This window comes from Gymnodraco acuticeps, unplaced genomic scaffold, assembly GCF_902827175.1.
Source record: "Gymnodraco acuticeps unplaced genomic scaffold, fGymAcu1.1, whole genome shotgun sequence".
NCBI lineage: Eukaryota > Metazoa > Chordata > Actinopteri > Perciformes > Bathydraconidae > Gymnodraco > Gymnodraco acuticeps.
In genome coordinates, this window is record NW_022992250.1 from 101942 (window position 1) to 174030 (window position 72089).

General features: G+C 42.9%; 1 protein-coding gene and 1 long non-coding RNA gene across 2 annotated transcripts; one reads left to right on the forward strand and one right to left on the reverse strand.

Moving 5' to 3' along the window:
* Positions 1-6725: 6725 nt before the first annotated feature.
* On the reverse strand, positions 6726-9021 carry LOC117540061. Its single transcript, XR_004568110.1, has 3 exons — positions 8844-9021; positions 7635-7670; positions 6726-6859 (listed from the first exon to the last, which is right to left on the reverse strand). It is a non-coding gene; the product is annotated as an uncharacterized LOC117540061 (long non-coding RNA).
* A 4320-nt stretch (positions 9022-13341) lies between these two features.
* Positions 13342-36572, forward strand: LOC117540062 (solute carrier family 22 member 5-like). Its single transcript, XM_034206482.1, has 3 exons — positions 13342-13657; positions 36270-36424; positions 36554-36572. The coding sequence occupies exons 1-3, from the start codon at positions 13451-13453 to the stop codon at positions 36570-36572; spliced, it is 381 nt and encodes a 126-aa protein (XP_034062373.1). The 5' UTR covers positions 13342-13450.
* The last annotated feature ends 35517 nt before the right edge of the window (positions 36573-72089 follow it).

Sequence of the window (72089 nt, forward strand, 5' to 3'; positions counted from 1 at the left end):
GAGTTGTCAACTGATCACCATCTGGTGGTGAGTTGGGTCGAGTGGCGGGGGAAGCCTCTGGATAGACCTGGTAAGCCCAAACGTGTAGTTCGGGTGAACTGGGAACGTCTGGAGGAGGCCCAAGTTCAGGAGGCCTTCAACTCACACCTCCGGCGGAGCTTTTCGGGCATTCCTGTGGAGGTTGGGGACATTGAACCAGAGTGGTCGGTGTTCAAAGCCTCTATTGCCGAAGCCGCGGCGGGGAGCTGTGGTCTCAAGGTCCTAGGTGCCTCAAGGGGCGGTAACCCTCGAACCTCCTGGTGGACACCGGTGGTCAGGGAAGCCGTCCGACTGAAGAAGGAGGCCTTCAGGGATTTGTTATCCCGGGGGACTCCCGAGGCAGTTGCAAGGTACCGACAGGCCCGAAGGGCAGCAGCCTCATCCGTGGCCGAGGCAAAGCAGCGGGTGTGGGAGAAGTTCGGAGAAGACATGGAGAAGGACTTTCGGGCGGCACCAAAGTTGTTCTGGAAAACTGTCCGACACCTCAGGAGGGGGAAGCAGGGAACCATCCAAGCTGTGTACAGTAAGGATGGGACGTTGTTGACCTCAACTGATGGAGTGTTAGGGCGTTGGAAGGAACACTTTGAGGAACTCCTGAACCCGACAACTCCGCCCTCTATGTTAGAGGCAGAGCTGGAGTATGACGGGGGATCAACACCAATCTCCCGGGGGGAGGTCACTGAGGTCGTCAAACAACTCCACAGTGGCAAAGCCCCGGGGGTGGATGAGATCCGCCCGGAAATGCTGAAGGCTCTGGGTGTTGAGGGACTGTCATGGTTGACACGTCTCATCAACGTTGCGTGGAAGTCGGAAACAGTACCGAAGGAGTGGCAGACCGGGGTGGTGGTTCCCCTATTTAAAAAGGGGGATCAGAGGGTGTGTGCCAATTACAGAGGCATCACACTACTCAGCCTCCCCGGGAAAGTTTACTCTAAGGTACTCGAAAGGAGGGTCAGGCCGATTGTCGAACCTCAGATTGAGGAGGAACAATGCGGATTCCATCCTGGTCGTGGAACGACGGATCAGCTTTTTACTCTCGCAAGGATCCTGGAGGGGGCCTGGGAGTACGCTTATCCGGTCTACATGTGTTTTGTAGACTTGGAGAAGGCGTATGACCGAGTTCCCAGGGAGTTACTGTGGGAGGTGCTGCGGGAGTATGGGGTGAGGGGGTCTCTACTCAGGGCCATCCAATCTCTGTACTCCCAAAGCGAGAGCTGTGTCCGGGTCCTCGGCAGTAAGTCGGACCCATTTCCGGTGAGGGTTGGCCTCCGCCAGGGCTGCGCTTTGTCACCAATCCTGTTTGTAATATACATGGATCGGATTTCGAGGCGTAGTCATGGGGGAGGGGGTCTGCAGTTCGGTGGACTAAGGATTGCACCACTGCTTTTTGCAGATGATGTGGTTCTAATGGCTTCATCGGTCTGCGACCTTCAGCACTCACTGGATCGGTTCGCAACCGAGTGTGAAGCGGCTGGGATGAGGATCAGCACCTCCAAATCTGAGGCCATGGTTCTCAGCAGGAAACCGATGGACTGTCCACTCCAGGTAGGGAATGAGTCCTTACCCCAAGTGAAGGAGTTCAAGTATCTCGGGGTCTTGTTCTCGAGTGAGGGAACAATGGAGCGTGAGATGGGCCGGAGAATCGGAGCAGCGGGAGCGGTACTGCAGTCGCTTTACCGCACCGTTGTGACGAAAAGGGAGCTGAGCCAGAAGGCAAAGCTCTCGGTCTTCCGGGCCATTTTCGTTCCTACCCTCACCTATGGTCATGAAGGATGGGTCATGACCGAAAGAACGAGATCGCGGATACAAGCGGCCGAGATGGGTTTTCTCCGCAGGGTGGCTGGTGTCTCCCTTAGGGATAAGGTGAGAAGTTCGGTCATCAGGGAGGGACTCGGAGTTGAGCCGCTCCTCCTTCGCGTCGAAAGGAGCCAGTTGAGGTGGTTCGGGCACCTAGTTAGGATGCCACCTGGGCGCCTCCCTAGGGAGGTGTTCCAGGCACGTCCAGCTGGGAAGAGACCAAGGGGTAGACCTAGGACCAGGTGGAGGGATTATATCTCTTCGCTGGCCTGGGAGCGCCTTGGGATCCCCCAGTCAGAGCTGGTTGATGTCGCCAGGGAAAAGAAAGTTTGGGGCTCTCTGCTGGAACTGCTACCCCCGCGACCCGACCACGGATAAGCGGGAGAAGATGGATGGATGGATGGATTTGGTTGTTTTAACATTAATTTCCCAGCTATTTTCAGGAACCGGAAGCAGCCGTCCAACACACAGTCCTAAGATTGTTCTGCATAAACTATTGAAGAATTTTGACGTAACAGGCTTCTTCTTTACCGTAGTTTGAGCTCTCTGTGTGTCGAACGGGTTTGCCAGCGGCTCCGGAGAACAGCCGCGTGTATGGTCTCTCCCGGTGCAACGAGAATCACGTCGGGGTCATTCCAATTGTTAACTGTGATGGTTATTCTCGCGTCCAGGAAAGAGAAGCTTAAAAAGGAGACTAAATGGAGTCTCTGAGATGTTTTCAAATTGGTACTTTAATTAATAAAAAAGGCGCGGTAAAGTCACAAACAGGATATTTGTCCGTTGGAGAGAAAGTCTGCAGCATCCTATCCAGTTGCCGGCCGTGCAGAAGAGAGCGTACAAGCATTCGTCCTTCCCGCTTCCTCGCTGTTCGCTCCTCCTCTCTGTGAGCTGTAGTGACGTAAGGGACTTCCCCCTCTCGTTCGTCTGTGTCCGATATCGCGTTAAACAGAGGATTTCGACATTTTACATTCATTGCTTACTTCCACATGCCTTTTCTCCTCATCTCTTTCATAACTTTATATGTAATACATGTTAACGGCGTCAATAGCCACTTTAATGATACTAATGGGCGGTAGTCCCGGATGTCGTCATGAAGGATTTTCAGAATAAAAGCTTGGTATGGAGAACTTCCGGTTTTTTCCAGAATAAAATAGCATTTAAACTGTCGGTATGTTTAAGGTACATTATGCCATAAAACATTGATTTTAATTTCTAACAATTGTTAGGCTTCATTCACACTGACTCAGGGGGAAAACCGTTCCTCTTTCCAATCATTCGACAGGAGGTAACGTTACGGAAGTGCCGCAGCGGCCTTGAATAAATGTTTTTGTAATCGATAATCAACTCTAGTCTGCAGTAGGGTTGCCAACCGTCCCGTATTAGCCGGGACGTCGTATTTGAGCCAATAGGGGCGTGTCCCGTACGGGACTTTGTTTGTCCCGGATTCCCGTGTAAAGGGAAAAATAAAAAATATGTTTCTGTTTGCGCGCAATGCAGTGTGTCTGGCTGCGTGCCTGTGTGTTTGTGTGCTGTATCCGAAGGGCACTAGGACTGCTCAGTTGACAGGGCAGGCACAATGCTCGCACGTGGGTGTGTGAGATTTTCTCCGGTGGGCCGCGGGAGCGGCATCACTGTTTGTGTGGTCGTGTGGGAAAATGAGCACTGCCGATGGAGGAGGTGATGATGAAAGAGGAGAAGAGAGAGAGGATGTGGTTCTGGGCCCTGGCCCTTCTAAAAAGAAAATACTTATGTCTTACAACAAACAGTGGAAGAAAAACACAGTTGGGTAAAGCCCGTGAGTGGAGATCTGTCGGGTCTTCTGCGTGTGTGTGTGTGTGTCAGCTGATTGATGGGAAAATGCTGGGAAAATGGTTGGTTGAAGGATAACATTAAGTCTAATAATGATGTACCGTGCATGTTTACATGCTGTATACTTTGCATTACTTAATACCATTTTTCAAATATTTATTTTTTAACATTTTGGACAAAATAGCCAAATGTACATCGAGGTGCCCAGATGTCCCTAGTGCCCACCTATCCGATTTGAAGATGCTGATGTACAATGAGATGTAGTAGCCTAATGCAGCTGGACCATTGTGTTTGTATTGTGTTATATGTATGCATAGTTTTCTATGCATTTTGGGGGTGTTTGACCCCTCGAACCCTAGGGGGCTGGCTCCCCCAAAATAATTAAATAACATAACCCTAACCCCTAAATAAAGTAACAAAAAAAAGTAACTAAATCCGCCAGAAACCCGAAAATGTTCGCGTGCTCGTGCGCGGGGGACACATGCCTGCACTGTAAAACAGTTCATGTCAGTTCAACTTGCAAATGAAAGTCCACCTGCTGCCTTGAAAAAGCAAATCAAGTCAACTTGAAGACAATCTTTGTTTCAACTCATTAATGCAATTCAATCTCGTTGATATGACTTAAAGGTTCTAGTTGTATTAACATTGTTTTTTAAGTTGTCTAAGTTGATTTAACTTTATACTTAGAGTTGAAACAACTACCAATCTTACATTATTAGTGCAAGAAAACTTTATTTACCTAGTCAAATAAACTCACATTTCAGTATTATAATAACTCACACTTTCAAGTTCTACATTTATATAACTCATCATTTCAAGTTAGGAAGATTGTAATAATGCATTTGTTTCAACTTAGATATATTAGTTGTATTGACTTCGGATAGCAAGTTTACATAAATGAATAATAATTATTGCAGCGCATTTGTTCAGATATATAACATTTATTTAAAAAAAACATGTTATACATCAACTTATACCCAACATGTAATTGGCAATAGAGAATGAAACCATACAATAAACTTGCATGACCATGCTGCTGACCATACCCGAGTTAGTCAGGTCTATAGCCTCACTGCAGTAACATACACACCTGAAACGTTGAGGTATGCACACATATTCACTTAAAAATGAAACCCAAACAAGACACACTGTCAAGAACACGGTCTCAGTGTGACATTGCAGGAATTTAAAGATGCAAACATATCTAGCTAATATATGGCTTGAGTGATTAATAAGTAAAGGTGAAAACAATCTACACACAACTTATTCTTTAACTATTCATGACGTTGGAGATAACTGTGTTAACAAGGACACAGTTCTGCACTAGATTCAACAATCTACCACCGTTTTACCAAGGGGTGAAATGTGATAGCTGATCCAAAGCACATGCATTTCAAAGGAAGATATAATGAAAGTAAGAATAGAAGAGTTTTGAACAGCATCAAGGCAGTAACGTCTGTCATTGAAAAAAGGCCTTCCTCCCTTTCATGCTGATAAAACGGCAGAATGCACTGAAATCACACTACTTTTAAAACACACATCAACAGAGGATGACAGCTGGCGCCAAGGACACTGGTCATACGACACACTTTTTCTCATCTCTGACACTGACTGCGTGACCTGGGCATTTTTAAATGTTTGCTTGGGTACACTGAAGCCGAGATGGAGATATGTAGAGTAAGATCTATGGTTTGCTGTCAAAAATGTACAAACTACACTGCTGAAAACAAGAACAATATATCCAAAACAGAAACTCCCTTCTTGCAGGAGCTATGACACAGTCATTTGTTTAGAGGTGATATCTCAGCAGTTTATTTCTGAGTCCATGGATTCTTGCGGAGCACTGGTCTGGTTTGATGGTCATGATGACCTTTTGAAGGCACTCAAAAGAGTATTTCATGCTGCGGGGGTACTCGAGGTTGAGGCAGTAGATTGCCCCCATTAACATGGCGAAGCCTGTGGGCACATCTCGGAGGTCATGTAGGATGATCTTCTCTTCTACCACCACAGCCACATTGAAGACTTCCAGAGGAAATGAGTCAAGCAGAGGGCCTTCATGTCCAATCAACAGTCCAACCTGCATTCCTTTCAGGATCACATCGAGGGTTTCCATGAGCCTAATAACAAAGACACATACATCTTAATTGACTGTTCCAAACTTGAAATAAAAACACGACAAATTGCAAGGTCATCATTTTTTTAGTATTTATTGCAATTCCTAAATTAACAATAGTAATACTTAAACAATACACAATATTGTAACAATGAGCATTATATTGGCTATGGCAAAACCTCAAATTAAGCGAGAGAAAAGTAAATGTATAATATATAGTAATATAGTGACTTACATCACACATCCTGATAACGTTGGAGGAATCCTCTGCAATAAATATTGGAAGACCGAGTAGGGCAGCCGTTCTTCTGTTCTGGTTTCCAGGGGGAAAACAGACAAGGGTAGGTCAATATGATAGCCAAGCTAGAATCCGTATCTTTGCACATTTTTGGTAAGTTTCTCTGTAAAATACTTGCCTCTTTCTGAAGACACTGCAGAACACCACTCATGGCCAACCTTCTTCCAGATGCTACAGCAGCTTTGTAAGCCTCCAACAGACTTGGAACCATGGCATCTAGTCCTTCCAGGATAGATTTCAGCAGGTCTTTGGTGACAATTCTGCTGAACTCGGCACATAGCTAAAACAAACAAAAGAAACAAACAGAGAAATTACATGAGTGAGAGAAAAATAAGAGCACAAAGTTTGAATCTTCAAACTGTAAAATGAAGTTCCCTCGGAGACCAAGAGTGTTGCGCAGTTTTGCACACAGATCATCAACTGATGAGGGAACATCTTCTAGGGTGACACGCCTTATATCTTAAGGTGAGAGGATAACTCGGAGAAGCATCATTGAGGTGTCTGCATCAGCTGAAACACAGTGAACAATATAGAAAACACTTTATCATCAGGAAATAAACACTGGAAGTGAATTGAAAATAAGTTGCACGTAATAAAATGTACGGAAGACACTAAAAAAACACTTCCCTGTCCAACTTTACCTTAATCTAACATGAATGTCCTTGGAGTGACAAGCAGCTTTCCTTCCACAAGGTATGCAGCAAGAGGGGTGTAGTCATTCAGATTGTCAGGCTCGACAACCACAGTCACTGCAGGGTCTCTTCTGGCAAGCTGGAAACACCCGAGATGAATCACGAAGGCTGCTGTGAATAGTTCCATAATGAATGATATGCAGCAATCCACTACACAGATATCGAGTACTCTCCCAAAATCTGGCAGTCCACTTGTCTGTCCAACTGAGAGCACCATTCCTTTCGAATATTTTGTCCCATTTAAGTAAACAGTGGAGGTGAGAGAAACAGAGTTCAGATCTTGAAACTTACTCCTTAAGGCCTCTCTGATAGCAACATCTAAGATGTCCACAGATACGACTGATGATTTCCCAGTCTCAATGCTTGGTTTGAAAATTGTTGGCATCTCCAAATAATATGCCAACATCAGCTGATGTCTTGTGGCTAAAGTGTGCAGAATATTTTTGAAGTTGCCAGTATTGCGAACCACCTGTTTAAAGAAAGAATGTTTGGCCTCAAATCTTATTGTCCAGAACTCAATTGGTGGACCAAATGTCTTGATCAGTACAGGATAATGTTCAAGATAACGATGCTTGGGACGTAATCTTGTACCAGGAAATATTTCCAATAGCAAAGTCTGTGGTCAGAGATTTTTGCTTGTAGGTAGCACAGTTACCTACAAGCAGTAAAGGTTGATAGTATACTCGACTTGAATTTGACACACATTTGTTAGCTTCTTTAACATGTTCTTTCAAATGTTTTTTAAGTAAAGCTTGGGTTTGAAAGCTTTTCAAACAGTCTTCATAAATACAGACAAGGCCTGAACACTTTCGATGATGTCCATGACGCTGTTTATAATGCTGAATTATTCTTCCTTGCCAATTGGAGGAGAATGTACAAAACTTACATTTCCACTTCATGAACTGGACATGCTCGTTCACACCTGTAAAACAAAAATAAATGCACGTTATTTACCTTGATATTGACCTTCCACAAATATATTGGTATAAGCATTTATGTTTTCATATCAGCAGAGATGAAAAAAATGGCTAAAAAAAATTACAATAAAGACAATTATGCTTGGGGTGATTCAAATGTACGTTCCAGTGTTCAGGTTACATTTGTAAAAGCAGTTGCCCCCTATCTCTTCAAATCATACCACAGCAGTAGCGAGTTTCATGCAGCAGAGCGGTCAAAGATGTCACTGTTTGTTATGTTTTTAATATTACGTTATTATACAGGGCCGCCCCTCCCTACACGCAGATCACGCAGACTGTGAGGCAGGCTGAGGTGAGGCAAAATGTGGCTCATTTTGCGGAGGGAGCCTCATCTGAAGCGCAAACGCGGCGCACAGCGCGCCACAGTTTCGCCGCTGTGAGGCTCCACTAGTCCCCCAACACCCCCTGACTTCCCGCGTAGCTGCTGCTACCCCTCTCTCTATCCTACGCCCCACACACTACGTACATTACGCACCGCACTATTCCCGAAAAAGCTAAGCTACTCTCATGACATTTTGGTATGATACTTAAACTTATAAAGTAATAGTTTTAATATCAGACCCACGAAAACCCAACACAAATGTCGTCTCCGTGTCTCCTCTGCCCCCCCCACACATACACAAACGCAGAGCGGAGGAAAAAAAGGAGACAAGGTAGATCTCCCTCCAAAAATGTTAGTTACCTCCAGGGTCTGCAGCATGCACCACATGATTACACGTCTTTAAATGTATACAGTTCATAATAAATTGTATTTTTTACTGGTCAATATTAAACCCAAAGTGCACGCACAGCCATTAAAAGTGACACAGTATCGCTCCCTTATCCCTGACTGTGTAGCTAGCGGACAGCGAACATTGTATGGCAATTTAAGCTAGCAAACGTACCACTTAATTGTCAAAGCAAACCTAAATGTCGAAGTAAATTAAGAACTTTAGTAGCTCATAATTAAAAACAAATATTAACAGTTAAAAACAAACCCATTTGCTTACACTTTAATATGTTTAGCTTTCTATCAATATTAGTAAGCACAACGTCCACAGATAATTTCACTCTTTATTTTTTCAACCCGTAGTAGTAGCAGGCAAAGAATTAAAGGTTTTAAAATCATTAAAACTTACCTCAGTTACTGTCTTGCAGCAGAAATAAAATGCCCTCCGTAACCGTAACGGTCCTAGCCGGTGTTTCAGACTGTAAGTTAACGTATCACTCCGCCTCCGTTGGATCACCGCTGCAGGTTCACAGAGTTCCTCCGCCAGCGGCAGTAGTCCTCTCATTTAGATCAAAAATGTGTCTTTACTTTAGTCCGAATTAAAACATGACATCTTTAGGATATAGTTGATTACATCCATGCTTAAACATTGCATTCAGTTTAGGGAGGAGGTTTTTTTTTAAAAACTCAAATGTGGAAGCATACGTTTTTTTCCGTAGCTCTCAAACCTGCACTCCCGCCTTTTTCTTTTGTTTCTTTTTTCAACTGATAACTTGCTAAGGCAAGTTGAGTCAATGTGACAAAAATGTTTAAGTTGTCAAGACAGTGAATAAATGTAAGTTTAACCTTCTTAAACTAGAAAAGCTGAGTTCAAAATCAAAAACTTGTCAGAGCTCTTTGAATTAAAGAGACAATGTAACTTGACATAACTAAATGGGGCTGTGATGTTTTACAGTGTGTCCCCCGTTTTTCCATTTCTGGAAGTTGGCAACCCTAGTCTGCAGGCACCGTTTGAAATAATGAGACCGTTAACGTTAGCTTAGCTACCGCCAATTTACGTTACTCATGTAGATTGAATGATTTCGAAGCTCTCGCCTCCCGCCTGATATAATGCTGTTAACAGTTAAGTCTAACTCTTCGCACTACATTTGGTACTGTACATGTGCAATATACCAATTCCAGTTGTGGAGGAAGTTTCATATGATTTAAGTTAAGTAAAAATACCACCCTGTGACGTAAAAGGCCTGCACTTAAAACCTGACTTAAGTAAAAGTATGCGAGTATAATCAGCTAAATGTACTTTAAGTATCAGTAAAAGCACTGAAATTGCGCAGTGAAATTGTTCCTGTCAGTGTTTTACTATTTTTGGGATGCTTTTAGGTTTTATATTACTGCTGCATTAATGTGTATGTTGCATTTGACTTCTGTTCATGGTAATGGCCGAGCTGATCTGATTTGCTATCAAAGGTTTTTGTCAGTGTCTGACCCATCCATCAAAATATGATTTGTGTTTATTGTTATCTTACAGTCATCTCCAGCCTTCAGGAGTACTCTGGTCCAGTGGAGGCAACCCTACATCCTAGCAGTTGGTACCACAAGAAAGAGCTCCATGAGTACTACATTGTGTTGGATGAGCTCCTTCCCTGCAAGGCCAAGTCTTCCCTGTCAGTTTTGATGAACTTTTTAAAGCACATTATGTGTTTGGGATCTCCTATGACCAGGCCTTAAACGGCATGTACACATTTTTGCAGACCACCATCTACAACATTGATGTAAACTGGTTGCCATGTACACTTTTAGATGTTGATCATCCTGCTCGGTGATTGTTAGTCTTTCAAAACAATATTTTTTGTCAGTTTACTTTGCACATTAGCACTAGGGTATGGTATTCCACGTTGTCCATTTGTTGTAACAGTATTTTGGAATGATGACCTCTAAAGTGTTTCCCCAGCCTAAAGAGGCCTAATGAGCAAATGTACACACATTTTCACCTATGACCAATGTATTTTGTGGGTTGTTTGATGTTGCTACTGATTAGATGTTATATTTAAAACACATCAAAATCACATTTTTTTAAATAAACGCATGTTTTCAAGAATCTGATGTGTACTTTATTTCCTGAAGTGTTAATGATTCACCCCAACATTTTTTGTTTGTAGTACATCAGCTAAACAGCACTGAAACAGTGTGAAAAATGACCATGGAGTACATTTTCTCTCTCAAAGTGTTGAATAATCAGCTCTGCACAGTGACACTAAAAGACTGACTAAGAGTACATTTTAACTCTCTGAGGGTTCTAGGTTTACATTGCACGTGTTGGAAAGCACTCAAACAGTGTCAAAAAAGTTATAGTATATATTTTGACTCCCAAAGTGTTCGAATCTAACTCTTTATTTGGAGTTTATATTTTACTCTTTTGACAGTGTTCAGAGAACACCAAACTCTTGGACCTATATACACCCCGAAACTGGTGTTAAATGTACTCTTATAGAGCAGTGGTTCTCTAACTTTTTTCAATAATGTACCCCCTTCGGAATTTTTTTTCAGCCAAGTACTCCCTGATCAGCGCAAAAACTATTTGTTAGGGAAAAGATGCCTATATAAAGAGGTACAGTGCTGCTGCACCATCGGTGTCTGATTTATTAAAACAACAACTGTGCAAACTTCCCTGCTTTGGGACACCCCCCAGGCAGTCCAGAGATAGTTACCGGACGCACCCCTCACACTGTAACGTCATTAGTCACGCGCAGCGCGCGACCGGTTATAAACAGACTTTCAGCAAGTGAACGGGTCGTTGTGTGTTCCACGTTGTGCGTTTATGAAACTGTAAGTATTGTTACTGTGGCATAGGCACCTGTTTGTATCAATGTTTGCATTTAAATAACGGTTTACAGACAATAATCGGCGTAGTGTGTATATATTGTTTACAGTACTTGTTTGCCGTAAGTGTGACTGGCTGCCTGTTAAATGTTCAGTAATTTAGCTTTCTGTCCGCTGTGACTGTCGATATAATTATTTTTGGTATGTTCGATCGCCATATATTTCCAGTTTTGTGCTATTGCGGTGAGCTGTGTATAACTGTATGCCTCTGTCAGCCGCCATTACCGCATGTACAATGTTATCCCCCTGTAAGCCGCCATTATCACGTGTTAAAACACTTGCACTTGTTGCGGTCAAGTGAGCCCTCTTGCCGGCATTTCTGGTATTGCTTACCATGAATCTGACTGTTCCAGCATTTATGTACATGTATGTACTGTTCCTAGCAGGAAATCGTAATGTAACTATTCGGATTAATATTGTCATTCACTAATTTGATCTACTCTGTTTATTTATATTTCTTAGATAACCACAACATAACAAACGAACATCCTGTAACACCATAACTCCTGTGAACAATTAAAATGTGGATATCTACACCCCCTGGATTGCTGCAATCTTTCTGACAGAAGATTTAGGCCAGACTTGTATACACCAGCATTCTTTATTCATAATTTCACAACAACCTTGTAATTGAGAAACACTTAAATGCTACCTTTCAAATGTTTACAATCCATCACAACATTCATGGCAAACCAATTTTAATATCATGCAATGACACTAAGACGACATTAGTTGCATTGAACTGATCTTTTTAATAAGTTGTACAATGTAGTGAGAAACATGGGCTTGTGCTTCACTGAGGAGCTTTGTCATTCTGACAGGGAGGTTACTGCAGTTATTACACTTCGCGTTTTGAAACTATGTGTAACTCTGTCAATATAAAACCCACACTGCTCAAACTTCGTTACTTTTCCTAAAATGTGTATATTTATTTATTTTGGGGCGTGAGGAATGAAGAGAAAAAGATATGAGCATTTTATGAGCATGGGATTTTGACCCCTCATTAAAACATGTGCATAATGCTGCGCTATACTTTGCAGCCACAAGCCGTTGCCAAACAACGCTTATTGTTTAGGTCCTTTGATAAGCAGGCAGTCATATCATTAACTAGAACTTGCGAGATCTGATAGATTTGGACATAAATGCGAGTGGAGTATAACCGGAGGAGAGAGAGATCAGAGATCAGATCAGCTGCTGCTGACGGAGAACACGCAGCTCTTCCGGATCAAAGCTCCACCGCTGTGACGGACCGTTGAGTGGAGCAAAATACAGTTGGACCAGGGTTTCTCAAACTTTTTCATACCAAGGACCACTTAACCAATAAAAAAACACTCGTGGACCACCTAACTCCACAAATATAAAAAAACACATCGTTTTTCTAGAACAGATTACAAATCGCCTGAAAATGGTACAAACAAGTGGCAACATGTGTGATGAAGGTGTTGCGCTGGGCTATATCATGCAATTGAAAATGAAACTGAACCTTGCTCCATTGTGGAGATATTCCCGCGAGAGTGCGGAAAACTTAAATGTATTTATTTATTTCAAATGTGAAATTTTACCAATATACTCACGGACCACTAGGGGGCACTCACGGACCACCAGTGGTCCGCGGACCACACTTTGAGAAGCACTGAGTTAGACCTAACACACTTAGCTATTTCATCTACTCTGGAACTAGCTTAACTAGTTATAAGAAATATGTGTGTTCTTTACTGTCGGGTCACTTATTACAGGTTCAGCGAGCTGCACGAGACTGACGGGCTGTCAGGAGAGGGAGAGGAAAAGAGAGCACCCCGTTTATTTTCCCATGTTTTACACTGTGATTTTTGCAGTGTAGAGTATATTTTGACTCCCAAAGTGTTCAAATCTAACTCTTTATTTGGAGTTTATATTTTACACTTTTGACAGTGTTCAGAGAACACCAAACTCTTGGACCTATATACACCCCGAGACTGGTGTTAAATGTACTCTTATAGAGTACAATGTACACTGTGGTTTTTGATGTGTATGCATGGTTGTAAAGGGTGTGGCTATCTCACAGTTTAAGAGACTGCAAACTGTATGTCTTCATTCTGTTGAGTTGGAAAAGGAATTTGTCTGCAAGCTTGGGAGGAGACAGTTAATACTCAGGCTATGAAGGATTACGATGAGTCCACTGCTTTTCTGGGTCAGTGGGGACGTTTCCAGCAGGTTGTCTTCTTCCTGCTCTGTGCCAGCATCGTGCCCAATGGAGTTGGCGTTTTCTCTGTTGTCTTTCTGACAGACATTCCCAGACACCACTGCCTGATTCCTGAGGAAAACCTGACTCAAGATTGGCGCGATGCAATAATCCCGATAGAGGTAATAAAAAATGAAGAATGTAGCAGGGTTAGGGTTAGGACAAATAAATCAGATGATTTACTGAAGTAAACAAATACAAATACTCTGCATCAAAATATACTTTTAATACCAAAAGTAAAAGTACTCCTCCATACAGAATGACACAAATAAGCACCATATTGTTTATAATTGTATTGTCATACTGATATTCTGTACAAACTGTGAAGTCCACCGAGACAAATGTAACATTTGTGATATTGGGCTATACAAATAAACATTGATTGATTGATTGATATTGTAATTATTCATGTATTGATATGTTCATAACTTCAATGTTGGACTTGGTAAAGGTGGGGTTTATTTGAATTGTTTTATACACACACTGGGCTGGCTAACTTAACCTATAATAACATATATTAATTTAAAACTAAATCTGCAAAGAGACCAGTAACTAGTCTGTAAAAAGAAATGTATTGAGTAAAAAGTATAAAATGGCAACATGTGAAAATACTTAAGTATATAATATGTGCTTACGCGCTGGCGGAGTCGGTGGTGCGCCAGCGCGTCCAGGTGCGCATAATTTTACGTAATTAATCCTATCTTTTCGATTATACACCAACACCAGGACGTGTTCAGACCAGGTCTGGCCGTGTCAGTAAGCCGGCCACTAGGTTGGACTTGTAGACAGGAGTGTTTTGGGTGTTTCACAATGACCTCTGGGGGTGAATGAAAAAAAACACCTATGGCCTTTGGGGGGGAGAAAATGAATAGGGAAACACAGGTGGACTCTGAGTCTGCTGAATTTTGGGTTCTGTTTATTGTGAATGTTATGCACACATGTGATATTACTGCTGCAATGTTTAGAAAATAAAACTTGCATCTTGAATTTTATTTTATAACAGCACTACTGAAGGTATTGGTTACCCATCTTTATCAACATTAAGTTAATCTGTATTCATATTACATTTTTGGTTGTCAGTACGACTGAATGAATATTTGCTATCAAAGTTTGACTGTTGTTTACTATTACAGGATGATGCTGTGACTAATCTGTCAAAACTCTTTACAGTTATTTAAAATTAAATAACTAGGAAAAAGGGGAGATATCACATATGCATACAATGCATACAGAGTTAAGGCTGTTATGACAGTGTTGCGACATGCTTTACGGCATGCGAGGGATTGCTTTACTTCAGAGTAAGCCCGCGAGTTGTGTTGTAGCTGCCTACTGTAATGTCTTGATTTACTGTACAATAAACCTGAGTCGTGAAAGATACTCGACCCTCGATCATTCTACAGGGTCTGCAACCTTTTTGACCAAAAGAGCCATTTTGCTCCTTTAAAAAAAAAAAAATGTTTGTCTGGAGCCGCAAAACATATTTCATAGATTGATAGCTTGTATTTATTGTTATATCAGACAAAAACTACAGTGTTTTTGCATTTATTAGGCTATTTATTACATGATATAAAACGGTTAACCTCTAATAAGAAACAAATAACTCCTATAAGGAGAATTTAAAATAATACACAGGCCTACTACAAAATAAATTAAACACAGCACTTGGGGAGTCCTCTGCACATTTGAAGAAAAAAATATATAATTAAAATGGGCCCACTTTGAAATAAATAAAACATATAGCTGCACCCTAAAAAGAGTTAAAGGTAGGGTAGGTAAGAATGGAGAAACCAGCTCCAGTTATTTTAGCCGGGTCGGCTAAAATGATTGGTCGTGCTTTTTACAGCGCTACGGCTTCCAGAGATACATTTTTTTAATGTATTTATTGTCAAAGCATTTAATATATTCATTGCTATCGGGACGTTAAGAGCATTCCATGGAATATAACAAAAAGTGTTTTCTGAAATAAATTACATACCCCATTGAATTATGACTGAAGATCGTCAGCTGTCTTCCTCTCCTCGATACGTAAAGGCTGCAGCACCTTTGACAACTTCTCTCTACATATCAAACATACCGGTAAACCAGCATCGTTTGCTGTGAAAGCAGATAACTCTGTCCACGCAGAATGAAATCCTGTGTTCCTCCGGTACTTTTCTTTGATTTGTCCATAGTTCGCTCATCGAGCCGGGGGTCAGGTTATTCGCCTGCAAGAAAAGGCGCTAGCGCGTGACCGTAGCAGGATGTGACGCATATTTTAGTTGACCTAATTAAAACCGTTTTGTTTTTTATTTATTTGTCACAGTATCACCTCAAAATACAAGATACGAAACATTTTCAACCATGCAAGAAAATATAAATAGTCTTACAAATACTTTTATTTTATTTCCTTCTTATTTTTGTCTAAACTCTGTGGAGCCAGAGCAGAGGGCTTAAAGGGCCGCATGCGGCTCGAGGGCCGTGGGTTGCCGACCCCTGGCATAGGCCGATGTGTTCTCAGCCTTGGAGAAACTTGACATGTTTTGGTATGTGTTTCTGAACCTCAGAACAGATATTTGAACATGTGCCTACTTTGTTCATGTGCTGTTGAGGTTAATTTCAGTATTTGTGTGCAATAATGTATTTACAAAGTGTGAAGAGGAGGCAACTTTAGAATAGGGAACCTGATCAGGTCAATTAGAGTCAAACTACTAGCTTATTGGTTATGAACAAGACTTCACTTTAAAATAGGGAACATGTTCTTAAATAAATACCTAATTTATATATAACTTTATTATATATGTATATATTACATTTGTTGACATCAGGACTGTCTATGATGCAAATGTATTTTGAATGTATTGTATACACATTTGACACCTGTTGCTAGCCTGTCCGTCCTGGGAGAGGACATTCATCTTTGGGAGTTTTTCCTTGTATGATGTGAGGGTCTAAGGACAAGGGTGTAATATTCTATACAAACTGTAAAGCCCCCTGACACAAATGTATATTTACATGAGCTATATAAATACCATTTGATTGATTGATAGATGTAACTATTCTCAACTAGTACATTAACTAGTCCATTATGTAAATATCCTTTTGAACTTGAATTGTATTGTAATATTACCTTGTTAATTTCCTTTCTATTATTATTTTTTGGGATCAAACACCCCAGTTCTTGTAACTATCTTCATAGAAAAAGTTTTTAAAAAAAAGGTTAATTAGATTTGTGTTGGTATTGGGCCTTCAAAGCGCTCTGCAAAACTACACCTTGGCATCTGCCCATGAAATGAGAAAATTAAAACTTTGTGTTAGGGCAAAGCCAAATACATAATTGGAAAGGCCTTGATCTGCAGAGTGGCATATGTCAGTATGAAGGTTGTCCATGCCTCCTGCTTTGAAAAATGGACCTTTAAACCTTGACCTCAGTACATGTTTGAAGGCCAATAATTCAGCAACAAAAGGGAGTACAGGCATGGGGCCAACTGTTATAGAGAGCTCTTGACCTCAGCTATCCTGGGTGTGTAACCAAAAGGTTTGGCATTGTTAAATATGGGAAAATATAGTACACAACAAATGGTATACAGTACAGGAGAGTATTCAGTATCAGAGAGAGTAAACTAAAGTACCTGAACATTGTACTCCAGTTCAGTACTGAGTACACTCCACCTCTGTTTACAGTAGCCTACATGTATACGTATGTATGAGCTGCTGTATGCACTAAGGGTCTGTAGGTCCTGTGTACTAATGTTATAAAGTACACATATATGTATATGTACACAGGGTTGGGAGGGTTACTTTGTAAATGTAATCAGTTATTGATTACTGAATACATGGCTCTGAAAGTAATCTGAATACAGTTACAGTTACGTGTCTTAAAAAAGTAACGCATTCAGATTACTCTTAGATTACTTTTGGATTACTTTCTTTTTCCATCACAGATGGGTATGTTTTGGTGTAGCCTACAGGAGACACAAAAAGCAAAAGGAAACTGAACGTGTTTTACTGTTTTAATGGCGTATCAAGAGCACAACTGAAACATCACATCTGAAACGATGTAACAACATAATAAACTCTTTGGAGATGCAGCTTGGGATGTGAGGAGTGAGGGACACGGCTTAGAACGGGCGTGTCGCCTTCTCTCCTGCCATTTCATTTGCTCTTCCACATTAGTCTGGCCCCACTCCATATGAATGATATGAAGTACCTTTAGTAATGAATATTAAATGTTGTGAGGAAATCTTTCAACCAATAATTCCAATAAGTAATCCAAAATGTATTCACTTCAGGTTTACGAAAGTAACTGTAATCAGATTACTCGTTTTTTCAAATGTAACGCGAGCTGAATACAGTTAGGCTACTTGATTTTTGTATTCTGACTACATAACGCTGTTATATGTATTCCGTTACAACCCAACCCTGTGTGGGCCTATTATGAAAATGTGTTTTGTTGTAGTACTTCCGGTTTGCAAAAGAGTTGTAGGATGGTAAAAGTTAGGATCGTAAAATGACTTTATATGATATATACTACAGCCGAACTAGTCATTAGAATACTTACTTATGATATTTCGTAATGAAATGCAAAGATGTTGTTTGAGGGCACATACACGTAATGAGTTCTAAAAAAAATTGCGGTTCGGCAGCTATGGGTTTTGCAGAGCGGTTGGATGTTTTCCGCTATCCCTAACCGACAAATAAAGTATTTCCTAGTAGCCTAACCAAAGGAAAGGTTAATAAAACATGTTCCCATTGTTTTGCTATCATCACTCCTCAGTGTTTTTCTGTTGAGAAATGGGGTGACACGAAGCAAAAAAAGAAGATTAAAACAACATGGAAGCTATATTGGCGTTAGCAGCGTCCATAGCAACAATGGTAAAAATGGAGTAGGCCTATGCAAATTAAATGAACACATTTTTTGGATGGAAATGTTATCAAAAGTATAAAAATGTTTTAACTTCAGCATTATTTAAATAAATGCATATGAAATACATAAAGATGTCTATAGAAAAAATGTCATGTTATGTGCATACAGTAACAGGTGAACATAACATATTTTGAGTGATCAAGGACGCTTAAAGAGCCTGTGACAGCCTCCCAGCAACTGTTGTGCAATGAAATATTGGGCTACTAGTAATCTCGAACCGTCAGTTTAAAAAAGATGGTGCGATACCGTTCCGTTAAATATCAATAATTTCGAACATCGCGGGGAAATTCCTTCGACTCATTTTGAAGTTTTGGGGGAAGCCGGAAGTGACGTCAATGCGGGAACGCTTCACTGTGCGGCGAGAGAGCCAAACACGGACAAAGTGTGTTGTCATGCGTAGAAATGGTGAATTACTGAGTTTAGGCACGTTAATAACGTTTTAATGAAGTTGACTACAGTATATTCATATTTGTCAGTGCTTTCATGTCAATTCGGCGAACATAAACATAAATTATCGTGGTGAAGATGATGATTACATTAGGATTAAAAATCGGTAGCGAGAGCTACTGAATTTCCTCCCGTAGGATGTGATATAAAAACAAATCGATTATTTTTGTAGTTGTAAACTCAAGTGGATGAAACTACATTTATTAGTGCTTTCATGTCAATTCGGCGAACATATGATACATTAAATGATCGTGAGAATGATGATTACAAATCGTTTGTTTGTGCCGGTCTGCATTTCCTGATGAGAAAACAAACCGATGCTTTTTGTAGTTGTACACCAACATGGATTAAACGTGTGGTTTTTTCACCACAATGTTGGGGAAATTAATGGATAAAATGCACGGATTATTATTATTATTATTCCCACTCCGATCGGGACACTAGGTCCACCGTTTCCCCGCAGCGAGGCTCCCCCCGTTGACAGTTTACGTGGGCTGGGTGCAGTGGCGGACTGGCCATCGGGACGAATCCCGATGGGCCGGTACCGAAGTGGGCCGGTCGGATAAGTCACTAGCACATCCCCCATAGGCGGCGCGTGAGGCTCAGGTTTGGGAAGGCTAAATAACTTTTTTTACGCCTCCGGTGTCTATAGAAAAGAGATCAACTCAGTGTGCGGAGTTTAAATCTCTCAAGTCATATTACAGGATAAAGGAAATACAGTTTAAACTGCCGTATGCAGAGAAGACGCCGACGTGTCACACTTATCATATTCATATATTGCATATATTACATATTACATCATCAATCAGATCATCGATCATATAATATCATAATATATCATATTATATTTCCTTATCTGAGTCAGCTTCTCCAGCCGTATCTGGCCGTGCAACACTTACAGTGTCACATACTGTATGCAGACGTATTATTTTAAGCAACACATTATGTTGACGAAACACTCGAGTCAAATGTAATTAAAGTCAGATCCACTCGTGTCTTAGACGTGAACGCGCTCTCAGCTGGAGAGAGAAACCCTGGCTTGATTTACCGAGTTGATAACCAGCGTCGTAGGACCGCTTAGCGAGATCTCGTTTGTTAGTTTGTTGTTGTTAGTTTGTTACTCAAACATATCCAGGGTCTGTTTAACTGGCTTCGTAGTACAGAGCACAGGTGGCTAGCAGCGCTAATGTCAAAGACACAGACATTGCATTATATTTGTATTTTACCAGGATGCAGTGACACAAATATTTACATATTTACATTTACTATCTACAGCACCCGCCGCCCCTGACATCCCCCACTCCCCCCGTTGACAATTTACTAGCGGTACCGAAGTGGGCCGGTCGAGAGTCCCGGGATGATTTTTAGTCCCAGTCCACCACTGGCTACATGACCGTATGATCGCCCATATTGACACACCTAATTCCTAAACTTCTAACAGATACAACATAAAGCGATCCTTCAGCCTCATATGAGCTCTCAGACACGTTCAAAATTAAACTGTCATCGCTGTCTGAGCTTGCTGCTGTGTGCGCCATCGTGCGTTTACATGCAGATGCTGGGATCCTGAACAGTGCAGCTGGAGCGCTGTGCCCGCAATGACGTCACACATAATTTGGCGGGACTTGAAGAATCCCCGAGAAGATCCAGAAAATGGTCAACATTGAAGGACAGATTAATGGTTATCAAAGTACAAATATCCAAAATCAGTTCAGTAACGGTTTTCAAGGGGACAATATTTACTCAAATTGATGGGTTTGGATGATGGGGGAAACTCGTGTCACAGGCTCTTTAAGTGTTTGTAGCCTATGTGTTGAATATCATTTTAAGAAAGCATGGCAATTTTTTAACATCAAATAATGTAGCTAATAAATGTATAGCCATAATAACTGCCAGTTATTTATTTTTATTTCAATATTCAGAAACAAATACATATGCACACATACTTTTACATAGAAATACAATAACAATAACCTGTTTCAGGAGAAATACAAAAGGTGTTTTAAAGTGACAACTTCCTGAAAGACACACACAACCTGGATACATACAGAGTGCAAAAACTTGACTTAAGTTCAATCTACATTTAAAACAGCTGTTAAACAATAATAGCAATTGGTCTTGATGCTTTTTATACTTGTTTTGACATACAAATACAATAACAATAACCTCTGTTCAGGAGAAATACAAAAAGTGTTTTAAAGTGACAACTTCCTGAAAGAAACACGCAACCAAACTGGATACATACAGAGTGCAAAAACTTGACTTAAGTTCAAACTACATTTAAAGAAGCAATTGGTCTTGATGCCAAACATGTTCGAATTTAAAGAAATGCATGCAGTCCAGGTGGATTAAGGCTGATATGCTAAACGTGGCTGGCTAAGCCAGAGGGAGGTGAGGAGTCAAGTGTGGCAGTGTGGTGTTCAAATTCACTGGCAGGCTCCCAAGTGTCTTCCCAAGTTCTGCAACTGTAGAGTGGACAACGTGTTGTTAGAACAAAGAGCAAACCTTCCAATCATTGTTAAAGAAAAGCAAACTAAAGATTAATTTACCAACACATGTTTAAGAGGGATTCATTTAAAACATAGGTAATTGACATTTTTTGATCTTTGTTAACGTGGCACTATGTAACTTAAACCTGGTTTTAATAGGTTTCCGGTGTTATGTTCCAAGGAGACCTGGCCGTTATAAACAGTAACACACAGGGATAAAGTGGGTAGTGGTGGTCTAATGGATAGTGGGCTGAAGATCGGAAGGTTGTGAGTTCAAATCCCGCCTAGAACACCACCAAAGTGTGCCCTAGAGTAAGGCACTTAGCCCTTAGTTACTCCAGGGAGAATGTCCCTCTAATTGGTAATTGTAAATCGCTTTGGATAAAAGCGTCAGCTAAATGAAATGTAATGTAATAAAGAGAGTGACTCTTCCCATCGCAGTTCAATACTGCTCTCCTCTGCTTCCTCGCTGGTCTGAACTGTGACCATGGGTTTTATTATCATCATTGCTCTTATTCTCACTGCAAGTCTTCATGGAATATAAGACAACACTATCGTATTTACCTCAGGCAATAGAGCTTTTTCCAAAAGATTTTAAGGAGCACTCTTAACTACCATCCAAATTCAGACAGGAGGTGAAGCTAACATATACCTTTCTCTGTATTACTTGTGTTATGATACCTTAATGAAAGGGTGATCGTTTGACTACTTTCTTAAATACTTTGGTTACTACTTTAAACAGTACAGATTAACGAGAGAAGGGAAATACCACTCTGAAAGGGTTAAAAGTGGAAACAATTTAATAGTCTATGAATGAAATATTAACTACGTCTTACCACATAGAGCAAGGCAACCAGCATACTTTACATTCTGCTTTCCCCGCCTACACAGACACACGCGCACACACACACGCACACACACACGCACACACACACACACACACACACACACACACACACACACACACACACACACACACACACACACACACACACACACACACACACACACACACACACACACACACACACACACACACACACACACACACACACACACACACACACACACACACACAGGGAACAATAATTGTATTTGAAGACATTTTTTTTAGTATCTTTAAAAAGTTACTGAGTCAGACAAGCACCCAAATGAAAAAAAGGTAAAAGTATGGCTTCTGTAACTTACCTTATTGATCCTTCTCCCAGTTATTTTGTCAAACTTGAAGACCTTCTGTCTTCTACATTTGTGGCAACCTTAAATATACAAAGAGAAGAAAACGTTTAGTCAACAATGCTTTACGGCTGAATGTACTTTATGTTCAACGTTTTGTTCACAAAGTGGAGTTATCCGTTATTCCACTTCATGTAAGTGTGTCCGTGGTGGAGGTTGCTCTTGTAGCCAATTTTATGATGATCACTTCATTTAATTCTCCTTTGTCTAATAAACCTCTTTTTGCTTTTATTTGTTCTATTTGACTTTGTATACATGTCTAGTCTATCTGAAAATGTATTCCATATAGCTGTTGTGTTTTCATCAGGTCTCTCTTGAGAATAAAACCCTGTCCCCATGAGATTAACTATATCATTGTGAAGTAAATCAAACATTGTAAAATGATCTACAGACTTGTCTATTTGTGTCAAATATGTTTGTCCCTATTTCATGTAATCCAGCAAAATGTCCTGGGCAGGCTTCACAAAACCCTCTTAGGTTAGCCATACATCAATATCAACCATGACACTTTCATAAGCCACCAAAACACAGCTAAACAATGTATTAACAATAACATGCTGTGCACTGGTCTGGTTACCTGAATGAAACCTGCTTATACCCATTAATTGATTTAAGTGAAATGTGCCTGGTATCAAATGTATTATTAGTGTGTGAACTCAAAACGTACCGTCTGGTTTCATCTTCTTCTTTTTTGGCTGTTCATTCAGAGAAGACTGGGAGATGGCATGAGGAGGAAGAATACCGGATTGTGAGGAAGAAGAGGAGAGAGAGGTTGAACATGGCACCAGATTAAGAATGAAATGACTCTCTTGCTGCTCTCTGCTAAGGGTCTGATATTGTTGCTCGGGAGCTGGTCTTCTCTTGCTGCTCTCTGATAAGGGTCTGTAGTTGTTGCTCGGAAGCTGGACTCTCTTGCTGCTCTCTGATAAGGGTCTGTAGTTGTTGCTCGGAAGCTGGACTCTCTTGCTGCTCTCTGATAAGGGTCTGTAGTGGTTGCTCGGAAGCTGGACTCTCTTGCTGCTCTCTGCTAATGGTCTGTAGTGGTTGCTCGGAAGCTGGACTCTCTTGCTGCTCTCTGCTAATGGTCTGTAGTGGTTGCTCGGAAGCTGGACTCTCTTGCTGCTCTCTGATAAGGGTCTGTAGTTGTTGCTCGGAAGCTGGACTCTCTTGCTGCTCTCTGATAAGGGTCTGTAGTGGTTGCTCGGAAGCTGGACTCTCTTGCTGCTCTCTGATAAGGGTCTGTAGTGGTTGCTCGGAAGCTGGACTCTCTTGCTGCTCTCTGATAATGGTCTGTAGTGGTTGCTCGGAAGCTGGACTCTCTTGCTGCTCTCTGCTAATGGTCTGTAGTTGTTGCTCGGAAGCTGGACTCTCTTGCTGCACTCTGATAAGGGTCTGTGGTGGTTGCTCGGAAGCTGGACTCTCTTGCTGCTCTCTGCTAATGGTCTGTAGTGGTTGCTCGGAAGCTGGACTCTCTTGCTGCTCTCTGATAAGGGTCTGTAGTGGTTGCTCGGAAGCTGGACTCTCTTGCTGCTCTCTGCTAATGGTCTGTAGTTGTTGCTCGGAAGCTGGACTCTCTTGCTGCTCTCTGATAATGGTCTGTAGTGGTTGCTCGGAAGCTGGACTCTCTTGCTGCACTCTGCTAATGGTCTGTAGTTGTTGCTCGGAAGCTGGACTCTCTTGCTGCTCTCTGATAAGGGTCTGTAGTTGTTGCTCGAAAGCTGGACTCTCTTGCTGCTCTCTGCCAGTGCAGACGCTTTTCTGCTTGCTCCTGCCTCTGCTTACTTTGTATGCTGATTTTCCTATTCTTATTCTCTGAAAACTTCGAGCAGCGGCTCCTGGACATTAACTTATCACTGGGACAGTTCATCTTCGTAAATAGACAGAGGTTTTCAGCCATATTTCAACATTTTTACGACGACGTCAGTCTTACAGTAGCGTGGCCTAGCAACAGCTAAAGCCTGGTAGGCTACTGCATGCTATTTAGCTTAAGCTAGTTGGTAGCAAAATGCCTCTGTTCTCTACAGATGACATCCACAAACTTATACAGAAGATGGCTGTGTTGGAAATGAAAATGCAATGGTTGGAAGTTAACGTGGAAGTGAATGGACTATGTCATGGGAATGACACCACTTTACCAGTGTTGCAAAATAATGGAGAAGGGTATGCTAACTCACAGCTAGTTAGCAGCTACAAGGATTCCAAGGAACAGGAGGGCTGTGTACTGGTTAATAAATCTACAAGTGGTAGTCCTCCCTGGAACTCTCTGGGTGCAAAGCCTAAGAGTAAATCATTTCCATGGGATTTGGGAGGACGGATAACAGGCAGAGCCCAGCGCTCTGAAATCTGTGATGCGACCGGCTGGCCTGCATTGTTATCACCCAGGAAGAGCGCCTCTTCAACCCCTATTCATACTAGGAAACAGCAGTGGACAGCTGCTAAAGGGAGAATTACAAACAATCCTCCTAAACCACCAAGTGTGCCAATCCAGAACAGATACGCTCCGCTGACCGAGAACCGGAGATCTGATGACCTGGATAACCTGTCCTCTTCACACAGCAGGGTAAGGACCAATAGCTACTCCAAAAGTAAAAGGCTAGAGGGAAAGCTAACGACTGGGCCTGAAACTCTGATTGTGGGTGACTCTGCTGTAAGAGATGTAAAAGGTCTGTGTAATAAGAACAACACCAAAGTACTCTGTTTACCCAAGGATGTAGTCTCTGACTTGGCTGAGAAGATCCTGCATATTGGGGCTGAACATCCGACTGTGAAGAATGTGGTACTACACATTGGAACAAATTATGTTGTGAAACAACAGTCAGAAGTGCTCAAAGAAGACTTTAAATGTTTGTTGGAAACTGCCAGCTCTCTAAATGCAGAGGTGTTCATCAGTGGCCCTCTACCGCCAGTCAGAAGAGGAGTGGAGAGATTCAGCAGATTGTTTGCACTGAACACCTGGCTTTCAACTGTCTGTACTGACCATTCTGTCCATTTTATTGACAATTTTAACTTTTTCTGGGATCGCAGACATCTTTTCAAGGCAAATGGAGTTTGCCTGAACAAGTCAGGAGTGAAATTGTTTATCTCTAACATATTCAACTGCCTGCGTCATCAATCTGTTCCCTCTGCCAAGGACAAGCGGCAAGAGGAATCAAAACAGGAGAAAGACACAACACATCGCGCAGAAAACCCTGAAGAATTATCACTGCACCCGCCTGAGGAATGTTCTGATTATGGGAGACCTATGAGACACATGGAGGAGTCTCCACTGCCCGTCACCCCCCTCCCTGTCAACGCCTTTGAGGATACTCCGTTCACCCTTTCACCCTCGCCCACCCTCCTGGAGATTGCTGAACACACAAAGGAGATACAGAGGGTTGGCACCGATTCCTTCCTGGAGTTCAAAGACCAAACTAAGGTGATACGCAGGATTGGCAGCATGTCCTTTACCCCCGCTCCTCAACGACGCCCACCAAAATCACTGCAGAGACGCGCACCATCTCCCCCGTCTTTATCACCGCGCCTACGTCAACCACCTCCCCCCCTGGAAGCATGTCCTCTACCCCCGCACCATCTCCCCCGTCTCCATCACCGTGCCTACGTCAACCACCTCCCCTCCCTTCAAGAAAGCATCTGCAGTCTCCGAAGCCTGATAAGGATGTGTGTGTACAAAACACAACAAACTCTTACTGATATGTGCTGGGTCCAGGCTCAAGGGCGTATGGCACTCTCAACTCTTTCCAGGACATGTCGGGGCCCTGCCTGCCAGTAGCTTTGCCGATATCTGTGTTGATAGGTAATAGATTAAGAGCGGTGAATCATCTTAGATACAGGAAGCGCTCAAACGTTTGTGTGAGTTTATCTAATTTAGCAGTGATTCCATGTCAGCCACAGCTTGTTACAAAAAACATGACTGATAGTGTGTTTAACAAACTTAAACTAGCTTTATTAAATGTCAGGTCTTTGGCAGGAAAAACATTTTTAATCAATGATTTTATCACTGAGCACAATCTCGATTTTATGTTTTTAACAGAAACTTGGATTGAAAAAAATAACAGTGCAGCTGTTTTTATTGAATCAACCCCTCCCAACTTTAGTTTTATGAGTCAGGAAAGAATGCATAAGAAAGGGGGTGGAGTTGCTATTCTGTTCAATGATTCCCTTCAATGCAGGGAGACATCGTATGGAAACTTTGATTCTTTTGAATATGTGGCCCTTCAGCTGAAATGCTCCTCTCGAGCTCTGTTCCTAAATATCTATAGACCACCCAAATACTGTGCAAGCTTTTTTGATGACTTTACTGAACTGCTGTCTATAGTGTGTATTGACTTTGACCGTCTAGTCATTGTTGGTGATTTTAACATCCATGTTGACAACCCCCAGGACAGAGGGGCTAAAGAACTGTTTTGTGTTCTTGATAGCTATGGACTGACTCAGCATGTGACGGAGCCCACGCACAATAAGGGGCACACTCTGGACTTAATTATCTCAAAGGGTCTGAATATCTCTAAGGTTGCGGTGACTGATGTTGCACTCTCTGACCATTCCTGTGTTTTCTTTGAGAGCTCTATTTCTGTTCACAAAAATGTTCAAAAGGAGATAACCACAAAGCGATATTTAACTGAAAATACTAGGGAAATGTTTACTCAGAATTTTTCTTCAAAACTTGCCCCTGCTAACATCTCAGTAAATGAGCTAGTAGATCATTTTAATTAAAAAATTTAAAATGTTATAGATGCCATTGCTCTAACTAAGGTAAAGGAAGTGTCTGGCAAGAAAATATCTCCATGGAGAAAGGCCATGACCGTGAAAACAGAAAAAAGAGAATGTCGAAAAGCTGAACGCAGGTGGCGAAAAACAAATCTCCAGGTTCACTTTGAAATCTATAAAGAGAGACTTGGCCTTTATAATTTGGAATTGAAAAACGCACGACAATCGTTCTTCTCTGACATCATTACCAAAAACAAAAACAACGCACGTGCCTTGTTTGCTACCGTTGACAGACTAACTAACCCCCCAGTGTCAGTAGCCTCTGAATTTCTATCCACCAGGGCGTGCAATGATTTTGCCTCCTTTTTCACTGACAAAATTCAGAAAATCAGACAAGCAGTCAGTGCCTCTACATCAGGAACAGCAAATGTGTTGTCTCTGTGTCACTTATCATCAATTCAAACACCATGACACAATTCCATCAGATTAATGATAAAAACCTAGAGGACATTATACAGCTTCTGAAATCCTCCTCCTGCTGCCTTGATATTATTCCAACAGGATTTTTCAAAGATGTTTTGCCTTGCATGGCCTCAGATCTACTTCATATAGTAAACAAATCTCTTCACTCAGGTATTTTTCCACAGGCCCTGAAAACTGCAGTCATTAAACCGCTCTTAAAAAAGAATAATCTAGATGCTTCAGTAATGAACAATTACAGGCCCATATCAAACCTTCCATTTCTAGGTAAAATCATTGAAAAAGTTGTTTTTCAACAGTTGAGTAATTTCTTGCATTTAAATAACTGTTTCGATGTGTTCCAGCCAGGCTTTCGTCCAAACCACAGCACTGAGACTGCTCTTGTAAAGGTCTTTAATGACATCCACTTAAACACAGACAGTGGCAGAACTTCAGTGTTAGTATTATTAGATCTCAGTGCTGCGTTTGACAGTGTTGACCACAGCATATTACTAGACCGACTGGAAAACTGGGTGGGACTTTCGGAAACAGTTCTAAATTGGTTTGAATCCTACTTAAAGGACAGAAACAACTTTATTTCTATAGGTAAATACACATCTGAGTTGACAAATATGACATGTGGGGTTCCTCAAGGCTCCATCTTGGGGCCTCTTCTCTTTAACATCTACATGCTACCACTGGCTCAGATAATGAAAAACAACAAAATAAGTTACCATAGCTATGCGGATGACACACAAATTTACGTAACAATTTCACCAGGAGACTATGCTCCAATTCAAACACTGAGTAAGTGCATTGAACAAATCAATGACTGGATGTGTCAGAACTTTCTCCAAATAAACAAAGATAAAACTGAGGTAATGGTTTTTGGAGCCAAGGCAGAACGTATAAAAGTTAGCGCTGAGCTTCAGTCTGCAATGTTCAAAACAACAGATAATGCCAGAAATCTAGGTGTAGTCATGGACTCTGACCTGAGTTTCAACAGTCACATTAAAACAGTTACTAAATCAGCCTACTATCACCTAAAGAATATATCTAGGATTAAAAGACTAATGTCACAGCAGGATTTGGAAAAAGTTGTCCATGCTTTTATCTTCAGTAGACTTGACTACTGCAATGGTGTCTTCACAGGTCTCACTAAAAAATCTATTAGGAAGCTGCAGCTGATTCAGAACACCGCTGCTCGAGTCCTCACTAACACTAAGAAAGTGGATCACATCACTCCTGTTCTGAAGTCTTTACACTGGCTTCCTGTGTGTCAAAGAATAGATTTCAAAATACTGCTGCTGGTTTATAAAGCACTGAATGGTTTAGGCCCAAAATACATTTCTGACCTCCTGCTAAATTATGAACCATCCAGATCTCTCAGGTCTTCAGGGACTGGTCAGCTTTCTGTCCCCAGAGTCAGAACTAAACATGGTAAAGCAGCGTTCAGTTATTATGCTCCAAATATCTGGAACAAACTCCCAGAAACCTGCAGGTCCGCTGCAACTCTGACTACTTTTAAATCCAGGCTGAAGACTTTTCTTTTTGTCGCTGCTTTTAATTGAACTATTCATATCTTAGACTGCACTGTAACTTGTATCCATGTACTTGTTCTTTTAATGTTTAATTGAACTATTCATATCTTAGACTGCACTGTAACTTTTATCTATGTTTATTTTATTAGCTTTTCTTTTTAATGACTGATTTTAAATGCCATTTTCTTAATGTCTTTCATTTTTTGTAAAGCACTTTGAATTGCCAAGCTGAGCCGAGCCGAGCCGAGCCGAACCGAGCCGAGCCGAGCCGAGCCGAGCCAAGCCAAGGGTCTGTGGTTGTTGCTCGGAAGCTAGACTCTCTTGCTGCTCTCTGATAAGGGTCTGCTGTTGCTCGGCTGTGGGAGTTTCAGATGCAGGTTGATGGGCAGTGGAGCTCTCTGTAATGCAGGTTTAATTACAGTTTTTGATCAAATAAAAAAAGGTTGTCCAATGTATGTGGGTTTTTTAATTGATATATATATACTTAAAGGTGGGGTAGGTAATTCACTTCAGAAACACTTGTTGTTATATTCCATGGAATGCTCTTAACATCCCGATAGCAATGAATACATTAAATGCTTTGACAATAAATACATAAAATGTCATCTGTGGAAGCCGTAGTAATGTAAAAAGTACGACCAATCATCTGAGCCGGCCCGGCTAATATAACTGGATGGCCTACCTGCCTGTCAGACTTCCATCTCTTGCACAAACTTATCTCTGCCCTCATTGGTCATGTGCGTGTTCGTGTGTGTTGGAGGAGGGGCTCTATAAGGAAGTCTGAAGGAAGGGGCAGATTTATTTCGGCTGCGTACACTCTAAAAACAAATGCCTTGGCTAAACAAAGAAAATCAACGCAACAGTTTGCATCGATGTTTATTGAGTTAAGACAACTTCTAATGAAATTGTCTTAAAGCAACAAAGTTATTTGAGTTAGGGGAGAAGGCTTTTCCTCTACAATCAGAGGTGTTTTTAATTACCACTTACTTAATAATTGGTATTATAAACACAAGTTTTGAAGTTGATTACTCAAAAGATTAAGTTGTTCCGACTAGTTTTACCACATGATTTAAAAGGAATTTTAAGTTGTATGTACTTAATTACCATCATTGTGAACACACATTTTTAAGTTGACAACCATTTATAAATGAAGTTGCTCCAAATATATTGTATTCAATAGTTTCTTAGCTTTTTCATGTTTTTGCCTTTAAAGAAAGAAATTAATTGATTCCACAACAAAGATATTAGGCAATTCAATTTTTATTTTGAACTGCAGTTGTTTATTTCAACGCATGATGTTTCAATCAGGAGAGAATTCATTTTGTTTGAACATTTATTGACACATGCCATATGATAAGGTGCATGAACACCTGAAATCACAGCTGACTGCAGGAGAGAGGAGAACCATTTTATAGTTTGGCTGCAGCACGTTGATTGGCTGCTGGAGAATGAGGTGAAATGTAATAGGTTAAAGAGAATGCCTGTGATGAGCTGATTATGCAGCTGCGGAGTGGATGTATATACACCCAGTCTTCCTGAAAGAACTTACGCTGAGCTTCATTTAAATCTTGATAAAAAAGATAAATAACACAAATTTAAATTGCCACACAAATAATAAATAAACACATTAGCCATATTACCATGGGAAATGGGGACACAGCAAATAAATGCTGCCATCACATCGAAGTTAGAGGCCTTTGCATATTTAAAACCAGTGCCAAATATGTAAAATCTGTAAATTTTTTCTAAAACTACAGAAACAAAATCTCAATGGCCACCAATCTGCAGATCACACACATCAATTTGACAAAAGATGTAACAAAGATGTTTACACTGCCGACAATCATTATTTCAAACAGTATGAACACATTTAACGCAGAATGCTTGCTCATTCATTTGTTTCCCTTGACCACAATGGTTGCCATCGTATGGTCAGATCCTGGGGTGGACTGGTCACTGATGAAGGCGATATTCATGTCCTTTTGAAGCACATTAAATAATAGGTTAGCGCATAAGAGATAATGAATTAGGTAATTGCATACTTTTTAAACTGTCACTCTTAGCTAATTCAGAGCCATTATTACCAGCTGCTAAAGCAACACTGGTATTGTTTCCACCTATTGAGTCTGCATGTGTGTGTGTCATCATGGCAATGTGGTCCTGAAGACACACAGAGGTGCTTTTGAGTACTTTGCCTAGTGTTTAAATGCATGTGGACAGATTTTGTCAATCCCAAACGTACAAGTTTTAGTGTACCTTCTCATCTTTTTTGCAGGTTCCATACAATACTTGAACTGGAGCAGAAGAGCAGAAGCCACATTTCAAATCCTTTTCAATCCTTTTCCCATGCCATTGCTGTCAACATCTATCCATGCTGAACGCTGCTCAGAAATTATTGATTGGGGTGTGGCCAAAAGTGCAATATGCTTCAAAATGTAACTGACAGAGAGCAGTGCTTTTGTCCTGTGTTTTTACACTGTGCCCGTGGATTTTATTTTAAAATTTTTAATTACGTCGCTAAACTCCTTGAAAAGGTCCTCTTCCTTTTCTCCAAGGTACACGACAAGGCAGCGGATGGCTAGTTCTCTGCGTACTTCAATTGTATTGTGCTATTTTTGAAAAAGGAAAAAAAGAGAAATGACCTAAATGAATATATTCTGAATGGGTGACTGCCAACAACTTGCATTTCAATGACAACTCTAAATAATGATCCTACCTCAAGAAGCATGTCCTTGATCTGCTTCACCGAGATTCATTTTGAATAAAAAGCGATATCACAATAGTAACCAAAGTATTTTTACTCTCACAGTAGCCTCTACTACTTTGTATCCTCTCACAGAACTATTCACAGTTCAAAGGCTGCTAATTGTGGTCAAACAGCTATTTGCCTATACAGTGCAACTACAAGGCTATCTACTGTATTTGAATGACAAAAGATGACACTCACCTTAACATTTCCTTGGTATATTTCTATTTGTCTTAACTGTGGGAACTTGTCCAGGCATGTTAAGTGGGAGTGGACTTGAAATCCTTAACTCAAGGTGTAGAACAATTAAGTTATCAAGCCAATTGCATTACTTGCTACAACTTGAATTTAGTTTTAAGTTAATTAACGCAGAAATCAGAGTTCAAATTACACACAATATTAAGTTGATGTAATTACCAACATTATTACGTCAACACAACTTATAAATTAATGTTTGCAACTTAAAATGTTTATCTAAATCAATTAACTCACATTTTATCTTGCAACCATGCATTTAATTAAGTGGAGGTGAAAGGTCGCCTGAATTCGTTTTTAGAGTGTACTTTCAAATTCTAGCGCACTCGAGCTGGTTTCTCCAATCTTACCTACCCCTACCTTTAACACAATCTTTTGAAAAAGAAAATACTCTTACCCTTTGTCAAGAGGAATTCATAACACCTCTGCATTTTGTCCAATAGGGTTTTGTTGGTAGGAGTGGGGGGCAGATGGGTTATTATATTAGCAGCCCACCTATTTGAAGCCCTATTTGGCTTGCCATAAAGTAGAATGGGCTTGTAGCCTACAGCCTCCAGTTTCAGCACCTGAAATGAACAAAAGCAGTTGACACACATTTGTTTGACCCGCTACCTTAAACCCATTAATACTGTTTATTTTGGATTATTATACAAGCAAAATGAAGGTATCTTGCATTGTGTAAGACTAATTGTTATTTGCATGCAAGGGCTAAGGTACACCTGCTGGTTCTGCCATTGCCTTCATTACAGCAAAATCATTGTTTTACAAAGAACAATACGCATTGTTGCTCTTTTTTGTACCAAAAACACTGTGTGGGACTCAAGCGGCAAACTCTGGGGAAGAGCCGGGACGCCAATACGGAAGTGCCACACACTGCAGTTCATATATTGGCCGATAGGCGATGGCTGCAGAAAGGAGCAATTTCCATAGACCCCCATGTTAAAATGCCCAACTTTACAGCAGAAAAAAACATGTTTCTACCCCTGGCTCCATACATTTTTATTATCGATATAGTTAGATTCCACCTTCATGATTATGGATCTGTGAGTGAATTGTTTTCTAACGCGACCCTTTTATTTATATTAGGTCTTTAAGTGTTTGCATAAATTAGGGCGTGGTCACTTTGATGGACACGTACATGCCTCACTGTCAGCTAACAGCAACTTGTCCACTCTGCTAGGCTACAACCATAGAGGCTAGCTACAACGTTTAGTTAGTCATAGTACTGTACTTGACCCTTTAGCTTTAGCCGTTTTCGTGGTGATTGTGCCTTTTAGGGAATATTGTTACAAATACCAGACAATTAAAATGTCGTGCTATGCGCTTGAATGTACTAACAGAACTTCTAAGAAGTCTAAAATAATAATATTATACATGTTTACCCCGTTTGCAGGTGTTTGTGTGCTTGGTAGCTTAGATTGTTACTTATTAGCCAGCTAAGGACGTAACCTTTTATGCATACATATACATTTTAGTTTATGATTCAGCCTTGGGTAAGACTGTTATAGTCTATGGCTATGACGCCCATAATGCTAAACGGGAGCAAATGTTAATAGGGGACCCAATTATCCCAGTGGTGGCCGCCGGAGCTAACGGAGCCGCAGGGGGCTAGCTCCAGTTGGCGTCCCGGAGCTAGCCCACTGCGGCTCCGTTAGGTCCGGGCGGTGGAGTCCGTCGTTATAACGAGATCAAGGAATGCAGCGAAATGCAGACTTGGTTCGCCTGCTGTAGTATTAGCTAAATAAATTATGTTGAACAAGGCTTATTAAGCTGAACATCGCCACAATTGTTCTGATGTATCGGTACTTATTTTCTTAACGTGTGAATGACAAGCATTAAGAATAACAAAATATAGCTAATTCTCTTGCAGATTGTCTCATTTGATTATGAATGTAACGTTTATATAGGGGAACTACACTTAGCAGTAACTTGGTATGCATGTATTTCATGTTAGCTTAGCTTCTTAGCCTGAGCTAGCTCTGTTTACTTCCAGTTCGGAGGCAGCAGGTCCCGCCTCGGCTCCGCCTCTTTGCCCTTATTTGGAGCAGGCGGGATTAGACTCTGACGTTGCTGTCAAGCCGTTAGTGGTCGACTCCGCCTACTAAGGGCTTCACGGCAACTCTGCAGAATCCTATGGGTGACGTCACAGACACTACGTCCATTTATATAAACAGTCTATGGTGGGACTCTAATAAAATATTTACAACCTTTAAACATCACAATCACACAGATGGGTCAAAGAGGTAAATACGATCACTGTAAGATGTAACATCTGACAATAAGACTATATTTTCAAAGGCCTGATCATAATGTACTAATATTTTTAGTATGTTAAAAAAGGGAGTTTCAATTCAATTGACAGAAACTTATGAAATATTTGTACTTACTGCAATACGGGCAGAATCAAGTATACGTCCAACATTTCTGTTTTTCACCACACCTTGGCCCCATTCACTATCCAGTGATGCCACTTTTTCTTTTAGTTTAATTTTGGTTGACAGGCTTCCGTTGCAGGAACTGCATGTTTTCCTGCTCGCCTGATTTGGAGTCTGGCAAGCAGGGCAGGGCCTGAATTTAGGTTGAGTCATGACAAAAGTATACAAAAACAAAAACACAGAAAGGGACTAACAACACAAAGATGGACAGATAAGACACAGGTACACAGACAGAGATACACAGACAGCAACAGAGATAGGACAATTTCACAACAGCAAGGACAGGGAAACGAAGGGGGCGTGGCTCTTAAAAGTGCCTTTGTTTTGATGCTATTATAGCTTGTAATGGAGTTTGGCTTTCAGAATAACTTAGAATAATCTGTTGAGAGAAGAAAAAACAATTAGGAATTGAACACCTTACATTTTAAAGTGGAGTTATATTTGTCAAAGAATGAACAATATCAACATAGCATGATTACAAAAAGACAGTTTTGAGCTATGGTAAGATGGGTAACTGGAAATACATTATTAATGGAAACCATACAATTCCCTATGACTGTAACCTGTAAGATCTTATCTGACAAATACAGGTCACCTAATATTTAAGGGGCTTGGCATTAGTGCACTTTTATGATTATTTAATTTTTTTTATTGTTGTGTTATTCATTTAATAAATAACTCCATTAAAAACACATAGCTGACACATAATACCTACATTCATAAACAATCACAAATATTATTTCATGCAATAACAGGTGTCAGTCGTTTTAATAAAGTTAAACTTCAAAGGCAACATATTCTGTGCTAGCTAATAGCTAGTAGCAGCTAGCTAGCATTCTGCACATTAGTAAGTTATACTTTTTTGAATGTCTTAAAATGATTTACAGGCAAAAAAGACGACTACCCTGCACTTGCAAATGTTCCAACAATGACTTATTGGGCCGACATAAGGCTGTTTGTGCTGAATATTGAATGATTTTCTTGATTTCTGTCACATGTTAGTTAGTTAGTTCTTACCTGCTGGAAATCAGACACAATTGTAGAACAATTTCTGGCTATATTACGTACATCCATGTAAATAATTCATTACCCAGCATGCATCATCTCAACTTCACATAAGAGAAAAAAATGCCTATAAGCCTATTATTTTTTGCCTAACTGTCACCGAGGCCTATCACAGAGTATGAAAATTACAATTTTGTCATTTGTATAAACTATATATAAAGAGCATAATGTGTTGCAATGACGTCTCGCACCATATGCTTCAGCTGAGAACGGAATGCGCTCGTTGAATTTCGATGCAGCGGGGAGCATTCTCATGGCGTCTATTATCAACGCTATGGGAGGTCTATGAAGGTATATGGGACGCCCTGCCCGTTGAAAACTGACGCTCAAGGGTTACCCTGTACGTAATGGTGTGACGGGGAGGGGCCCTGACCGTCCGTCAATATGTGACGAGTTGGGAGTGAGAACGTGTTGGTGAATCACTGTTAATGATATAACATTATTTTTCTTTCAGGTTTGGGAGGAAGGAGGTTGTTTTCATCTCTCTCGTGGCCCAGAGTGTGGCAGTCATGCTTCAGTCCTTCTCTCATTCATGGCAGATGTTCTGCATCATGTTCCTCTTTGTCGGAGCTTCCCAGATTTCCCTCTATATTTCTGCGTTTGTGCTAGGTAAGAATTGTAAAATGATCCTCCTCCTATGTTTGATCTTTTATGTAGAAATGATTGTGCCTTGTGCATGAATAGATCACGAAGTGTCTCTTTTTATTCGCTCAACAACTTTGATTTTATCTCGGGCAGGAACGGAGGTTTTCAGTAAAACAATGTGAATACTCTTCACAACTCTCGGAGCCTTCCTTTTCTATTGCATTGGGTACATGATGACCCTACCCTCGATTGCATACGGCATCAGAGAATGGAGGACTCTTCTGGCAGTTCTGTCCTCAACTGCTGGTGTCTACATCCCTCTGTGGTGGTACGCCACTCATAGTTCTCATTTATAAAGTCATGTAGCCTACTGACAATCTGCCAATAGTCAAACTCCTGGTTTAACAACATGATGTGATAATTCAAATATATATTTAGAAATGTAATGTTGAATCTGTATCGATTGTGCAGGTTCATCCCAGAGTCTCCTCGATGGCTGATCACCCAGGGAAGAGTGGAGGAGGCGGATGCCATAGTGAGAGAGGCTGCATGGAAAAATAAGATTGAAGCCCCAGCCAGGCCCGGACTGGCCATCGGGAGGACTGGGAGGTTTCCCGATGGCCTGGCCTGTTAAGTGGCCTGTTGGCCTGAGGATTTTTGTTTGTATGTATGTATTGTGAACGCAACGCTGCGCAAATGTGGGTCTGACTCTGCCTCACAGAGTGTGACTGGCTGTATACATGATGTGGCCTGCCGACATGGCCACTTTTATACAGATCATACTAATGCCCTCGATTGGTCTCTGTGTGTCATTCAAGCTCGGGAGGGTGTGTGTTAGTGTATGTGTGGCGCGAGTGAGACAAAGCGCACGCACTAGTGATGTGTCGGTCGCGAACGAGCCGGCTCTTTGAGCTTTAAGTGAACGACGGGAGCCGGCTTTCGCCCGCGAACAAGCCGTTTTTTGTTTTGTTTTTGCGGAGGGATCTAGATCGGCATGAAGGCACATTATGCAATGTGCACATTATCCCGCTTATTACACATGGCCACATTCTCAACAAAGTAACGACATGACTCCCAATATTCATTTAAATGCTTTTATGGATTTAGAAAATGATTTTATTGATTTAAAAAATAGTTTTATGTATTGATTTAAATTGACATGCATCCGCTAAGAAAAGTAGTCCGTTGTTACTGTTTGTACTAACGTAACAACGGCAGGAACTGCTTCGATAGTTTTTTTGAGGAGCTTTTTGATTACATATTTGAAAACATCGTTGCTTGCTTTAAAAGTAGCACAATTCATTGTGTCAAACCTTGGAAAGTATATAGATATCCCTGCCCTAATGCCAAAGTAACTGGCAACTGAATATGTGTCGCCGTTTGATGTCTATCTCTGGACCGCTGCGTAAAAAGGAGGGTTTCTGCCCCATTACTTCTCTTCTTACTTCTATAAGAATAAAACACGGAGGACGGAGATCTCTTTTTGTCCCCCTCTTCTCCCCGCTGCAGCCTAGCAGCTGATCTCAAAGCACGCTCCCCTCTCCTGCAGGGGTCGTGGTCAGCTGCAGCTCACAGAATCAGCCCCCTGCTAAAACAGCGCTGGAAAGAGCAAATAGAGCGAAATGAGGCATGGCTAAAATGCAGGATCTTTTTGGTATTTTGAAAAAAACAACTATATTTATATACTTTATATAGGTCGATACAGCCCCTTTTTTTAAATAGTTGTTATAGGTGTTGCTATCTGTTTTGTGTAGGGTGGTTCTACAAGCAAGTCAATGCATTCATTGGGTGGTATCAGAGAGTTACACCGGTCTGTAAATGCAATGAAAACAATTGGCCACAGCAAATCATTTATATTAAACATGTAATTTTTACTTTTGAATACTTCAGTACAAAGGATGTATTGAATAATTTAAGTGATATATGTGTACACATATAAATCATTAGTCAAAACAGGGCTACATTTGATTTAATTAAAAGGTATAATATGTGGTAAACTGAAGAGCCGTTTGGGAGCCGAAAGAGGCGGCTCTTCTTGGTGGGCTGAGCCAAATGATCCGGCTCACCAAGAAGAGCCGGAATTCCCATCACTAGCACGCACCGGTTACGTGTATTGTTGTTGTTAGCATCTGGTGCTAGCTAGCTGCGCTAACGGATATAAGGAGCTTTTTCAAGAACAAGGTGGGGGGAGAGTCCTCTCCAGTCAGACTGAGAGACTGATAACTACAGCTCAGGTGAGGTAAAGGACTGTTTAAGGAGTGTTTAGATAGTTAACTTAGTCTAAGTTATCTCTGTGGGTCTCAAACGGTTTGGTCACCATTTATGTAAACACATATTTCCATTTGAGGGGGGAGTGATTAGTAAAATATGCATGAATAATAATAAAAAAAACATTAACTAGGTGAAAAAAGGCAAGATAAACTATTAAAACTTGTTGAGAGCTAAAACTAGTCTTTGCTTCTGCCTCAAAGAGGAGCAGGGGGCAGAGGAGCGAGACAGGTGAGGCTGGTTCAGGAGCCCATACACTCACAACTATAAATGAACCAAAAACAAATAAATAAACAAGTTTCAATGTTTTTTCATATTGGATATGGTATGTTATTGGTTATGGCCATGCTTTTATGATTTTATGATTATTTAAATGTATACAGTTATGTTTCATATGGGTTTCATTTCTTTATTTCCCCCTCAAAATGCACCAGATTGATGCATTTAAGTCCAACATACCGGGGGGGCATGCCCCCGGACCCCCCTATAGGATTTGAGGTCCACCCCCACTTAAAATATGTTCACATAGGTTCCTAAATAGATTTGCACATTTTTTAAAATAGTAACCCATGTCCATATGTTTATTTTTGGGTAGTAGATTTAGAGGGCTATCACTACGGGCAGCAACGCTGTAAAAATTGACAAATAAATCCAGCAAAATGGCACAAAAAACTGGTAGTGGCCTGGCTGGGTGTATAATTCCCGGCCTGACTTATTGTCCGGCCCTTGGCCCCAGCTGTAATCTTTAAAGAATCTGAAGTACAGTTCTCATATTGTCTGTAAAAAATACGACTGAATGTTTGTGACATGTTTAATTATAATGTCCAACATTTGTCTTTTTACACATGGAGACAGTAAATAAAGTGTGTTCACATGTGTTCCTCTGCCACTTTATAAATGCTAGCTGTTGTTATGTATGCTTCTGCCTAGCCTAAGCTGTTTCAAAATTACAAAAAATGAGTGACATCCCTCTGTCAAGTTACTAATATTGCAAATGATTGCTTTAGACAAAGACGTTATTCATTGATTTCTTGATCCTGGCACCTTAGTTAGTAATGATTAAAATAAAAACAACAGTTATCACTAAAACAATGTTGGATAGGTAATCCCATACCCTGAAAGAATTAAAATGTTTAATATAGTCTATGTTGAAGTCAGTATAATGTAACCACATTAACTCTCTCGTTGCAATTCTTTCCGTCACAGGCATCGGCACAAATGTGGAATGTGGAGAGAGATGACTCTTACTCTGGGATAAATGCACTTGTTTTTACTGAATGCATTTTACACACACATATCACTCTAGAACTAGAGTTACACTATGTAACCCACTGTTCTTCTGTGGAGGTCCCTGAACGATGCCTCTATTGCCCCTGAACGGAGGAGGGACGCTGCAAAGTTTGAGTGAGCGGCAACGCACGCCGCCGTGGGCCCCTACACACGGCGGCGTGCGTTGCTGCTTGGCGGTGGGCGTGTCTTGAGCTTGGGGAGTTTACGCGACCAACAACCAATCACATGAATCTCTCCTGTCAATTGCATGCATAAAAGGTTTTACATGTCACACTTTATATGATTAACATTTATTACATTAATGCCTATGGTGCTATTTTACGCAACATTCCATGCTGGCTATATACTGTCTATGCCTGCTAGCTGTCCATTCAAACGAAGTACACTGGATATAAACTCCCCAAACAGGCGAAAACCTACCAGTTTCACCCACTGTCTCTGCCACCTCCCTCATGCCTGGCTCCTCCGGTTTGTATCCCGGTAGGTGAACAGAGACTGATCATAAAGCACCGGGTGATTCCCTACCGCTACGATTATTTTCTCCTCCATTTTTTGGCATATGAGGAAATGAACTGCGGTCTGGCTCTCCCAGCATACACGCGGTTTGATTGGCTAGCGCTTGTACTGGCAGATTTGCATACACAGGATTTGATTGGCTGATGCCTCCGTCGAGGCGTCAAAAGTAGAACATTGCTCTACTTTTGCAGCGAACACCGCGAGAAAAGCTACGCTTTGCTCCCACAATGCAGTTCGGCGAATCGTGACGTCACCCCATTCAAAGTGAATGGGCAGAAGCGTTGAAGCGGCAACGCACGCCGCCGTGTGTAGGGCTGGGGCCGTAACCCAGTCTCAGTGTCCTGCCCCTATACTCTGTCAGTACACAGCTTTTGTGGGGCTTCCATTCCCCACAAAACTGTGTTCAGGGGACATGCCAGCAGCTGTGGAGCCAAAGCTAAGAAACTGTAGTATTCTCTGGTGGCCTACTCCGCTGCCAAACCTTTCCATAAGAAGGGAGTTTTGGCATGGGGATCGACACAGAAAAGGGCCGATTTTCTACTGAGGTCCTTGAACGCACCGCGGCACGCTCCCGTGGGGCCGCGGCTCTGTCCTAATGCCGTCACTTTGAAACGGACATTATGGTGAAAAGTGGAAATGTGGAGAGAGATGACTCTTACTCTGGGATAAATGCAATCATTTTCACTGAATGCGTTTCTCACACACACATCACTCTCTCTTGAACCCGCACAGTGTTTTGACAGCACTTCTGTTTATTCCACTCACGTGCACGCGCCCACCTACTGTCTCCTATACTGGAGTTTACAGAGGGGGTGGGGAGTGTGGGACAGTGTTATTTCCTCTGGGGATGAGCAAGAAGCAGCCACGCTGCCACTACTCCTCACCCACGTAACCAAGGAAATCGATCCAAAGAGCCCTTCCGTAAACACGGGGGCTCCCGGCCCGGGAGATCAATAACACGGTCCTTTTGGAAAGTGTCATGCGGCGTGATCCCTCACCGGGATATCACACGGCAGACAACGGAGGCGGCCACGATCAAGCTACAAATAATCGCTCTGATCTGGTGAGGTGGGGGCATCTCCAGCAATGAGCGAGATGCCCAACACACCCGTGTTTATTTGCAGTCGCCCTGTCACGCGGTAGCGTGGCAGAGCTGTTTTCAGCTCCCTGCGCAGCCTGTGTTTGTAGATGTATGCAGTGCTGGAATTGGGCCGGTACTCACCGGTACGCAGTACCGGCACTTCTGGTTCTGACCCATGGAGTACCGGCACTTCTTGCTCAGTACCGGCATGCTGGCGGTACTCCGGTACTCATGCACCGTGCCAGTACTCAACACTCTCCCTCCGTTCTTATTATACATCCATATATATATATATACAGCCGCCCGGTACTCAGTAGATGCGTCATGAGGTGCCGAACGGACATTCTCATCGCTCTAAACGCTGGAGTTTCACAGCGGCTGTCAGCTGTTTACTCCTGTCATTCAAACAGAAAGTGCTGGAGAGGGGGCGGGGCTGATCTTCTCCATGTAAATACTGTGGTGGAAACGACTATGTCAAAATTAACCTATTTGACCGTGATTTAATAGTAATACACGTTTCAAAATAATAATAATAATAATAATAATGCCGAAGTAACAACATACTGAAAACTGTTAGTAAAACCATGTTTTAATGCTTTACAATTTACATACCTAGATGCACGTGTGTTGTGTTTATGCAGTGCAACTCCCACCCAGTGGGTGGCTATGTAGAGTGATAGAACAGAGCAGGCACGCCCCCGAGAGAAGGAAAGCAAGTCACGTCACAAATTAGCATTTCTAAAATGTTAGCGTGGATTAATAAAAGTGCAAAAAGACAGCGGTTGTCGCCGGAAGAAACTTCAAATACAGAGAATGCTGTGCCTGTGTTGGAAATTGTGTCTGATGGGGAGCTTTCTTTGGTTGATCCTCCTGCTCCAAGTTCTAGTGCATTAGCATTAGCACTAGCTCCGCCGCCTCCTCCAGAGCCTCTAACGTTAGCTGCTGCTGGCGCAACTGCCACCACCAACACCGGGCAAAGCGATGCACCTGACTGCTGGACAACGGACCAGGTGCAATATTTTTGCAAGACCAATGCATGGCTCCTTCTTAAAGATAAGAAGCTAGGATGTCGGATATGCAGAGATGTCAAATCTTTGGGAATACACACTGGACAAGGACTGAAACTGTCAACTGAATGGGGTGAGTGTGCAGTGTCTCATTTCGGTGTTGACAAGGGCAAACAACAAGCTAGCCTGAGAAAAAAAATCAAAGAACATAAAGAATCACAAGCCCATGTAAAAGCTGCTGACATCCTTACATCTGCTTCACGTGAAACTATTCAACATCAAGTGCAGTCTATGCATAAATCTGAATTAGACACCACTATCAGAGTTTTTCGAACGGCATATAAAATTGGCAAACATAGCCGGCCATTCACAGACATGCCAATTGATTTGAATGTACAGAAACTGAATGGGCTGAACGTGGGCAGGGTTTTGCACTCCAATAAAACCTGTGGCGAAATCGTCGACCACATAGCTCATGAGCTGAAGAAAAAAATGGCAAAAGACATTACAGAAAACCAAAGAAAACTCTGTGTTTTGGTCGATGAATCTACCACTATTAGTGGTAAAACGGTGCTTGTTGTGTGTCTACGCTCAGCATTAGCTGATGCTGAGCCCGAAACGTTTTTTTGGGAGCTGATCGAGTTGGATGGAACAACGGCTGATGACATCACAAAGGCGTTAATGGAGTGTCTTGGAAGAGATTTTAACGAGGACTTTTTAGGTCAGTGTTTCGTTTCTTTTGCATGTGATGGGGCTTCAGTCATGCTAGGGAAGAGAACATGCGTTGCTACCCAGTTGTGTAGTAAATTCCCAAGCCTGTTTGTGTGGCACTGCTCCAATCATCGTCTAGAGCTGGTAGTTGGGGATGTGGTCAAGGAGGTCTCAGGGCTCAATCATTTCCAGATCTTTTTTGACAAACTCTATTCCTTGTTCCATGCCTCCCCCAAAAATCAGAGGCAGTTAGCGCAGTGTGCGCAAGCAGTCGGACAGCGTCTCCTGGTGATAGGGCGTGTTTTGTCCATCCGCTGGGTGGCTTCAAGTGAAAGGAGCGTCAGAGCAGTCTGGGAAAACTACCGAGTGCTTCATGATCACTTCACAAATGCTGCAAACGACACGAGCAGGGATTCCAGAGACAGAGCAAAGTACAAGGGCCTGGATGATGTGCTCACATCTGCAACGTTTGTCAGCAATCTGGGACTGATGTACGATGCGCTCACAGAGCTCAGCGACCTCTCTCGGCAACTCCAAAAAAGAGAGATGACACTGCCTACAGCAGATAGGCTCTTAACTCGAGAAATACGAGTTTTTGAATCCATGGTCACCATGCCTGGCCCACACATGACTACAGTTCATACAGCTCTAGCTGAGAAGTCCTTCAAGGGTGTTGCCCTGCGTGAGAATGGCAGGCTTGTACAGATTCATGCAGGTCAGTTTTTCCGCAGTATGGTAGAGAATCTGAGACACAGAATGACTTCCACAACCTCCTCTCATGTCAATACACGAGAAATCCCATTACATGGCCGGGAGGCCCGGGACAATCAGCTAATCCAGGATATGAAAGTTATCCATCCTGGAAGTTGGCCTGAAGAGGAGTTAGACGTACAGTATGGGGACGTAGAGGTGCTACGTTTGTGCGAAGTGCTGAAAGTGGACAGAAGAGAGACTGTTCAGGGCTTTCGCGAATACAAGGAAACCAGGGCATCCCGTACACCTGCTGCCATGGAGCCTCTACTGAAAGCAGTCCGAACCATCGCTGTCTCCACTAGTGAGTGTGAGCGGGCATTCAGCTGCATGAACGATATCCTTACTGCAAAAAGGAATGCTCTCTCTGTCAGCCGACTGTCCAGCCTGGTTTTCATTAAATGTAATGGACCATCACTAGGACAGTTCAATCCGGAACAGTATGTGAGGTCCTGGCTGGCAAAGGGAAGGAGAAGTGCTGATGAAAGAGCCTGTCCAGCTGATACTGATGTCCCCAAGGCCTTCTGGAGCCTTTTCTAACAATGTGAAGTATATTGCAAAGCAGCTCACCCAGTGAGAAGACTTTTGGCATAATGTGCCGATTTGTACAGATCCTGGAGATAGAAGGACTTCAGACCAACCAGGGAGTTATCTGATCAGCTTGGTGTTCAATGTAACTCTTTACCATGGCTCAGACTTTGTTACTTGCAGTTACAGTTTCTCATTTTAGATTGTGCAAATTTTGCATTTGTTTTTACATGTTCTTTGTTCATGCTCTTTATCATTTTTCTGAGTTGGAAAGTTAGATTGCATCATAGTTTACTTTATACATATTTGTATTCTTCAGTGGTGAAGTATATTGCAAAGCAGCTCAGCCATCGTTTTTCGTTTTCTGAGTTGGAAAGTTAGATTGCATTCAAAATGTACAGAAATACTTAATTTTGTTAAAGCTTTTTATAAAAAATGCTTCTGACCAGAGCTTTGTTTCCTTGTCATTAATGTTGAACACCACCAGAGGGGCTCTCACCTGAAAGGTCTCTGCTTCATGTGTCTTCAGCAGAAGATCTAGACTTTGATTGCTATATTTTCAGTTAATATTGACCTTACTGAGCTTTAGCCATATCCGCTGCCTATCATAAAAAATGTTAAGTACAGTGAACCTTTCTAAAATATACAGTAGTAAAGAGACAAACCCACCAGCATTATAGTAGCCAAATTCTTGTTTGTGGGCTGTATATATAAAATTGACTTGAAAAAGTTGCTGATTTTAGAGTACTGGCACCTTTTTCATTCCAATTCAAGCACTGGATGTATGTGCATTAATAAACAAGGCAAGTCAGGCTGTGTCTCAACGCCGTGTATTCATACTGAGCAGGCAATCATACAACGGAGGGATATTACGTGAGGCAGATATATATAACACAGGCACAATACGTCCACAGGGTGGAGCTGCAACCTAGCCTAAACCACCCTGTAACATCTCCCTTCCTTTTGTTAAGTAACAACACAGGATTAATACTGCCATTAAACTGTTGACCTTCAATCAAAACATTAATCAAATGATTTCAACAACAAATAGTGCACATAGCAGAGACACTTCAATAATAGCCGGATCCGAACACATCAGCAATAAACTCAGAACAATCAATCACATTTGTTTTACAATCTCTCCACTTCCTTTTTTTTTTCCATCTTTATCGTCCATGTGTGTTTGAGTGCGCACAGTCCAAGTGTGTGTGTGATTGTGTGTGTGTGTGTGTGTGTGTGTGTGTGTGTGTGTGTGTGTGTGTGTGTGTGTGTGTGTGTGTGTGTGTGACCTAGAGGTCAAGTCTGTCAGGAGGTCTAATCAGCCGTCCGCTCCGGGAGAAAGCCCGGCCCTGTAACTCAAGGCATGGTGTATCCCCAGTCTGCGGGGAAGACCACGACAGCCCCGGGGTTGATGGCCTTGGAGACTCCTTGGGGACGCCGACGACCTCTCTGGCGCTCCCCCCACTCGCAGGCTGCTCCGGGGCCGATTCTGGGAGAACTGACGGCTGGAGAAGGGCCGCCTCTGCTGGTCGAAGATCAACCCTGTTGCGCCGATACGTCGTCCCCTCCACACCGACCAGATAGGACCGCAGTCCCAACTGCTGAAGGCACACACCTCTCCTCCATCGGCCCGTCCTGTCTCCTGGGAGTGGCTTCATCCGTATGGGCTGGCCGACGTTCAGCTCCGGCAGATCCTTGGCAGATCTGTCATATGTCAGCTTTGCTGCTTGATGTTTCATTTTCAGCTTGTCAGGAACACCCATGACGACCTGAGGCACCAGTAGCTGGTCGGCCACAGGGAGAAGGGTTCTCAGTCTCCGCGACATAAGCCGCTGTGCTGGGCTGCAATGCATACCCTCAGTGGGCGTATTTCTCCAATGCAATATGGCCCTCCAGGAGTCCTCTTTGGCACGGTCTGCCCTTCTGCACAGGCTCTTTACAATTTTCACTGCTGACTCTGCTTTGCCGTTAGCCTTTGGGTGCCTCGGTGAGGACATGACATGCTCAAAACCCCACTCACTCGCAAACGCCCGGAACTCTCCACCGGCAAACTGGCCTCCACCATCAGAAATGGCCCTGTTTGGGACACCGTAGCGTGCAAACTGTGCCTTGCATCTACGGATCGTGGTGTCTGCTGATAGGTCAGGGAGCAGGTCGATCTCCCAAAAGTCAGAATAATGGTCCACCACGAGCAAGAAGTTCTGTGCTGCGTAGCTGTACAGATCCATGCTTACTAACTGCCAGGGACGTGTGGGGAGCGGGTGTGACATCATATTCTCTTTCTGTTGTTCGTGTGCATACTCATTGCACACAGAGCACTTTTGCACATAATCCTTGACTTCCCCTTGCATACCGGGCCAGTAAAGTGTATCACGGGCCTGCCTGTAGCACGCCTCGCCCCCCACGTGGTTGTAGTGGATCCATCTCAGCATTTCCGGGCGCATAACTTTTGGAATGATGACCCGCTGACTCCTGAAGAGCACGCCATCCTGTGCACTTATCTCATCTCTGATGGCCCAGTAGTCCCTGACGGCTACAGGGGTCTCCTCTTTGTGTCCTGGCCATCCCTCCAGCACGACAGACTTAAGTGTTTGAAGACACACATCCTCCTCAGTGTGTGTCCGAATCTGTGCCAGGCGTTGGCTGCTGACATTTAAATAGTCTGCCTGCTGAATGGCCGCCGTGTCACCCTGCTCCTGCTGCATGCTGCAGACCATTTCACGTTGGTACAGTGTGTCTGTTCTCTGTGGCGGGGTGGTGGCTCTGTTGAGCGTGTCACTTATGTTCATCTCAGGGCCTGGCTTGTATACCACCGCAAGGCAGTAGTTCTGAAGTGTGAGGAGCATGCTCTGAAGGCGCTTTGGTGCACTGAGGAGGGGCTTGGTGAAGATGGACACCAGCGGTCGGTCTCTGCAGTCACATCACCCCTCCCATATAGGTAGTAGTGGAAGCGTTGGCAGGCGAATACGATGCTCAGGCACTCCTTTTCAATCTGTGCGTAATTTTGCTCTGTTTGGGTCAATGCCCGGGAGGCAAATGCGACAGGCTGTCCCCCTTGAAGCAAGCAGCAACCCAGACCCGCCTGACTGGAGTCGCTCTGTACGGTGACTGGCTTGCGGACGTCATAGTACCTTAGGACTGGCACCGCCGTGACCAGTGCCTTGATTTCCTTCATGGTGGCATCATGTTTGGGCAGCCAGTGCCACATCACATCCTTGTCCAGCAGTCTCCTCAGCGGCTCACATACCGCTGACAAGTGTGGCATGAATCTGGACAGATAGTTCACAAATCCGACACACCGCTGGACCCCTTTTGCGTCTGTGGGGTTTGGCATGTCCAGAACCGCCCTGACTTTTTCAGGGTCAGCCTTGAGGCCCTCCGCGGACAGTATGTGGCCGTGGAAGCAGACCTCCTTCACTCGGAACTGCAGCTTTTTCAGGCCCAGTCTCAGCTTTACTTCCCTGCATCTGTCCATCAGAACGATGAGGTTTGTGTCATGGTCGCGATTGGCCTCATCCTCTGTGTCCCCACAGCCGACTATAAGGATATCATCGGCTATGGGCTCAATCCCTGTCAAGCCAGCCAGCAGCTCATGCTGCTTCCTTTGATACAGCTCCGGGGCAACTGACACACCGAAAGGGAGTTTCAGCCAGCGTTTCCTACCCCACGGTGTCCAGAATGTTGTCATCAGGCTGCTTTCTTCATCCAACCGGCACTGCAGGAATGCATCACGTGCATCCACCAGGGTGAATATACGTGCCTTCGGCAGCTTATACAACACGTCATCTAAAGTGGGCATAAGGTAGTGGGACCGTTTCAGAGCACGGTTGAGAGGCTTCGGGTCAATGCATAGTCTCAATTTGTCTGGCTTTTTCACTATGACTAGATTGCTAATCCAGTCCGTGGGTTGAGTGACTGTGGTCAAGTGTCCCTCCTCTTCATATCGATCAAGCTGAGCCTTAACAGCTGCCTTGAGGGCCACTGGAACGTTCCTGGGAGCACACTGCACCGGTGCCACAGTGCTGTCCAGCTCAAAGTGAATAACACCGGGAAGAGACTCAACAGGGCTGGTGAACACGTCGTGGTAGGTGCTGACCAGACACTCCTTGGTCAGGTCTCCCTTCCTGCAGTGCTCCACCTTATTCAGCTCCTCAGGAATGGTGAAGCGTATCAGACCAAGTCTCTCACATGTCTCACCCGAAAGCAAGGGCCTCTGGCCAGTATGCACAATCTCAAAGTCCAGTCTGTGCGTCTTACCCCTAATGACGCATTGTGTGCTGTACACACCTAATGAGCTCATCCACTCACTGTTGTATAGTTTTAATCTGGTGAGACTCTTCAGAAGAGGTGTTCTAGGCGCCAGTCTCGTCTTGTCCTTGATGCTCATCACATTGCAAGTGGCTCCAGAGTCGAGCTGGCACCTCTGAACCCCACTTTGCAGTGGCAGGTTGACAAACCACTTTTTACCTCGAGTGTACACAGCCCCCACGCTCTCCGCTGTGTACACGTCTCTCTCATCGCTGTCCTCCAGTTCCCCTGGCAACGGGTCATCCACAGCATTCAACTGGCGTGCCTACTGGCCTCTTTTCATGCATACTTTTGCAAAATGGTTAGCAGTGCCACACGAGCGGCACAATTTACCAAAAGCAGGGCACAGGTCCCGCCCACGCTTGTGCCGTGTGCCACAGTACTTGCATTCGCCAGCGTCTCTCATGCTCTGTGGTTGTGCAGATGTGTTGGTGGACTCGGGTGGCCTGCTGGCAGACCTCCGTCCATATCGCTGTCCTTGTGTGGCATTAACGCTGTCCCCAGGTCCAGAGCTGCCCAGTGACATGGTTTTTAACTTGCTGTCCATGACCTCGGCTGCACGGCAAATTGTAATGGCCTCGTACAATTTAAGGTCCTTTTCCCTTAGTAAGCGACATCTAGCACCCTCATCAGTTATCCCGAGAACAAGCCTGTCCCTTATGAGTTCATCTTTTATAGCTCCATATTCACAAGAGGCAGCCTTTTCCCTCAGCCTGGTAGCAAACGCATCCAAGAGCTCTCCATCCTCTTGTTTAAGGTTGCCAAAAACGTACCTCTCAAAGATTACGTTCTTTGCGGGTGTGAAGTATTGCTCCAGTGCCCCCAGTATAGCACCCGCATATTTTTGTTGGTCCGCGGTGAGTCCCAGGTTGTGTTTGTAAACATGTCGGCAGTCGTTCTCCATTAGCCTCCTGAGCGCAGCTGCTTGTACCGGCTTTACTTTCTCGCTGAGCCCGGTCGCAAGCAGATAATCCTCAAATTCTGCTCGAAAGCTCACCCAGTTGCCGTGGATGTCCCCCGCCATCTTAATAGGCTCCGGAGGTGGGATGCTGGATGCCATTGTTCCAACGTGACGCTAATGCTAACAGGCTAACTGAAACTGCTAAACCTCACCAAAACAAATAAACGCACTCTGTCTCAGCGACGGACAGTAGCATGCAATCCACAGCTGGGTCCTATTTGAGCTTCTGACACCATGTTTGTAGATGTATGTGCATTAATAAACAAGGCAAGTCAGGCTGTGTCTCAACGCCGTGTATTCACACTGAGCAGGCAATCATACAACGGAGGGATATTACGTGAGGCAGATATATATAACACAGGCACAATACGTCCACAGGGTGGAGCTGCAACCTAGCCTAAACCACCCTGTAACAGCCTGCGCTCCGACGCCATGGTCATCACCTAGGGCGGTGGACCTCCATGGACCAGACCCGGAAGTGCCCGACAACGGCAAACGGAGCCATCCGCCCCGCTGGAATGGCGAAAGTGAATGGCACCGTCTCGGCCATATCCTGGTCCCCCAAACACTCTCTAAGCAGAGGTGGTGGAGACCGGCGCCCGCGATCAAACCAGGGCAGGTGCATGGCCGAGCTTCCAGTAATGGTGAGTCCATTTTTCGTTTCTTCTAATCTTCTAATCTTCTAATCTTCGTTCGTTTAACTCTTCGGTTGTCAGCCAAGCGGCAAACTCTGGGGAAGAGCCGGGACGCCAATACGGAAGTGCCACACACTGCAGTTCATACATGGGCCGCTAGGGACTGGCTGCAGAAAGGAGCAATTTCCATAGACCCCCATGTTAAAATGCCCAACTTTACAGCAGAAAAAAACATGTTTCTACCCATGGATGCAATGGGTAAATATTATTAATAAATATTATTATCGATATAGTTAGATTCCACCTTCATGATTATGAATCTGTGAGTGAATTGTTTTCTAACACGACCCTTTTATTTATATTAGGTCTTAACGTTTTTGCATAAATTAGGGCGTGGTCACTTTGATGGACACGTACATGCCTCACTGTCAGCTAACAGCAACTTGTCCACTCTGCTAGGCTACAACCATAGAGGCTAGCTACAACGTTTAGTTAGTCATAGTACTGTACTTGACCCTTTAGCTTTAGCCGTTTTCGTGGTGATTGTGCCTTTTAGGGAATATTGTTACAAATACCAGACAATTAAAATGTCGTGCTATGCGCTTGAATGTACTAACAGAACTTCTAAGAAGTCTAAAATAATAATATTATACATGTTTACCCCGTTTGCAGGTGTTTGTGTGCTTGGTAGCTTAGATTGTTACTTATTAGCCAGCTAAGGACGTAACCTTTTATGCATACATATATATTTTAGTTTATGATTCAGCCTTGGGTAAGACTTTTATAGTCTATGGCTATGACGCCCATAATGCTAAACGGGAGCAAATGTTAATAGGGGACCCAATTATCCCAGTGGTGGCCGCCGGAGCTAACGGAGCCGCAGGGGGCTAGCTCCGGGACGCCGGCTGGAGCTAGCCCCCTGCGGTTAGGTCCGGGCGGTGGAATCCGTCTTTTCTTAACGTGTGAATGACAAGCATTAAGAATAACAAAATATAGCTAATTCTCTTGCAGATTGTCTCATTTGATTATGAATGTAACGTTTATATAGGGGAACTACACTTAGCAGTAACTTGGTATGCATGTATTTCATGTTAGCTTAGCTTCTTAGCCTGAGCTAGCTCTGTTTACTTCCAGTTCGGAGGCAGCAGGTCCCGCCTCCGCTCCAGTGTTGCCAACTCCATAGTAAGGAAAGTAGCTATTGGCAGTCCGAAAAGTCGCCAGAAGTCCCTAAATTAGGTCATTGCCTAATTTGCATATCATGTAATGGCGGTAAAAAACGTTCCACCCCCTTCAAGGAGGATCAAATCTTGAAACCACCAGAGTAAATCCAGACGACAGTAGATCAGAAATGTCTAGAAAGTAGCTTGTCACAGAGGCACACACACAGTGGATGAGGTGATTAAGGCTTGAGGCTGTGTGAGTCAAAGCAAAGCAAAGGCAGTTATTTATTATAGTGTGACAGTGACGAAACATTTACATTTTACATTTAAATCCCGCTCATGCGCAATTCATTTGCAGTCTCGACGCGGGAGAGTGTGGCTGTCTCCTCTCTGCTCTGACTGCAGCTGAGCTGCTGCGGGAGGCAACTGTGAGTCTGAGTGCCTGTGAGTACTATGGGAGGGCAGAGCAGGGGCAGAGGGGCTCACGGCAGCACCTCGTTAAAGCCCCTGTCACACTGTCCCGAAATTGACACCCGATGGACACACGAATATGGAATTGTGAATTTCGCACGAAGATGGCCCCGAACCACACACGAAGGCAACATTTACATTACATTTAAGACATACAACTGCAATGAAAGTACCAAAAACAATTATGTTACAGTACTATGATACTGTACTGATATCTTCAGACTTTGTTCTTTACTTTATATGTAGAAAATATTACGTTTTCTCCGTAATGTTGTTTCCATAACAACAACAACTTCCTGTCAACTGTCCTTCAAAATATAATATTATATCCTTTTTAGTTTCACAGAACACAAATTGGGTTATTTACATAATATGTTTACATGATTTTGTTGTGCAATAAAACACGATAAAGGAAATGTTCAAATTCGGCTGTGATCGTAGCAACATCGGGCCATTCGTGAGGGCATCTTAAGCCATCGTATGACCGCCGGTGGAGTTTCTCAGGCTCCGGCAGCAACTTTGTGAGCAGTGGCAAAATCTTTGGCATGCCAAAAAATTGCCGAAGGACCTTGCGAAGGTTCATTTTCGTGTTGAATTCGTGTGTCAATTGTGCCCTTCGTAAGGCCATCGTGAGGGCATCTTGTTATCATCGGGGCCATCGGGCATTCGCCCCGATCAGAGTGAAGGCGAATGCCCGATGGCACCGATGATAATACGAAGATGACACAATTTGACAAGATGCCCTCACGAGTGCCTTATGAAGTTGCCGCTCACGAAGTTGCTGCCGGAGCCTGAGAAACTCCACCGGCGGTCATACGATGGCTTAGATGCCCTCACGAATGGCCCGATGTTGCTACGATCACAGCCGAATTTGAACATTTCCTTTATCGTGTGTCCATCGGGTGTCAATTTCGGGACAGTGTGACAGGGGCTTAACTGCTGAACAATACGTGAGTCTCCAAACACCAGAAAAGTTCCTAATAACACCATTACAAGTCGTTAAATTAGTCGTTAGTCGCTTTCGACAAAAATAAGTAGCCGGAGGGTTTGGAAAGCCGCCGAATTTAACGAGAAAGTCGCCAAGTTGGCAACACTGCTCGGCTCCGCCTCTTTGCCCTTATTTGGAGCAGGCGGGATTAGACTCTGACGTTGCTGTCAAGCCGTTAGTGGCCGACTCTGCCTACTAAGGGCTTCACGGCAACCCTGCAGAATCCTATGGGTGACGTCACGGACACTACGTCCGTTTATATATAGTCTATGTTGTCAGCTCGTCTGAAGAGAAAAAGGATAGTGGGCGGCGGGTGTAGCCCAAGCCCCCAGGAAGTGCGCCGGAGTCTGATGAGAATATTCGTGCTGGTCAAACGGCGGTACTACACTTCCTTTAGGTTGCTGGGCCCGGAAACACTTTTTCCCATTGACTTACATTGGGAAAGAGTGGTCTGTAACTCGTTGGATAATTTTTTTTAAACTAAATAAACTACCCAGTATGAACTCTTATATAGCCCTTATTAAAAACATTCGTTCCTCAAGTTGTAAAAATGTGCTAATAACGTTATTCTGAGAGTTATTTCCCTTGGCATTATGAACGCGCATCTAACCCACGGGACCACGCCGCCCGGCACGTTCATGTTACGTGTTCAGCACTACATGCGTTTATCTCAACCCATGGATGCACAATAACAACGGACCATATCACCTTACTGCCAGCCCACGGAGCTGTAATAATGGATATATTGCACATGTTTGCTGTAATTCATCATTTGTAAAATATTATACTACATGGGCTGTATGATGTAAATGTTGTACCGTAAATGTTGTATTAAATAAAGTTAATATTACCGACGTAGATTAACGTTCCTGTAGCTTCTTATTCCACTTGCAATTGTTTTAGTTACTTGTGGGCTACTTAACATGAATAATCACAGTTATTATCCTTTTACTCCATCACATTTCAAAAAGAAATAGGCTATTGTTATTTTAACTCCACCACAGTAATCCATCATCAGCTTTACTTTTTAGATAAAGTTTTAACTCACAATTGATCATAACAGGCTTCAACATATACATTTTTATATATTACCAAGTGGTTTCATGTACAACCCACACAAGTATCATGCTAAATGAAGCTCTGTTGCTTGGATATCACTAGATCCTGATGTCAGCGTAATATAAAAGTACATAACGATTGATGTGTAATTTAGCATAATTTACTAGCTAGCTGCTAACTGCCGCCTCGTTAATATAAATCCAGTACCATAATGCCATGAACGCGCGGTGCTGTTACGTGTACGCAAATTCACGTGCTTAATGTGAACGAGCCTTTTGGGCGGCGTGGTTAAAGTTGCGCATTCTCTATGAGTGCACATACGGGTACTTCTCAGGCATGCCGGGTAATCTGTGACGTTTCGCTCTCTCAAAAGTTGGGCCATTTTGTCATCATGCGCTAATGAGCAACTCTCATAGGAATGAATGAGGCCCCGCCTCCCACGCTGTATCCAGTTCTTATTATACATCCATGGTGTAGCCGCCTTTATATACTGTGGGCCTGCGCGCGCATTCAGGTAGGCTCGCCCCGATTGGCCGGCTACGTTTACGTAAACTCAGTAGGTGAAAGCACGCACAGCATGATAGAGAGTAGTACCCATAGAGAACCGCAGTGACGCGTCGTAAAACCCGGAAGTAAATTTCTTCCGCTTCCTTCGTGAAAAACTAATGCAAATTCTCCATAGGATTTGGGAAAATAGCTCGAAATAAGGTCTGTGGTTGACACACATTTAAGAGAGGGATCACGTTTTGTTCAGCCGGATAATCTCCACATGTCTACTACAATTTTTTTATCATAAATCTAGTCGCCAAAAGCTAAATGCTAACGTTATGCTATAAACTAATTACAAGCCAGAACAGCAGCAGGGTCGCACGACTTCAACGTCACGCCAATTTAAGATCGTTTCAACTGACTTGCACTGAAACTGCACTTTGAACACTTTAAATATATTAACATTTTAAACTGTATACCCCGTTTATCTAGGCCCTTTTTGTTTTGTTTTATGTATACATGTCACACTGTGGGAAACGATATTTAGATATTTCTGGATGTATAACACATATAGAATTTTTTACAATAAAGCTGACTTTGACTTCCGCGTGCTTGCATATTTTAACAAAGCTTTTAATTTTAGCCACACTGAATTTAACTAGAAGTCATGGCTGTGTCAATTACCAGTCTAATATCGTTTTACAAAGATGACAAGAAGAGTGTAGATAGAGGAGAGAACCACTACAAGTCAGGACACGTAAAACAGTGCAGCCTAGATGAAGGTGTGCTTACCGGTGTTGTCAGGGCTAGCATGAGGGACAAGGTTTATAGTGTCGGTGAGTAGTAGGGTGGCCATCTCCATAACACCAAAAAGGAGGACACTTTGGGATTATCTTTTAGTTTTTATCCTGGCTTCACAGAATCCTTCACACTCAAAACACAATGAGACTAGTGTAGCCTACTAACCACAAGTTGAATGTCTATTTTCGATACTTTTGCCCTTTCCTGGCTGCTTCCAAGAGTTTTTTGTTTGTAAGGAGTCTCTGGTACATGTCTGTGCACTCAAATGTGAAGTTGACACAAATGTGCAGCTCTGCCTTGACACTGTCCACATCCAGACGATTTCTCTCATTTCTCCATGCTGAGGTCATCATTGAGAACACACGTTCTGTATGGGCATTGCTACATGGGATGGAGAAGATATAGGCGCTGACCTACCTCAGATTCACAAGTGGGACTTCTGCTTTGGAAAACAGTTTGAGATATCGCTCCTCACTGTGGCATCCATTGCTGAAGAGCTGAGAATAGCTTCCACCATGCCATATTCCTCATAGAGTCCATCCATGTCAATGTTTTTCAGGCTGCAGGCTTGGACTGCATCACTATATTCTCCATAGGACACAGCAGTTGTGAGGCCAAGCTTTGACACTTTACTATGAAAGCTGTTCTCAGAGAAGTCATACCTTTCACTCACGTATTTCTTGGCTCTTTCATAGAAAACAAGAAAATCAGCCTCACATTTCTTTGCGAGATCAGGGGTTAGCTGCTTGAGTTTGTTGTTCACAGCAAAGCCAAACAATGTGTCCTTTAACCTTCTCTCAAGTTTCCCTTTCAGTTCAGTCATTACCTTAAACACAGAGGTTATGCTGAATGATTTGGCCTCAAGTGCTTCAATGCAGTCTGAAAACACTTTCAGAATGTGACTGAGGAAGAGAAAATACATCTCAGATACTTCGTTACCATCCTCTCCAAAGCATTTCCACAACATCTTGGAGCATTCCTCCTCACCTAGACTCTGAAAGTAGCTGGTCAGGGGTCTCCAACACTTCAGAATTCTGTCAATAGATGGCAGCAGAGACAACCATCTCGTGACAACGTGCCGCAGCAGATTGCATTCCTCCACTTCCACAAACTCGCAGAATTCCTTCAACTGCGCTGTTCTGCTAGCTGAGATGCTAACATGGCTATACACCTTAAGCACAACATTTTCAATGTCAATATCCAAGTTGCTTGCTGCATATCTTGTTGCATTGTGCAGAATATGGGCTAAACAGTTTGCAGCAAGCACGTCTTTTTGAGCCAGTTTCAGTTTCTGATAAACACTTGTGTTTTCCATAGTTAACGCTGGCGTTGTTAGATGCTGCGTATCACAGTGCACTGAGATTTTTGACAAATTGTAAAGCACTTACGCATCACTGTACCCTGTATACCAAGGCGGTTATGCCATCACTTACTGTACGGAGGCTCAGTCACTGGTACTTTTTCATTTACAAAGCCATGTTGGATAAACTACCATCTTATATCTGCTCCCTGATCTCTCTGCGAATTGAAAGTACTTATTGCCTGAGATCGCATGCTGTGGTTTTATTAAATGTGCCAAGTGCTAGGACTGTTTGTAATGGCAATTTCCTTTTCCTATGTCCTATATATTTTTGCCGTTACTTTCACAGAAGGGTTGAAAAGTGATCCAGACGCAGACACAAACAGATGATTTTCCGGTCCTTAGTTGTGGTTTATGATGATGTTTATTCGTCTTTACATACCAGGGTTAATTTAGCGTTCTAGTGATTCTATGAGCATCTGCCGGGCTGGTGGAATCGGTATGCTCTTCTCCTTCTGTGTCCTTCCCTCTCCTGTCACCTATGACCTCCTTATATACACCCGGTGCAGCTAAACCCCGCCACCCAGTGTTCATAAATAATATTGCACTATACATATAACTCAAATAAACTGACACACCAACAACACCCACATAATGGCTCCTACACACCGGCCCCTAATTGGCTTTAGTATGAGAAAAAAGACAATTACCAATAAATAATAAAGGAGCTATACAAAAGGTGTGTATGTGTTAGCATGTAATTCTTAAAGAATGTTTAGTTTATTTTCTTCTCCCTTATTTTAAGGGTCATCAGTCTTTGCTGTTCTTAGGTTGAAGCAGTCGTGTTGCCATCCCGTCCAGCGCCGAGAGAATCTGTGGGTTATATTTTCACCCAATTCCAAGCCTCTCCTTATAGGGCTCCTGCATTGATGAGTCAGTCACTTCCTCAGGTCTGTCACTTGGGTTCAGCCGGTGCCCTGCTACCATAGCAGCAACATCGCAGATGAGCTGCTCGGTAACGTGTTTGTTGTTGGGCAAGCTGGCATGTTCTTGTCTGAATGGCAAGTCTAGGCAGTAGTGTCCATCTGACATCTTCACTTTCTCGGCCACAGGCTTGGCTTCTTCCTCAGGCACTACGTCAGATTTGTGTAACTCGACATCTGCTGTGAAGTCAGGCATGCTGTGACAGGAGTCTGAAGTCGGCTGGCTTTCAAAAGGCTCGTCTTCTGCCTCTTCATAGTAATCACCTGAATCCCGACCCTCATCTTCTTCTTCTTGGGGGGCCTCAGTTTTGCCTTCAACATCCCTATCACTGTCTCCTTTGGCATCTGCTACAACATCTCCATCCTCTTTGGCGTCCGCTACAACATCGCCATCCTCTTTGGCGTCCGCTACAACATCGCCATCCTCTTTGGCGTCTGACATGTTTGCAGAGTGATTCATAATGTTCAGGAATTGTTTGTCTTCTCTGGACATTTCCTCTGTTTCCTTGCTTGTATTTTCCTTGAAATCATGCTTGTATTGTTTGACCAATAGCTCCTCTAGGTGTACCATGGCTATCCGATTAACAGCAGCAGCAGGGTGGCCCTTAGCATCTCTGCTGTCGTTGCTTCCTTTTAGGGGACCATAGAAGACCCACCCCAGTAGGGTCTTTGCAGCGTACGGTCCTTCTCCTTGGCTATTGATCAGCTCCCAAGGTTCCAATACCTTAGGAGAATTTGTCCCAATGAGTAGGTCAATGCCAGAAGCAATTTCATTAATTTTGATGTCCTTTAAGTAAGGCCATTTTTCCAGATCTTCTTGTAGAGGAATATTGTGCTTGGAAACAGGCATGGTTTTATGTGTAAACACATCGGATAGTTGAAGGAAATTGTTTTCGTCCATCCATATTTCCAAACCTGAGATATGATGACTAGACACAATCTTTCTCTGATTCATTGTCTTTAGGAGAATGTTAGTCCTTTGTCCTGTAAGGATTAGCCTCCTCATTAAACTTTCTGTGCAAAAGGTGGATGAACTTCCATGGTCCAGAAATGCATAAGTTTGTAACACTTTGTCCCCTTTGTGGCCCTTTACTTGTACTGGTACAATGGAGAAGATGGAGTTTTCATCACCGGCCCCAATGTGACCACATGTATGAGGTGAGATGACACTATTACTTTCCATTGGCTTCCCATTCTGTTTTGTGTGTTCTGCTTCCTCTCTTTTGCCTTTTTGTTCAATGTGGAGTATTTCAGGATGACTTTGATTGCACACATAACATGTCAAACGACTGTGGCAGTGTTTTCTCATGTGTCCTATTTTTAGGCATCCAAAACACACCCCTTTTCCTCTCAAGAAGTCCATTCTTTCTCTGTGTGTTTTCTTCAGGATGTGTGGACACTGCTCCAATGAGTGACCACTTCTTCTGCAGAACAAACACAAATGTAGGGAGTTGTGGCTTGATGGAGGTATTTTCATTCCATTCGTTGTTACATGTTCTAGCACTGGTGTTCTTGGGCAGGTAATAATTGTTGCAAAACTACTTGCTCTTAGGCTTGGTTTTCCCTTTGAAAAGGTAGAGATAACAGTTTTGATAGCTGCAGTTGGTTTATCATCCTGGATGCTTCCAAACAGAGGATCTGACAGTATCTTCACTTGCCTCTCTATGAAGCTAACAAGGTCAGGAAATGTAGCTCGATGCCCACGCTCTTCCTGTAGCTGACATGCTCTATTCCTCCACTTGTCTCTGAATTTGTAGGGTAGTTTCTGAAGTATGTGTTTCATGTTTGAAACAACATTCATTTCATCCATATAGGTGAGATGTTCCATTGCATTGCAACAACCTCTTAGGAACAAAGAGAAGGCTTGCAGTGCTTTCACATCTTCGGCTTTGATCATTGTCCAGGTAAATGCTTTGTTCATGTATGCAGTGGCGATCTTATGTTCATTACCAAAGTGTTCTTTAAGCAGCTGTTTTGCCCTTTGATAACCTTGAGCTGGAGGCAGATGTTGGCAGCTGCGCACTAGGTCCTGTGGTTGTCCTCTAGTGTATTGCTCTAGGTAATGCAGGCAGTCACTTTCATCATTAGTTTTCCGCTCTACTCCTCTTTCAAATGCACGGATGAAAGCTTCAAACTGCAATGGGTCACCGTCATAAACAGGAATGTCTCTTGGAGGTAAAGTAGAAGTGAGATGTTGTTGAGCCAGCATAGCAGTGTTGTCATTTTGCCTCTGGATTAGGTTATAGATGTCACCTTGATTACCATTGTTGATTACAGGTGGTGTGATGTCAACATGTCCCTGCACATGTGTCTGTATACTTTGTCTGGGAATAGAGGTTTGGGCTTGATGAGGCAAGAATTCAGTGGCCTGTACGTTAAATCTTGCTGTAGGGTTTCTGTAGTAAGAGCTCATCCCATCTGATGCTCTAGAGGTGTGTCTTGATCCCATGCTGAGCACGTTTAGCCTGGCATTGGCTTCTGCCAGCTTAGTTTGTATATCCAGTTGTTCCTTTTTCCGTTTCACCTGTTCTTCCTGTTGTTCCAACTGTTGTTTCTGTTGTTCCAACTGTTGTGTCTGTTGTTCCAACTGTTGTTCCAACTGTTGTTTCTGTTGTTCCAACTGTTGTTTCTGGTGTTTTAATTGTTCCCCTTCTACATCAAGCTCATGTTGTTTGTTCAGTGCTGCCGCCCTTTCGATTAAAGCCGCCCTTTCTGCCTGGGCTTTAATTCGAGCAGAAGAGGTAGATGATGCGTGTGATGAACCAGGTTTGTATTTTGACTGAGGGTGTGATGCCTTTGAAATGCTGTCATCAGGTCCGATGTCATCTGAGCTGACACTTTGTTCTATGGCACTTCCCACAATAGAGTGTCTAATTGCCTGTCCACTCTCAGATAACCACACATTTGCATCTTGTATAAATCCATCAAATATATGCATCTTTTCTTGCAGCCACTGCCTTTGCTTTCCCATTTCTTCTTCAGGCAGTTGAAGGTCAGTTAATGATTTGTGATTTTCTTTTAGTTCATCACACAACTTCTTAAATTCAACCAGTTTCAACTGTATTTCCTTTGCATTGTCTTCTGAGCTCATAAGCTCTTTCAGTACTTCCATTAACTTCTTTACTTGTTTGTAACTGAAGTTTCTTGCTTTTTGGCAGTTTGCAATAAACAATTCCAATCCTTTGGCAGTGTGAGTGATAATCCTTTTTTCTCTCACAGATTGCAGTCCAACAGCGCCATCTTGTGACGTGACGTCAGATGTCACAGACATGATTAATGTTCACTGTCCCTTTAAGTTTCGTTCTCAGGAATTGTCCGTTAGCCGACAGCGCGCTGTTTCAAACAGCTGACAATGTTGCAGCACCACATCCATTTACTAAGCCATTGTCCAATACAGCTTAATATCTCCAAAACAATCTACTTATCATGCTGCACGGTGCACATACCCGGCCGCTTTCCCAGTCCTCTCTCAGCCTCTTCGGTCCTCGCAGGTGGGAACAATCTCCAGCTGATTGTGGCGTGTGCAGCTGATCCGTGATGAGAAGTCGATGGTGCAATAATCCAATTATTTGTTTTCCCCGAAAACGATCCTTAATCCAATTTGAAGTGAATCCAATTGTCCAGTTTCACTCAAAAGTACGATTCCACTTAATGTAATGGCAATTTCCTTTTCCTATGTCCTATATATTTTTGCCGTTACTTTCACAGAAGGGTTGAAAAGTGATCCAGACGCAGACACAAACAGATGATTTTCCGGTCCTTAGTTGTGGTTTATGATGATGTTTATTCGTCTTTACATACCAGGGTTAATTTAGCGTTCTAGTGATTCTATGAGCATCTGCCGGGCTGGTGGAATCGGTATGCTCTTCTCCTTCTGTGTCCTTCCCTCTCCTGTCACCTATGACCTCCTTATATACACCCGGTGCAGCTAAACCCCGCCACCCAGTGTTCATAAATAATATTGCACTATACATATAACTCAAATAAACTGACACACCAACAACACCCACATAATGGCTCCTACAACTGTCTTAGGGAAGAAAGCTTTTAGATGTGCAGCTCCACTAACATGGAACAGTCTGCAAAAAGAATGGAAAATTACCAAGCTAGTACCACTACATGTTTTTAAAGCTCGGTTGGATGCTACAAAATCAGATGCTGTTGGTACCTGTACTTGTGGTTAAATATGTAAATTGTAATCCCTGTACATTTTGCTGTATGATGTCCTTTTGTTGTTCTGTTGTTTATGTCTTCTTGTGGAACCTACTGCTGCAGGTCTCCCTTGAAAAAGAGATCATTGATCTCAATGGGATTTTACCTGGATAAATAAAGGTTTTGAATTGAATTGAATTGTTGTCTGCTGCACATGCTGACATTTTTTTCACATCTAGTCCAGACATCTCCAGTTTAGATAGCAGCTGATTTGTTATAGCTTCTGACTTTTCGTTGCTATCACTGTAAAAATCCAACAGTGCATGTTTCACGCACTCCTCAAAGTGAAAATATCTCAGTACAATGGGGAAACATATCGTACCTTTGTTTGATGCATCACTTGCCACTGAATAATGCAGTTCATTTTCTTTTATATAATCCACATGCGTCTGGACAGAGTAGGGTGCTAGGACATTTTCGCACAAAGCTTTGGCCTTTGTTTTTCCACAGGTCATCCCTTTTGCTATTGATGAGTCGTTGTAGATTGTGCGATCAACTTTTATTCCACAGTCTACACTCCTGTATGACTGGTGATGCTTGACGGCATGATAAACTTTACAAAGTTCTGCAGCAGAGATTTTGTCATCTTGAGGTGATGAAGCTTCACGGAAAAACGATAAAAGTGAAGAGGCACCTGCGCTTTGATCGTTGCTTTTGTGCTTATCTGTGTTGGCATGTCTGTCGACATCACATTTTCCTTTGCTGCTTACGTCCACATTGCAACGACACAACGTGCAAAAAGCATGGAAGTCGTCCTTTCGGCTTTTTGTGAGGAATCCATGCTCTTTCGACCATTCAGGATTAAATGAAGTCTTTCGTTTATGCATTTCTGCAGTTTAACCCTACCGCTAACTAGGTGGAGTTGGCTCATGAGCTAGTCGCAGTGCCCTGCCGTGAACGTGACGTCAAGAAGCACATGGCTAATTGTTTACGTTTATGAACCAATGAAATACAAGATATTTATTTGACATCGCATTCAGCCAATAATTTGTAAGACCACAAGTCTTACGGGGGTATATACTTACACATAACTTATTATTTGTATAATTGTCTATTTTTTTTATACCCTAGTATAAAATAGGGATGACCTCAAAAGGAGGACAAATGAGCGTCCGGCTCAAGGCTGCGCCGGACGTATGGCCACCCTAGTGAATAGTGATAGCAAGAGTACCGTTAACATAGAGTTAATTTATTCACATTAATTCCCATCAACAAATCCATTTTATGTGTCATATGAAATCTTTATTAGGCAAGGCAAGTTTATTTATATAGCACTTTTCAACACAAGGCAATTCAAAGTGCTTTACAAAAAATGAAAGACATTAAGAAAATGGCATTTAAAATCAGTCATTAAAAAGAAAAGCTAATAAAATAAACATTAAAAGAAAAAATACATGGATAAAAGTTACAGTGCAGTCTAAGATATGAATAGTTCAATTAAAAGCAGCGACAAAAAGAAAAGTCTTCCGCCTGGATTTAAAATTAGTCAGAGTTGCAGCGGACCTGCAGGTTTCTGGGAGTTTGTTCCAGATATTTGGAGCATAATAACTGAACGCTGCTTCTCCATGTTTAGTTCTGACTCTGGGGACAGAAAGCTGACCAGTCCCTGAAGACCTGAGAGATCTGGATGGTTCATAATTTAGCAGGAGGTCAGAAATGTATTTTGGACCTAAACCATTCAGTGCTTTATAAACCAGCAGCAGTATTTTGAAATATATTCTTTGACACACAGGAAGCCAGTGTAAAGACTTCAGAACAGGAGTGATGTGATCCACTTTCTTAGTGTTAGTGAGGACTCGAGTAGCAAAGACACCATTACAGTAGTCCAGTCTACTGAAGATAAAAGCATGGACGAGTTTTTCCAAATCCTGCTGTGACATTAGTCTTTTAATCCTAGATATGTTCTTTAGGTGATAGTCGGCTGATTTAGTAACTGTTTTAATGTGACTGTTGAAACTCAGGTCAGAGTCCATGACTACACCTAGATTTCTGGCTTTATCTGTTGTTTTGAACATTGCAGACTGAAGCTCAGCGCTAACTTTTATACGTTCTGCCTTGGCTCCAAAAACCATTACCTCAGTTTTATCTTTGTTTAATTGGAGAAAGTTCTGACACATCCAGTCATTGATTTGTTCAATGCACTTACTCAGTGTTTGAATTGGAGCATAGTCTCCTGATGAAATGGTTATGTAAATGTGTGTGTCATCTGCATAGCTATGGTAACTTATTTTTGTTGTTCTTCATTATCTGAGCCAGTGTAGACCAGGGCTATTCAATTACACATTCAGTTGGGCCAGATTTTATAACTACAAAATTCAGCTGGGCCAGACATTCAGCGGCCTGTAAAAAGCGGGTAATGACACATTTTAAACCAACATATATTACTGCGATGAAAAACATGCCATTTTTATTCATTGTTCATCTAACAAAGGTACGTCAAAAAGTGCATAAAAACACAACAAATTAGCATTCATTTAACAGAATCTGAAAAAAGTGCACAGTTGTAGCATTACATTTGTTTGCTTTAGAACTCAAATATTCAGTTTTGTTTTTTTGGAACCAGGCACATCACAAAGTGCATTTAACTGAATACAATAATAGCAGTCTTAATAAATGTCCTCACATACAAAATAAAATTGGATACATATGACACATGCACATCAAAAAGTGCATTAACAAACAGTTAAAGAGCTCCAATGTAACACAAAGAGGTAGTAGCCTACTATAGCAATACTATTTTTTCACTTTTCAAGTATTAACAAAAAAATCATACGTTTTGGTCACATTTGACCCAGACACATTACAACGTGGGAAAGTTTGGGCTCTCTGCTGGAACTGCTACCCCCGCGACCCGACCACGGATAAGCGGGAGAAGATGGATGGACATTACAACGTTCATTTAAATGAATACAAAAAGAACTGTCAAACCCTTCAGTGCACAAACCCATAACAAGGGATAAGGGTAACTATGAATGAATACTACACTACACGTCTACTATAGTAAACTAGGTGCTTACTATCACCCCATTTGTGATTTGTCATCGCTGACTTTCTCAATGGGAGAAGTGACATTTTTAGTTTTGAACAAGAGCAGTGATTTTTGGCTCATAGGATGTCAATGCAATCCTAAGACATTGGTGAAGAGTGCTGTCAGTCAGGGAGCAGCGAGTGCTACTTTTCTTTTAGTTAATGTGTGAAAAGCTTGATTCACATGTGTATGTTGATCCAAACATACTGAGCACACAGATCGCTACTTTCTGAACATTAGGGAACTGCTGTTTTTTTACATCACTCCAAAACTTCGCTGGCCCGTTAGTGCGCTGCTCTTGTGCCATGGTTACGGATGAATGCATGTCAATAAGTTACAGTGTAAATGTCCCCTCGTCGATGCAGGGGACCACTTATTTTGCTCTGGTTGACACGTCCCCCTCTATTGCAACAGTGAAGGGGTCTCTGGCAAAGCCCATCACCTCTGTGGGCAGAGCAAGTCCATCCAATCGACCGGCAAAGTTCTCTTTCAACCTCGCAATGAAATATGTCATCACATCCGTGATTTGTCCCGGGGATGTGATGTGTTTGTGGAGCGTCGGAAAATGCAGCATCCGACCCGTACTCAAGTCGGTCGCGAAAAGGTCCAGCTTGACTTGGAATGCGCGCATCTGCTCCACAAGATCAATGACCGTTTTGTCTCTGTTTACGCTTCAGAATTGAGAGAGACATGTTTTAGAGTTGCCATCATCTCCGTTAATAGCAGCACCACTAGATGCACTTTCAAAAAACGTGCTGCGTTGTGGTTTCTATAGGCGCTTTCACACTGCGGTACTTTTCCCACAAAGGTTCATGTGAACTTAGTTCATGTGAACTCTTTTATCACGTTCACACCAAAAAGAGCCGGTACTAAAATTAGTTCATGTGAACCTTTTTACCCCCTCGAAAGTCCCTGCTAGAGAGCAGGGACTTTCGAGCGGCTCTTTTGTGAGAAAAGAGCTATATTTCTGATTGGCTGGAAGGATTGCAAACCACGCCCCGCAAAACTCCCAAAAAGTTTTGTGAAGCCGCCATTTTATTATCCTCGCATTAGCATTATTAGCATTAGCATTAGCCCAGCGCAGAAACGCAGAGAGACTAACTTATGGCAACACAAAATAAAACATGGGAGCGGTGGAGATGAGGAGGTGTCGGCATTCTGGCGATTTACTCGGAAGGCTTCAGTAGAAGCTGCTGGGAGTCCCGGCAGCTTCTACTGAAGCCAGTCCCCAACTCCGGGGACTTCCGGCCGGGGACTTTGGGCGGCAGTATACGCCGTGAAGTGGTTTGCGGCCTGCCAGTAAACCCAAAGCAGAAGAAGAACAAGTGATGTCAGCGGCTTCATTTGCCTAATCCACCCCCAGGGACTTTTTCCAGTGTGAACGCGATCTGTACTTAGTTCATGCGAACTAAAGAGTTCACATGAACTAAGTTCACATGAACCTTTGTGGGAAAAGTACCGCAGTGTGAAAGCGCCTTATGCAACGCGGAGTGTTGCGTTCATGGTCTGTACTAGTGTAGGAATTTGGCTACGGGTGGCTGGGCCACTCGGGAGTTGGTTCTGGGCCGCATCTGGCCCGCGGGCCGCCATTTGAATAGGCCTGATGTAGACGTTAAAGAGAAGAGGCCCCAAGATTACAAATATTACACACCAGAAAACACAGAAATATCCATGAAATAAACATACAGTAGGCTATAAACAATTAAAGGGATAATTGGGAAGGCATTACAAATGTAAATATATTTTAAATAATAAAACAATCCCACCACCACAGGTATCTACAGGAGAAGAGGGAATTCTCTCCACAAAATGTGAATGCCCACGTGGAGAATGGAAATGCAGTCATGCGGCTGCATTAGCCATATTTGCCATCCACAATTTCAGCTGCACTGACACCCCCTGTCAGTGGAAGAAGCCAAAGGCAGCTAAACGTACACATTCAGTGGAGGAGCTATTTCCTCCAACCAATAACTCATTCAACCCGCTGACAAGAGAGCCCACCTCCGAAGATCGTGACTGGCTGAGGGACAGACTCGGGGGCAGGTTCTCAGGAATTTCTTGGCTTCTCTCCCCCGAGCCAGAAGAGGAACACTACAGCTTGGAAACACTTACTGTTCCTGAAATTCTCAAATCTGTTGGGCATCAGGGACCTGAGGCAATTGTGGCAAGCATGGCATTGTCTGACGAGCAACAGAGGGCAATTCAGGTGGCTACCACTGGTCAGCGAACCAACCCAAACTGGTATTTGTTCAGGAAAGGAAGGTTGACTGCCAGCAACTTTGGAGCTGTCCTGAGGTCAAAGCGTGTGACTGCTTCCCTTATTGCCAGGGTGCTAGGGCAACAACAGGCCCTTGATGGTGTTTTGTCTGTACAGTGGGGGACTATGAATGAATGTGAGGGTGTCAGGGCATTCACCACTGCAACCCAGATGCAGGTCCATGAGTCAGGTTTGTGGCTCTCCCAATCAGGAGTGTTGGGGGCATCTCCAGATGGTCTGGTAGGGTCTTCCGCTGTGCTGGAGGTAAAGTGTCCCTACGGAGCCAGGGAAATGACAATTAATGAAGCATTGCAAATCAAGGGCTTCTGTGTCAGTAAGGAGGGAGAAACATTCAGCCTGCGTGAGGAACATCCTTACTGGCACCAAGTGCAAGGTCAGCTTCACCTCACTGCAAGAAAGAAGAAGAAATTAAAAAATTGTGAATCGTTTTTAATTTACATTTACTCGCCTTTGCAATTCAATTCAATTCAAAACCTTTATTTATCCAGGTAAAATCCCATTGAGATCAATGATCTCTTTTTCAAGGGAGACCTGCAGCAGTAGGTTCCACAAGAAGACATAAACAACAGAACAACAAAAGGACATCATACAGCAAAATGTACAGGGATTACAATTTACATATTTAACCACAAGTACAGGTACCAACAGCATCTGATTTTGTAGCATCCAACCGAGCTTTAAAAACATGTAGTGGTACTAGCTTGGTAATTTTCCATTCTTTTTGCAGACTGTTCCATGTTAGTGGAGCTGCACATCTAAAAGCTTTCTTCCCTAAGACAGTCCTAGCACTTGGCACATTTAATAAAACCACAGCATGCGATCTCAGGCAATAAGTACTTTCAATTCGCAGAGAGATCAGGGAGCAGATATAAGATGGTAGTTTATCCAACATGGCTTTGTAAATGAAAAAGTAACAGTGACTGAGCCTCCGTACAGTAAGTGATGGCATAACAGCCTTGGTATACAGGGTACAGTGATGCGTAAGTGCTTTACAATTTGTCAAAAATCTCAGTGCACTGTGATACGCAGCATCTAACTTGCTCAGGTAATTGGCAGGTGCATTCATATATAACAAATCACCATAATCCAGCACAGGTAAAAAGGTCACAGTGACTAGCCTTTTCCTGGCCTCAAGCGAGAAACAGGACTTATTTCTGTAAAAGAAACCTAGCCTAACCCTCAGCTTTTTAAGCAGGTTATTGACATGAAGTTTAAAAGTGAGACAGTCATCAAGCCAGATACCCAAGTATTTGTAACAGGTAACCACTTCAAGTTGTATTTCTTGCGTAGTTACAATATCCAAAGCAGTCTCTGGTGTATTTTTAGCTTTAGCTTTAGAAAAGAGCATTACCTTGGTTTTATCCACATTTAAAAGAAGCTTAAGCTCAGAGAGCTGAGCCTGAATAATGTTAAAAACAGCCTGTAATTTAACAACAGCCTCGTTAATCGAGGGACCTGCACAGTACATAACGGTATCGTCCGCATAAAAATGTAAGGTTGCTCCTTCGACATTTTCACCTAAACTATTAATATAGATAGAGAATAATAGCGGACCTAAAACTGAACCTTGTGGTACACCATTAGTGATGTTTAACCACTCAGAAGACAGCCCATCAAACTGAACACATTGGGATCTTTCAGAGAGGTAGTTTACAAACCACCCTACTGCATGGCTGGACATGCCTATACTGACCAGCCTTTGCTTCAAAATGCAATGATCGACAGTATCAAAAGCTTTGGATAGGTCAACAAATAGAGCTGCACAACTCTGCATATTATCTAAAATACTCGTAATATCATTTACCACTTTCATTGTGGCAGTGATGGTGCTATGTTGCTTTCTGAAGCCTGACTGATGTTTAGACAGGATGTCATTGTTACATAAAAACACCTTTACCTGTTCACTCACTAAGCGTTCAAGAACCTTGGCCAGAACTGACAACTTAGAGATGGGTCTATAATTGTTTAATAAGGTGGCCTCCCCTCCTTTTAGTAGTGGCAGGACATAAGCTGACTTCCATACTTTTGGGATTTTGTTCGTGCTGAGGGAGAGGTTAAAAAGAGTAGTAAGAGGTGGAGCAATAAAATCTGCAGCTATCTTTAAAAAGAAAGGTTCTACGTTGTCCGGACCAGCTGGCTTTTTAGGATCTAGCTTGGTTAAGACTTCACGAACAACATCAACAGTAAAAGGAGTAAAACTGAAGGGGTTTTCCAGACCACATTGTTCTGAGTCACCGACTGTGGTGTTCACAGAAGCAGAATTAGAAACAGAATGAAACAGAGAGCCACAGGACACAAAATGCTCATTAAAACAATTTAGTATGGTGGTCCTATCCGATATAGTGCCAGATACTGTGGTAAGGCACGGAGGTAGCTCATTACGGATATCACCGGTGGATATCGATTTATGGCTTTCCAGAATTTTCTAGGGTTGTTCAGGTTCTTTGTGGTAACTGACAGATAATACTTAGATTTAGCACTTTTGACATGTGAAGTGAAGCTATTTCTTAGCTGCCTAAAACGCAGCCATTCTACCTCTGAGCCTGAATTCCTAGCCTTTGCCCAGGCCTAGTTTCTCTCATGTAGGAGAATAGATAATTCAGCAGAAAACCAAGGATTGTCTCGTCCCTTCACTCTAAATTTACGCAGGGGTGCATGTCTATCTATAATTTCCATAAAACCAAGATAAAAATAAGACCATGCGGTTTCTACATCAACACACAGATCGATTTTTCCCCAATCAAACCCAAACAGATCATGCACAAAACCCTGCTCCACAAAATGTTTGATGTCTCTCTTGATAATAATACGAGGTTTAACCTTTTGGACCTTAGTGTCCCTAATTGTGGCTACAACACAGTGGTCACTCAGATCATTCGCAAATACTCCCACAGCTGAGTATTTATAGGGAACATTAGTTAAAATGAGATCAATTAGGGAGGATTTATTTGGGGACTTAATATTAGGGCGAGTAGGACTGTCAACAATCTGAGTAACATTTAAAGAGATACAAAGGTTTTTAAAATCCTCTGACACTGCAGTTAACCAGTCCCAGTTAAAATCTCCAAGTAGCACTATTTCCTTGTAGTCTAGTTGCGATAAAATATTTGCTAGTGAAGACAAGGAGTCTTTGACAGCTGAGGGGGGTCTGTAACAGCCCACGACCATGACCTGTTGACCCTTTGCCACTTCTATATTTAAGGCTAAAAATTCAAATTGCTTACTGATAGATTTGGAAACTACAGCGGTTACACTGAACTTATTCTTAACATAAATGGCAACGCCGCCACCTTTATTAGGCCGGTCGGTACGATACACATTAAAACCATTTAAGGCAATGTCAGAGGCCAAAATAGATTTATTTAGCCACGTCTCTGATAAGACAATGACGTCAGCGTCAGTCGAGCTCGCCCAGATACGGACAAAATCTAGTTTACCTAACAGACTGCGCACATTCAAGTGGATGAAACCCAACCCAGATCTAGCTTTAAAATCAGCAGGAGTAGCGATCTGACTACTACTACTGGGCGGACCAGGGTTAGGTTGTACATTGCTGACAGTAATAACAACAAAAAAACCAGGCATCTTTTCCTCTTAAGCGACACACATACATTGTCATCTACTTTAGAATCACCGGAAAAGTCTGCGAGAGTGTGATTAGAGCTTAAGAAGCAGTCCTGAAGAACCATCATCGCAGGAAAACAAAAAAGACAAACATATTTTGTTGAGCAGATTGACTGTGACAAGGCAACCGGTAATTGTTTGTGTAACACATCCGAACCTTTGCAGGGGATGCCCACTGCGGGTGGCAGAACAGACCTGAATCCAGTAGACTCCTCAGAATGATTAGATATCTTCTCATAGTCCAAAATAGTTAACAGGCACAGCAGAATCCCGATATGGGCCATTTTCCCAGACCAGGGAACCGCGATGTTCCTGGAGAAAAATCAGCACAGCAGCAAAGGACAGGCGAAAGCAGCAGCAGCGTGGTATCCCCGGGGTCACAGCAGGCCTCTGCTACAGCAGAACCAGGACAGGTGGGAAGCAGGCCCCAGCCGTGGTAAAAATCCTCCTCCGTACAGCAGCACACGCCCGGCGGAAGCAGGCCAAGCCCAAAGCGTGGATCCCACTCCGTCTCTCCGCGACGACTCCGGGGTTAAAAACCTTTCCAGTGCAGCCGTGCAGGTGGGAGCAGGCCTCCGTAGATCGCAGATCGCAGGCAGCAAACAGGTGGAGCCGCTCCGTCTCTTCGCGACGAGCAGGCCTCCGTAGATCGCAGATCGCAGGCAGCAACAGGTAGAGCTGCTCCGTCTCTCCGCGACGTCTCCGGGGTAAAAACCTCTCCAGTACAGCCGAACTTAACAGGTGGGAGCAGGCCTCCGTAGATCGCAGATCCCAGATCGCAGGCAGCAACAGGTGGAGCCGCTCCGTCTCTTCGCGACGAGCAGGCCTCCGTAAATCGCAGATCGCATGCAGCAACAGGTGGAGCCGCTCCGTCTCTTCGCGACGTCTCCGGAGGAAAAACACCTCAGTACAGCCGTACTCACAGGTAGGCCTCCGCAGATCGCAGATAACTAAAACTACTACTTGTATAAGCAGGGATGGCTAAAAGTTTGTAAGCAGGAGAGCTAGATGCTAACAGATGCTAACAGGTAGTGCGAGCCTGTAGAAATTGCGACTGCCTCCAATGACTGTTGCAATGTTGTCGTTGTTAGAGTGTTAGGCTTCCTGTCAGCTCGTCTGTTGGAAGATATAAAATATTAGTTTCATTGAAGTCACACCGTCACATATAAGAGCATTAAGACATACAGTACATAGGCTAAAACAAAACATCTAAAGATATAACCTTGCACTTTGTCTCGTGA

Coding starts and splice junctions, on each gene's coding strand:
- LOC117540062 (XM_034206482.1), top strand. CDS start 13,451: ATGAAGGATTACGATGAGTCCACTGCTTTTCTGGGTCAGTGGGGACGT. Junction 13,658..36,269: donor ATGCAATAATCCCGATAGAG/GTAATAAAAAAT, acceptor TTTTTCTTTCAG/GTTTGGGAGGAAGGAGGTTG.